Source organism: Ostrea edulis, chromosome 6 (assembly GCF_947568905.1).
Source record: "Ostrea edulis chromosome 6, xbOstEdul1.1, whole genome shotgun sequence".
Classification (NCBI taxonomy): Eukaryota; Metazoa; Mollusca; class Bivalvia; order Ostreida; family Ostreidae; genus Ostrea; species Ostrea edulis.
The window spans coordinates 72,889,528-72,961,616 of NC_079169.1; the positions used below are offsets into that span (position 1 = coordinate 72,889,528).

At 36.2% G+C, this 72,089-nt stretch overlaps 1 protein-coding gene across 2 annotated transcripts; it reads right to left on the reverse strand.

Moving 5' to 3' along the window:
* Positions 1–3,329: 3,329 nt before the first annotated feature.
* LOC125683196 (two pore potassium channel protein sup-9-like) lies at positions 3,330–35,198 on the reverse strand. Of its 2 annotated transcripts, none has more exons than XM_048924056.2 (3): positions 34,495–35,198; positions 27,481–28,224; positions 3,330–6,381 (listed from the first exon to the last, which is right to left on the reverse strand). In XM_048924056.2, the coding sequence occupies exons 2-3, from the start codon at positions 27,761–27,763 to the stop codon at positions 5,576–5,578; spliced, it is 1,089 nt and encodes a 362-aa protein (XP_048780013.1). In that variant the 5' UTR covers positions 27,764–28,224; positions 34,495–35,198; the 3' UTR covers positions 3,330–5,575. The 2 variants fall into 2 exon arrangements, with proteins under 2 accessions (XP_048780013.1, XP_048780014.1); XM_048924057.2 differs by lacking the exon at positions 34,495–35,198 and adding an exon at positions 33,241–33,452.
* Positions 35,199–72,089: the final 36,891 nt, after the last annotated feature.

The window sequence follows — 72,089 nt, forward strand, 5'->3', positions numbered from 1 at the left end:
AAACCAAAACACACCACACTTTAAAACGTGCATTTCATCATATAGGGGTCAGGAGGGGGTGTCGCAGCCGGGCTTGCTGAAATACAATGTGCCATGTCTAGAATATTTAAAATGTACAAAATAAGTCGTTGTTGGTTATGCCGACTTGTAATACACTGTCTGTTTTTAAAGTTTGTTTCTGTCCGAGTTAGACACCATAGACCACATGCAGACTGATGATTTCTTTATTAAGCAGCTTTTGGAATAAATGGGACATACAATACACAGACGCATGTTAGTGTTGTATATTTGAGTATAGCTCAGTACACTGGGTCACCGAGAGGGTAATCCGGATTGTGTACCATAGTTGGTTCTCATATTACGATTTATCATATTCCGGAAGATACCGGTTTTGAGTTTCATCTTTGGAATAAAGATGGCACGTGTTTTAAGTTGTGCTTGTTAATAATTTGATGACAATACATTGGTATCGCTCGCGACAGTGACACAACATTAGTATCATGAAAGCTGAATGGGATCATATTTAGAATTAGCGAGTTAATTACATGTACCTTCTTATGGCGAATTAGTATCCTGTTATGATAGTCAGTATCTCGTTAAAACGAATCAATAGGTCGAGGTAGCTCAGTGGTTAAAACTTCATTGCCGGAAGGTCGTAAATTCTACCCCGCTCGTGCCATGGCTACGTCAAACTTGCGACGTAAATTGCTCCTTCGCCAAATGCTAGGCATATGGAAGTGAAAATCACGGGTCTTTCAGATATGACCTCAAAATCAGAGGTCCTGTGTCGCGGCAGGCGTTTCCAGTTAAAGAACCCTCACTGCTACAGGTCTGAGCGCTATGCTTTGGTCTAAATTTGTGGTACTTCACCTACAACTGGTGACGTCTCAATATGAATGAAGTATTCTCGAAGGGACTAAAACAAACAAATACAAACTACTTAACGTCAATTCACCAATAAATGATACAATCATATAACGAATTAGCAATCTTGTTATAACGAGTTAGCTATTTTCGTTAAAACGAGTTATTTATCTCGTATTATATGTTTATTTATACTTCTCAATATCTACTTGTATTTTTTGTGACCCTTACCTATAATCATAGTTTATATATGTATATATTTGTTTGTACCTCATGTACCAGTGATCTGGTTGTGAGTGAATAAATGAATTGAATTATTACTAGTAATTATGAGTTAGTTTCTATTGAAACATTAAAGGGTCTCTACTTTCAAAACACTCAACATAAAGATTATAAATTGTTCAATGGCTAAATATGAAATAGATTATCTGACCTATAATCGTATTTCATGTTGACTATTCCGCAGGACTATTCATTTCATTACTTCGTACAAATGGAAAAAAGACGACCACAAAACCCCCCAAAAAAACCCAACAAAAAAACCCAAAACCAACCAAACAAAAAAACCCAACAACAACCCTTAAAAACCCAAAGGCACAACCCCCCCCCCCCCCCCGAAAACTTTGATCCCCTATTGTGTTCCCAACCTACTTCCGGGACCATGGTTTTTTTTACAAACATGAATCTGCACCATGTCAGGAAGCTTTCATGTAGATATAAGCATTTCTGGCCCAGTGGTTCTTGAGAAGAAGATTTTTGTCCCTATATATTTGTATGTAAAAATTTGATCCACCTATTGCGGCCACAAACTACCCCCGGGGGTCATGATTTTAACAACCTTGAATTTGCACTATGTCAGGAAACTTTCATGTAAATGTACTTTCCTGGCCCAGTGGTTCTTGAAAAGAAGATTTTCCCTATAGATCCGCATGTAAAACTTTGATCCCCTATTGTGGCCCTAACCTACCCCCTGGGGTCATGGTTTTAACAAACTTGAATCTACACTATTTCAGGAAGCTTTCATGTAAATTTCAGCTCTTCTGGCCCAATTGTTCTTGAGAAGATTTTTAAATGACCCCACCCTATTTTTGCAGTTTTGTAATTAACTCCCTTTTGAAGGGGACTGGCTCTTCATTTGAACAAACTTGATAACCCTTCACTCAAGGATGCTTTTTCACCAAATTTGGTTGAAATTGGTCCAGTGGTTCTGGAGAAGAAGTCGAAATTGTGAAAAGTTTACAGACAAACAGACGGACGACGAACGACGGGTGATCAGAGAAGCTCATGAGCTCAGGTGAGCTTATGAGCCCATCCGGATTTGTAATACACTGACCCACTATGGAATGTATGGAAAGTGATCTGTCTCACAAGCAACTGGGAGAAATTTGAGACTAGCTTTCCTCACAGCCGGTACGGGGAAATATCGACGGTCCGTTGTTACATGTCCCTGTTTCCGCTGTCACCATCGATTTAACACTTTGTGCGGACAGTTCACACTATCGATTTCTCAAGTACAATTCACGTCCGCAATTGTCTTTTTCGGATAAAATCCAAATGACTTGGTATTGTTTTCCGAATAAACTGCTACAATGATTTAAGTTTGTCGCGCTCCTGGATGACAGGTTGCCGAGGAAAACGATTTCCGGGAATAGAAAATACCCCTCACCGAGATCGTAAACCTAAGAATGTTGAACCTCTTCACGCGAACAAAGATGCACATGGTCATCAACTGACCCCTAATATAGCCTATCGTTTGGCACATATATACATGAGAAATGAATTTAATTAAGAGAGGGATCAGCAAATTTGAAGCACATGCATTTCCCCAATTTACAGCAAAACACACATTATAGGTTTTTAAGACTTTAAATAGGTTTACTATGTTAAGAAATCTTATGTACCAAAACCGCAATTATGTTTCTAATATCTGCATATTGATTTCCCAAATCAGACTTTAAAGTTCCTGAAAGTAAAGAAATTCACCACTGTCAATGGCGATCTGGGGTTAAATTAAATACAAAGCTTACAGCGTTTAATGAAGACGAAAAGAAAACCGATCTGACCGCGGAGTCACCCTCCCGAAATGAAGTCGAAGCCTGCAGTGTTGTTTCCGTGTGGCATCGTTGATTCGAAAGAAATCTGCATGAAAGAATCCTTCTTCTTTGTTGTTTATGATATCAAGGAGCAAAAATATTGAATGAAAATTTGTCCGTTGATGGCATCAGATGGCGAGAGCTTATGAGAAGCCATAATAAGACTTGTAAACAAAAAAGTCGTATTCTGGTCGCAAAATAGCTTACGATGGACACAAAGAAAATAAAACTTTAAAAAAGCTTAGAATTTCTCTTTTTTTCTATAATAAATAGAAATATGTATATATTGCAACATATACATGTAGTTACGATTGGACAGTTTAAACGTTTCATTAATTAGATGATGACTCAATAGAGACAACAAAGACAAGAAACTGTGTATAAAATTTATTTGATTTCAAAAAATACGAAAAATGTTCAGCCCTTATTTCACACATGTTACGGTCATGGAAGAAGGAAACATATTAAACCTTGCTTTGGAAAAGTAATCTGTCAAGAATTAAATCAAGAATCACAGACAAACGACTAAATTTCAAAATCCTTTACTTATACTATACCAGCAAGGGAGTGGGGGTTACCCCAAATGCAATAAAATAATTTCTGCACAAATGAATAGCATTTATACAATATTAACCCGGTGTTTCTATGATAGCGGTTTTGTTAAATGTAAGAAATAAATATATACAAATATTTGATTATCATAAACATGTTGGTTACCTCTGCAGTAACCGATTGCAGGTTTTTGACGACCCAGTAACTTTGAACTTAAGTCTTAAATAAGATTAAAGGCTTTTGAATTTTCAATTCTGTTTGTAAACTAGTAAATACAGAACATGTGTAAATTAAGCGTGTTGTCAAGTTATATCAAATTTTTGTTTCTGTTTTAAAATCATCTACAAGTTCATTTATGAATCAAATTCAAAAACCTTAGGAATAATAGAATTATAAAGACAAAGTCGTGGTATGCTTAATTTTCATCTCATTGATATTGTCTAACCGTTGAAGAATGAACATGTTTATTAAAATGTTGTGCTCAGTTTTCCCTCCTTTCATATCATTTACAATGTATGCTTATTTGCAACATTTGGATGCCAGACGTTGCGAAAAATGCTAAAAATAAGACACCCCAAAATACCCAATTCAAAAAGAAACTGGATATTGTAATAGGAATAGAATGAAAATCGAACATACACTAAAATTCTACATTACAGAAATGATCCATATATTGATTTCCTCCTGACATTAACTTATTAGATCTCTGAAGATAAAATTTACTGGGGGATTTTACCCGACAGTGTATTGTATGCGTTATCATCTGGTAAATCAAAAATGACAATTCAATATATTTTTCCTACATATCAATTGTACAAAGGTTTTGATAAATGTACATACAGGATATTGGAAAGAATAATTCAAGTCCATTTTATTATTTTTTTTAAATGTGTCTTTCGTTATGCATGCATGCACGCGCGCACACGTCTCGAATTTTACAACAGCCGTGTTTGAAACCCACTTTCGACTTGAACACTATGCTTAGGTTTGAGCATTACTTGCTATTCTATGACAAAACATTATTAGTGCATGTTTATTTTGAGGAATTTCTTTCGCGGACTAATAATATTGAATCGGTCAAGTGTTCCAAGTGAATGTAAACCGATCTGTGGGAAAACGAACGACAACTCTACGTAGAGCTTGATGTCGAGTAAGAATTGAATGTAAAAAAACAAACCAAACCAACAAACAAACGAATTTGACCTTAGAAGAAGAAACCGCTTCTTTATCTTTGTAGGTAAAATCCTTATATACAATCGCAGACATCCGTTTGTTGCCGTGACCGTTCGTTCGCTTCATCCTCTCTCATTATAACAAGTAAAAATATTACAAAACTTAACAACAACCCGCGGAGTATTATTGACTGGAGACAGGTAGTACACTTGATCTACAGGAAGAAAAGTTTTAAACAAACCTCAATGCTGTGAAACACAAACTTTCCTTGCACTCAAACAAAATTTCTTACAACTTTAGTATAACTTTTAAAATCTAACGGAAAATCTTGCAAATATGGTAATTTCACGGCCATGGTCTAATGTAAGAACTAACTCTTTTTTCTTTTTTCAACAAAAAGAAAATCCTCATACTAGACCTATTAAGCGGATATAAAGCTCACCTATTTTGTGCATCGTGAATTTGCTTTCAAGGTTGTTTTATATTATAAAAGTTTTCTTGGGTCTTCAGCGAATGTAAAATTGATATTCTTCCTGGTCAATGACAGGGTAATAATTCTCCAGTGATCTAAATAAAGAGACGGTCGCTAATTTTATAATAGATATAGAAATATCGAGCAGTAAACATTTACACGTCAGCGTGGCATGTACGCATTCGCGGCATTCTCCAATTACGTCATTAATTTTCTTCACACATTTCATGATATAAATAATAAGGTCAACATAGTCACAATGCAAAAATAGAGAATCTGGTTGAATGGACACATGGTATAATGACAACTGGATAATTTTCACACATATATCAGTATCATATGATTAACAAATGTAAAAATATATATATAAACAATCCCCCGCTTGGATTTCTGTGATATGACATGATGAAAAGTGATAAAGCTATACCGATGCCCGTTTTGAATTCATATTCTGAAAATGTAAAATTGAATTGGACTCAATGTCTGACATGAAATTATCGTCTTTGCCAGAACTCACACTGTGCATCGGTAGAAGATGCGAAATTTTCCCTGGAAGTCGAGTAACTTTGTATCGGTTTTTATTCTGTTTCCGCAGATTGTAGCATGAACATGAGCACACGGACGTGACGTCATTCAATTCCGGGTTTTCTTGAGCACCAGACACAACATTGCCATTGGAAGTTATGACGTCACCCTCCAATCGCACGGCAGTCTGTGCAGCCGCGGCTGCCTCTAGTTCGTCTCTTTGTTCGTCCTCCGTATTCATTGTTAAAAATCTTAATACTAAAAGGTTCATTGCTGCAGAAATGACAGTTAATCCAAACAGAATGAAAATCAAACTAAAAGCTACGTATTGCGGACTGTCCTGCAGGGCGTTGTTACTCTGAAGCGCCACATAATCACCGAATCCAATGGTAGTCAGCGTTATGAAACAGTAATAGAAGGCGTCCAGGTACGACCAATCTTCGAAGTAAGTGAAAACACCCGCTCCGGCGGTCAGAAATAAACAAGACAAAATACAGGCGACCATGATAAGGTTTGTCTGCGAGACCTCACAATTTTTCAGTCTGAAACATTTTTTGATCTGTTTGAGAAGAAACGTCACAAATGTGTTGAGGCGTTCACCGACACTTTGGAACATGATGAGGCAAAGAGGAATCCCCACGAGGGCATACCACATGCAGAATATTTTTCCACTGTCGGTCTGCGGGGTGCTGTGTCCGTAGCCTGAAAGAGAAACGTACAGTAAAGAACCACATGAACAAACATCCAAGCCACCCAGAGACGTGCTGCTATCTATTTCATGCTTATGACTATATCACAAATCTACATCATACATGATCACAGTTTCCTTGCAAATCTCAGCTCTTACAATAAGAAAGTTGCATAGGTAAACAGACTACCACATTCATGTATGAGGTAGCTTTGACCTAAAGCATGTTCCTTAGTCTGTTTCGAGTTTGAATGCTTGACCAGAGCTGTTCGGTATGCAGTTTTAAAGAAATTTCTCTGGGAATGACCATGCTATTTTACAACCGTCCTGCTTTTCCGCTATTATTTTAAAACTCTTTGTATGATCATCCATTCGCGACAGCTCAGTGATAAAGCGTTCGCGTCGTAACCGGGAGGTAGTGAGTTCGACCCCCGCCCGCGTCATGGCCGCGTCAAACCTAAGATATAATATAGGTAGTGATTGCTCCTTCGCCAAACGCTCGGCATTTAGAATTGAGATGCACCTAACAGGTCATTCGGATACGACCTTAAAAACGGATCAACTATTACTTGACGGGACGTTAAAAAAACCCAAAAAACAACAGCAACAACCTCTAGTATATATGCTTTCCCGCGAATCAATTTATATATAAAGTTACTTGTATTCACCTATATCTAATTTGTCTTTTCCGAGATTTCAATGTTCTCATGCAGTATTCTGTATTTCCAACCTCCTCTCTGTAATGTATGACTGTACATTTATGAGAATAAAGCATTGATTGATTGATTATAATTATATTTCATAAGTTATGAATTAGATAATTTCTCAGTTCAGCCGGGTCCGCGCGAGGGTTTGGTCATACAGAAACAAACCGCGGCAACAAATGCATTATACATGTACATGATGGATAGATAATTTATAAATAGAAATTCGTTAATGATGTTTTAGACGTTTTACTTATAGTGCTACGTCTTAGATGTTTAGACGTTTTACCTATCAGGGATGTGACTGAATTCCTCAGAAATCAGAAAAAAACTGGTCAAAAAGGGAGGAAAACACCTCACCCTACTTGGAAAAATATCATTTTCTGCCACTTTAGATCAAATCCAAAGTGGTTCATTTTTTTCGAAAACTGAGCAAATCAGAGGATTTCCTCTGAAAAGAGGAAAAATCACACCCTTGACTTATAGTGCTACGTCTTAGATGTTTAGACGTTTAACCTATAGTGCTATGTCTTTTAACGATATTTTACATTTTAAATACTTAACCTTTTTAAAAGTGGGCAACATGTATTATTTGGCTAACGGTAGACCAAGAGGTACATTTGAAAAAGTCGCAGAAAAGTAGCACATTTTGTCGCGGAAAAGCATGATTTTGTTTTCTTGGAAAAGGAGAGTTGATTTGTAGAAAAGTAGTACTGGGTGATGATCATACCAATATTTTATTTCACAATGTTTGTGTTGTTTCAATGCTAATTTAGATATAAATTTAAATGACACTGTACAATGAGCCTGTCCTTCTATATTGCTTGTGGTACATTAAGAAGGTTTAGTGCACCTCGTTAGCATGTGCCAGAAGTTCAGAACTCGCGCTCATCTATCTGAATAAAGCACAAAGAGTAAACGAGAGAGGGATATCAATGGCAGCTTTGCAATTTAGATTGAAATAATTTTTTTTAGAAGGTATCAAAGAACGCGTCGTCTGAAGTGAAATTGAAGTGACTCTGATTGACGTACAGACAGACAGTCAAAGGACTAAGTGATTCCTTGAAGTCATTTCATTGGCTTTACACGAGACAAAGAACTACAAGAGAAACTCCCCAGTGTAAATTAATGGTGTAAATTTTCCATATACGGAGCGGCCACCAGGAAGTTACAAAATGAACATTAATGCAAAAAACGCGACTACGGTCTATCATTTCCCGTGATTACCACTGCATTCTTTTATCTTTACAAATGATAATGATAAATCCAAGTCCACATCAAGGGAGACATTTTTAGCAGAGTATTGGTTCTTTACATAATTCTAAGCCAAAATGAATTTAAAAATGTCGAGAAAATTTAACATCTTAGATATGCATGCAGGCTGTCAATTGGCAGATAAAAACGTTAAATACTAACAAATCATTTCAAGATGTAGGCGTCAACCATGAATCAATGGTTGATGTAACAACGTAAATTTGTGGAGCCCGTAATTAATACAAACAACAAAAAAGATTGAACTGTTATATGCAAATAAAAAGCCGATGCCTGCAATCTACCGATAAAATGCAAATACCTCTCGCGTATCTTTAATAATTTATTGATACAAGCCTAAAAAAACTTCATCATTATTGAGTTTGGTACTTGATAAATGGACGTATTTAACCGAGAAGCAAATTTTTGGTACAATTGATGTGACACGAGCAAGTATGCCTGAGATCCGTTTTTATCACATGAATATTTCGTGTCAGATCCACTCTTTTACAAGGGTCCATGGATCACAATGCTGACCCAATTCATTATGCTCTTTAAGGTACACATGTTTCAATTTTAACAAAGATGTCATACCATGGTATTCTATGAATGGAATGAAAAAGAAAAAAACTCTAGTAATTATGCAAACAAAAATTTACAGTTATACAGCTATCAATAAATTAGATGATTTTAAAAGACAGTCGGTCTTTTTGAACACTTTCTTTCCGAAATGAGCAGAGTATTGATCACGTGACTGTCTTATTAGCATACCATATGCTACTTTCCCAGCAGTTCTTGAGTCTGTGCATATCTATCTACCCTTTCGTGATTTACACATGATGAAGCATAATGAATTTAGTCTGATAGGTCTTTAATCCAATATCTACAGTCGATAACTTACCCGCGCCATTGTTTACTTTCCGGTCACGTGTACAGAAAGCGCGCGCAATACATACATGTACATTATACAAATAAGGTAAACCGAAGATATCCGAGAGTTACACTGTAGATTAGACAAGAATGAACCAAAAATTTTGACCTACTCCTTTTTGGAATGAAATCAAATAGTTTATATTGCATAAGATATTATATTTTGCCATTATAGATACATTAACAATGCTACTTTGGAAGCAATTATTTTTACTCATTTTAGTACATTTAAAGAAATGCAAATTTTATCATAAACTTTGTAAGCTTTATCAATAAGGCAATGGTTATAATCAGACCAGATGAGGATGCTTGTTTATTTAAAAATTTGCACATTTAATTTTATTTAATATTACAAAAACGTTGCACTCCCGTGGCGACTCAAGAATTTATTATCTGTACAGACTTCAGAATGGTCCCAAAGCCCCCCCCCCCCCCCCCCCCCCCCCCCCAATATACACATTTACACGCTACATTGCAACATCTTAATCATGGATACTTATAAGGGGCGTGTTCTCTATTCTAAATAAATTCCCAGAATGCTATGTACAACGTTGTATAACGAGGTACCAAAACACGCCGGACATACAGGGGCCAGAATTACCCGTCTCAGCATTTGGCTTAGTGGAGCTAAAGGAATAGAACGTCAGTGTAAACTGGCCAAGTTTTAAATTTATCCTAAGTATGCACGTTTCATCATGTTAGCAACAACTTTTCCATATGGTAAGTGTAATAGTATCTCATGCTGCCAAAATAGAACCCTAAGAAAGATTTTGTACCCATTTTCTTTGAGTTTTTTTTTAAATTCAAAATCTAATTGGGTGTTTATCAAAAGAGAATTGATAATCCATCTTTTCTATTATATACAACAACGTGTAAAGGTTTTCGAGTGCAGAACGCAGTAAGAGCTATGCGGAATATCTTCTTGATCTTAAAAAGTTCTCGGCGAATGTGTCATCACAGCATTTCAAATATTCAGTCCTCGACAATTATGACATCCCTCTGAGTAACAAGAAAAAACCATCTTGGATGCCTTCACTCGATGAACGCAATTACAGATAGACAATTAGATTACGGGAAACCATTTTTCTGTCAGATGTCGTACAGAAGTCGTTCTACACGGTCACGTAACATGGCATTAATAGAACACTGGGGTTGAATTAAGTTCATCCACTTACAATTTTTTTCCTTCTAATTTCAAATCATAAGAGGCAAGTTTAATATTTAATTTTTTTGGGATAATATGATCGAGCGGCCATTTGAGCTACTCTACATTATTAAATATGTGCATTACACATCAGCATACAATTCGTCAAATGGATATGAAAATAGACGACTCTGTAATACTTTTAACAAGAGAAAGCGAGGTGAATAAAAATAGCCATGAAACTCAAATTACGTGTATTATTAGCATGCGAACAGGGAGTTGTTTAAAGATCAGAAATGCATCTCACAGTATAACTTACGAAGAGGAAATACTGTACAAATATTAAATTTATCAATATGACGAAAATGTGCATTGCATGACTGACAGTGGAAGGGGACCTGAAAATGGATAATACAAATATGTATAATACAAATCAAGAAGAGGAAACTTGGTAGCAAATGCTATGCAAGAGGAGAGAAATGTATGCTTTACATACATGTACAAGCATTCAGCAGAGGCTTGGGGTAATTTATGGAGTGGAACGGAGTGGAACGGAGTGGAGTCGTGGAGTCATGGAGAGGAGACTCTGTGCTTCATAACTTTATTATCCTTTATTTTAGAGTAATGTAACTCAACACCCTCATCCGGTACATATAGGTATGCTGGAATTTGGTTCAATCTGTTTCTTTTACTTTAGTTGCACACACATCTGTCAAAGCCCCTTCATCCCCTTAGGTGGGAGCAAAAGTTTCCTGTCACAAGCACCAAGAATGAGGTCAAATTTATGACCTGCAATGTCAGATAATCACTTCATCATTTTAACACTGTGTAAATGCATGGCCTTGGCAATGACATTTCCTATTCATGTGTTTTTATTAAAATAGCTGAGTATTTTTGATGAATTATAGATTGATATAACATATCAATATTATTGATAAATTTACAGGAGTAAATCTAGTATTTTATTGGGTAGAACATGAGACAGATTAAATATTAAGGGTTTAGCCTCTCTCCACAGTAGTGTAAGAGGAGCTAAGACATTACATGAATTTTTTTTAAAATTTATCTTATTTGTTTGGCTAGCTATAGTTATGCTGCATAATTATCATGGCCATAATTCAAGTACAATTATTCTATGCTAATAGTCAAATTACACTAATGCTATATTAATTACTTGCAAAATCATGGTCAGTTTCTTCCTTCAGTGATGCCTGTTCTTTTATTTTATTTGTAAGCATTTCTATCAAAGTCCTGTGTTGTGGTTTGTAAATGTTTATTCTATACATGATAAACATGAATTTTATTCATTGACTCCACTCCATGACTCCACAACTCCACTCCACTCCATAAATTACCCCAAGCCTCCAGCAGACAGGAAATAGATTTAAGCCAATATATCACAATGTATTTAGACTAGAGTGTTTGCCGGACGGATGCACTGAAAGATAGAGGTAATCTAGTGTACCTTTCTCAGGAGCGCGGGTGTGGTGTGGTATTTCAGTTTCGTTCAATGTTTTAACTTTTAAGTGCGTTTCGAAAAAGAAGAAGAAGGAATTGGTCTAATGCACTAGAGAGATAAATAATGCGCATTATTGTAGATAAACTGACTTTTGTTTGCATTATTGAGTATTCACAGTTTGACACAGATGCACTCAGGTTCCATTGTAATCCAGTCGTTCTGTTCTGTCTGTACGTAGAATATGGATTGCATTACAAATCAAATATAAATGATACAGGATGTGGGCCGTTCTATTTCTACATTGTTCAGCACCGCTGTGTTGACATTTTCCTCTCTGCACACCGCTGTCAAACAATGCCATATATCATTTCCTAGTTACTGTCTCAGAAAGTCGGTGACGAGTTTCTGTGACTGTGACGGGCTCTGTGGGCAATCTTTATAGTCCTGGAAATCCCCAGATTCCTTACCTTTTATTAGTGTTCTCCGTAGTGGAATTTGTAAATATTTCATCCAAAACAAACTTGGCTACATTTCTTTCCCAGAACCAAAAAGTATGTTTTAAAGCAGTATGCTATTTGACCCAAATGAATAAGAAAATAGATTTTATACAGAGTGAGTTAAGATACACATATACAAAAATTAACCATAAACTTAGTAGATGTGTGAGTGTTTAACTATTTTAACATGGCAATCACTTAATTCACAGCCAAAAATGATGGCTATTGTCGTTCGCAATTTTTGAAAATAATATCTCTATGCGTATTTAGCGAAAATGATTGCATGTTCACAACCTTTAGTAATATCCGCATATGGAAACTGAAGTATGAAGGTATATGTATATTTAATTATAGGGGCGAGAAATCGCAGTCCTACTTGTTGATCTTTTTTAAGAACGTGTGTTGCATCAATAATAAATGTTTTGATACACTGATCATGAATTGCAATCTGTCTGAAGTAGATAATCTGTGAGCTTCTTATGTCTATACCGCCGATTTTTCTGAACGTGATAATAGCTGGTCTTTATAGATTCATGCGAAATGACGATGGGTTTCAAAAAGAAGACTTATTTTACCTCATTAATCATTTCTTTCATCGCTGGTATATCGGAGAAATATCACGTAGCCAACAAGAAAACGCTGGCCAGCAGCCTCAAATCAACATGACCAATGACGTCATACAGGATAGACGGCTTCCAGGGAATTCACAACGTTTTTGGGGATCAAATTAAACACATGGAATTAGTTATAACACGTGTACACGTTCGCCGACTCGTAGACTTATATGAATCAACATGAAATGCCAATGACAAATAACATTATATAGCAGATTCCTCCAGTGGCAAGACATTTCTTTTTCGTGTTATTTCACGAAATGCATATATGTTTTTTTTTAAAAAAAATATTTCATTTCAGTTCATCAGCTTAAATTTGTTACATTGCATTATATACTGAAAAATCCATTAAAGAAGGACAATTTCACGTAAATTTGTTCTCACAATGCATTTTTAAAACTTTGTTGACGTAATTCCATTTTATCTGCGGTTTATGACAAAGGCAGATGGATTTTTTTTTATTAGGAAAGTATTCCGATACTCGGGTCTATCACGAAGAGGATAATTTGGTATAAAAAGTGTAACGTCGATGAAACATTGAGGGAGGAAACACATCCAGCTTCGACCCCCCCAGATGTGACTTTACATTGTTCCTCCTGATACATCAACATATCATAATTATCACTCTTGTCGACAAACAAGATATCATACTTTGAAAATGTGGTCAGAATTTATTTGCGCAAAGAAACAAATTCATAGAGTAGTTGATGTACATATTTTACGAGGAAAAAGTGCAAGAATGTGTCTAGTAATACCCAGCATTTCAATTGTCATGAGGCTAACGCGGCATTGACGTCAGTAGAAGGTCACTCACAGAACCTGAATAACTGATTACCGTGTGCTTTTATGAATTATTACTTCCATTTAATGTTTGGGCATACCAGATTTTATTTCATAGAGGATGCTGACTCAGTGCTTCATAGTAATTTTTTTTCAAGGTCATTCCCTAATTCTGGAAATCCTTTCCACATTTATGTGTAAACTTTCGCAGTTATATCGGCATTCCGTTCAACAATTGGACATAAACCACTCTTACTTTAGAGGGACAACTTCTCAATGAGTGAGATTCTGACAGATCTCGTGAAAAATCTCTATCGTCACGGATGTTTTGTGAGATAAGAGAGTATGCAAAATAAACAAAACATGTACTGACAAATGCTTGTATCTGCAGTGTTTCTCTCCCCCTAAACAGCCAGAAACTCGATGGGGGTGCTGTAACTACACTTTGTTAAAAGCAAAAATCGGTGTCTCTACATTTATCATTTAACCCATGTTCATACATAAATCAAGTAAGTGTAATTTTTACGATGTTTCCAATGATTTATATTGCACATTAATTTTGCTACCGAATTATTTGCCGTTGAATTTTTTATTTTACAACACTGATTGCGTCACTACCTCCATCAAGTTGATTACATTTTATACAGATAGAACGAACAAAAAATCCAGAAAAAGAAAGACAGAATGAGGGAATGAGATAGATAGATAGAGAGAAAGCAGACAGACAATATCAAGACACAATGCCGAATATTCCAAATAAATTTGTTGTGAAAATGATATTTTACTTCCTGTCCTCTCTCTAGATGTTTTAACATTGTAACGATTCTATGATAAAGATACATAATGTAAAGTTTTGCACTCAAACTTTCCCCGACGGAGGAGGTTGGAAACATTGAAGCGAGTTCAGTTATAGAATAAAACGAATTTTAAACTCTTTTGAAGCAGTTGATCATCGTCATCACACACGCGCACCACACACCCACGTACTACACACGCGCGCACCACACACACACACGTACCACACACGCACCACACACACACGAAACCAAATCAACAAACAAACATATGAAAATAGAATAACTTTAAAACTAGCACACCCATTGCTAATCTTAAATCCCGTGTTAACCTAATCAAAGTGGGAAAATAAATGCGTGCAGGTTTTGTACTCTGCGATAAAAATAATGAATATCATGGAATGAGGGTATTTATTCATCAAGCTAAGTAATATAAAGCATACCATCATAAAATCATCCCCTAGACTGTTTGTATTATGTTGTGGGATAACTCTTGACACACGTCTCCATGTGTGGGTTATAATTGTATAATAATTTACATGCTCAGAAAAATTTGCGTTCCAGTTTTTTAAACATCTGCAACTCGAAAATTTAAAAAAATCGGCTGTGGACCGTGTTAATACTTCAAACAAATAATTAAGCGCTGATAAGCACCTAGTTCCCTTTATGAATAACCTTGTTCTACACAAAGCGAAAAAAAAACTACCATCAAACATTACCAGGCCTTGCCTTGAGAGACCCACATCAGAATCCTGGTCATGGAATCCCAACCGGCTCATTAAATTATTTCGGATACAAGAAGTTTTAATAATAAAACCGAGTATTCCCGATGATTGGCCGGATTTCCACAACCTGAGGATCAATACATTTCTGTACAGAAGACTGGACTAATCTCGATGTATCTTCCGACACACATTGCTCTTGTGCTAAGTTTTTGTCCGTTGTTGTATCTTTGGGTGTAAATCTTCCAAAATATAGTTATGTTAACTTGTTGTAGTCAAATCAAGAGGTCAAATAAGATTTTCATAAAAATCCAAACAGTGCATGTAATAATTTGTTATCGATATAGTCAATCCTGCTAGTTAACAGACATACATGTATAAACACACGAAGAAATAGACAAAAATCAATATATGTACCCAGGGGTGCATGAGCCGAGTTGCATGGGATACATTGTAAAGTCAGGAATGTTGTGGCATATTTATAATTGTGAAGAACTAATTTCAGTTTTAAACTTTTCGAGTTACTGTCCAGAAACCATATTTGTCTGAAGTTTCCAATCTATTTTCGGTCACTGTGACCTTGACCTTTGTTCTCCAAAATCAATAGGGGCCTTGCTTTGCTGTTATCCAACAATATATCAAAGTTTCATTTGATTCGGATTTAAACTTTCTGAGTTATCATCCGGAAACCAAATTTTACTGAAATTTTCATTCTATTTTTCGGTCACTTTGACCTTGACCTTTGACCATTTTTCTAAAAAATTTATAGGGGTCTTTCTTACCTGGTACCCAACAATATATTAAAGTTTCATTTGATTAGATTGTAAACTTTTCGAGTTATCATCCGGAAACCAATTGTTGACGCCCAACCGCCCACTTGTTGCAACTCGGCTAAAAAGATCAAACCCAAAACAATAGAAGAAATAGACAAAAAGATCAACCCCAAAACAATAATCACCAAACATGTATATACACGCACAAAGAAATAGACAAAAAGATCAACCCCAAAACAATAGAAGAAATAGACGAAAAGATCAACCCCAAAACAATAATCACCAAACATGTATATACACACACAAAGGAATAGACAAAAAGATCAACCCCAAAACAATACATGTATATACACACACAAAGAAATAGACAAAAAGATCAACCCCAAAACAATAGAAGAAATAGACGAAAAGATCAACCCAAAACAATAATCACCAAACATGTATATACACACACAAAGGAATAGACAAAAAGATCAACCCCAAAACAATACATGTATATACACACACAAAGAAATAGACAAAAAGATCAACCCCAAAACAATAGAAGAAATAGACGAAAAGATCAACCCAAAACAATAATCACCAAACATGTATATACACACACAAAGGAATAGACAAAAAGATCAACCCCAAAACAATACATGTATATACACACACAAAGAAATAGACAAAAAGATCAACCCCAAAACAATAGAAGAAATAGACGAAAAGATCAACCCAAAACAATAATCACCAAACATGTATATATACACACAAAGAACAATACATGTATATACACACAAAGAAATAGACAAAAAGATCAACCCCAAAACAATAGAAGAAATAGACAAAAAGATCAACCCCAAAACAATAATCACCATCCCGTCGAAGGTAATTATCTCTCAAATGAATGCATGTTTTCATTTCTAACAACTTCTAACCTAATTCCAGCAATACGACTACCAGTAATTTTGTTCATACCTCCACTGTGGCGTAGCGAACAGAGTGATGCATACAGCAGCCTATGTCGCACAAGAAGATCGCGCGGTGAGTACGTGCGAGCACGTGCAAGCATCAAGATCTCTGAACAACAAAAGAAGATATGTAATGTTGACATCTGAGTCGGATTATCAAGATTAAGACGATTAAATGCACTGAACACACCAGTGGCTGGATCCCGATTGTCTGCAGTGAAACAGACAGTGTAGGAATATTATTCAATTAAAGTCTATAATTGGGTGGTAGTTTGGGGGGTTACGGTTGAGGGCTAATAAACTTCGGTTTGTTTATAGTCGGATTATTTTTATGTTTTTCTTATAAACGCCTGTAATAAAATATATCCTACTTAAATGTTTTATCTTGCGCGAGACTGACAAATAAGCATGATAGATACTGTTCTATATTGTAACAGTTATCTTATCTGATTGGAAGAGGTGATACGTTAAAAAGAATAAAGCTCATAGAATACCATTCTCCTCCCAAACAAGTGCAGTGTTTGAAATTATCAACTGAAATTTAACTTTGATGAATGACCTTATACTTTAGTTTAAATCTCTGCCTTGCATAGTTCAAAACTTAAGAGCAAGGTTAAAGTTACAGACACCCGAAGGAACTGTCTATGAAGGACTGTCTGACAGACACCCCCCCCCCCCCCCCCAAAAGACCCTTTACTGACTGATTCGATGCGCAAGGGCTTGTTCTGCGTATGGTCAGTTTTTAAATCGAAGCAGGTTACTGACAAACAAGTTGATGGTACAAGGGTTCCAACAGTCTCGTTTAAAATCAGCATTTCGCAAATTCTATGGTCGTTATAACGATCTAGTTTGCCAATACAACCTATCATTGGGTCAAATGCTGTCTGACGTGTTTCATGCCGATTGTTAGGCCGTTCTTGGCACACTGATTTTGACTACGGATAACTCCGTTTACCTGATCAAGATATTGGGCTCACGGCGGGTGTGACAGGTCGACAGGGGATGCTTACTCCTAGGAACCTGATCCCACCTCCGGGATATCCAGGGGTCCGTGTTTGCCCAATTCTTTATTTTGTATTGCTTTAAAGGAGTTGTGAGATTGATCACTGTTCGTTATCTTCGCTTTTCATCATTCTAGGAGTATAGAAATGGAGATGTTTCTAACAAATTTTCAATTCAATAAAGAAAGGCTCCCCATCACCAATTTAAATAATTTATCTTCCATTTGCTAAATTTCACACACCATTATACTCCTATGCTTAAGTACATTGTGGAAACGTTTTCGATAAAAAAGAATTACTTTAATAAATTTTGAGGCTGGTTTGCTACATATCCTTATACTTAATAGATATTGAACACGCAATGGATATGTTATCCAAACCACAAACGGTCGCCCGGATATCCAAGGAAGGGCATAGGGATCTCGAATCGGACTCCCTAATATATCATTATGCAGTGATTGTATGTATTTTGAGGTATTGTGACGTCTTGTTCCGAAAGGAGATGTGGGTATATCTGAAGTTACTCTGATAAAATTAGATAGTTTCTTTTGGCAAAGCAACTATACTTTGTTATGTACATGTATTTGGACATTTTTCATTATTAATTTCTTTTGATTTGATACTGGTTTGGATTGGACTTAGCTGCTAAAGAGCGCAATTGTCTGCCTCAGCTTAACAAAACTGGAATTCGCAACTGTGTCACTCTTTAGAAATTATTCTAACAAAAAAACCTCCTATAGTGTAGACGTTTTTCGTATCGGAAGATCTGTGGTAATTATGATGGGCCTCATCTGCGGAATAATATGAAGCATAGGATTTATTGCTAAGTTGCAATAAAACGCAAAATGTTATTATCAACATCTCATAATTGCTTCACCGAATTGGCTTCATATACAACGGACCTTAAATGAATATGTCTCGGCCCTATAAGACGTTAGATGCATAAAACACGGATAAAACTGGTCAGTAAATAATTAATTACAAGTACACCCGGGAGTCCAGTTCTGTGGAATAGTACGCAGTTAAAAGATAAAAAATATGGATGGATGGGTTGATATATAATTTTTGGCTTAGTTTGATTGTAATAAGTACAGATATAAAATTTCTAATACATATGAGACTTGTAAATTGTCTTTGATGTTCAAAATTTGAAACATATTATCCCTTTCTTTATACTGTAACTCTATATAAATTTTTCCCACAGCATGGTTTGGACTTAACTGAGAAATCATGGGGATAGAATGGAATTTATGTAGTATGGTAAATTGCATTCATTTTACGTTTCAAAACGTAAATGCAGCTTTTTTTAAAAATTATTATTGAAAAAAAGTTTGTAGCAAGAGTCGTCAAACGTAAAACAAAAGTAGCACATACAAATGCATATACAGTACATGTATAAGGAAATAAAAAAAAGAAGAAAAAAGAAACAGGTACGCAAGCGCTTGCAAGTGTTGGATCTGAATATAGATACGAGGTAAAATAAATAAGAATATATAAAGCACCAAAAATGACCAACGACACGAACAATATTATTATTTATTGCGACATGAAAAATACAATGAATTTCCGTCGATGTGGTCATGTCGGAACACAATGAGCTCTTATCCATCCTATTTTTCTCATGAGATTAATCAATTGATTAACAGACTAATTAGCTTTTGTGATTGCACGTTCATCCTCATTAGCATCATAGGAGGACCAGCGTAATATATGATATACAGGTGAAGTAGGACCATGTTGCGTTTATTTGATCTAAACGCTGGTGTTAACCATCAGATGATCATGTTTACGATTGATGTTAGATTTACACGATATGACATACAAAAAACTCCCTTGATAAACAAGAAATCGTTTTCTGTAAAAACTTTGCTTGTTGGTACATGTACTTCGCTGATTTTTATGCAGATTGCTCCAAGTTACTTGAAGATAAGTCAAAATGGTGTAAGAAAAATCAAACATTAAATTTATTCCGATGGATAAATAAAGGATTGTGACGATATAAACCTCTATAAGATGCTTTTTGTCTTAAAAATTTACCATAACTAATGCGAACTATGCCTACGTTCTATTGATTCATTTGAATTTACCGGGTGGCAGTAAATATAAAATTTACATGGCAACATAACCCGGCATTGGTAGATATTGCAATGACAAAATGAGAAAAAGTGTTGAAAGTTCCCAATCAAAGCATTACGGAAATAAATGCCGAATACTGCTTTCTTCCCCACAGATGGATCTCATGCGTTCTGTTACTTGCTCTAACGACCGCTATTATTTTAAGATTTCCCGACAACATGCAATTGTACAGAAGATACTCGTACATAGGTACTAGACAATTTATTTGAATGGTACATGGCAGGTGAAGATTCACAGTCAAGAATACATCTAATATGTCTCAGATACACGATAAAAGAAAAAGTTAGAACAAAATGTGTTTTTGTGAAACACTGATGCCCCCCGTATGACAGCAAAGTAATTCTTGTATTGTATCAAAAAGGTCTTGTCACACGTGTGAAATATGAAACCCCTACAACTAACCGTTTAAAACTTCTGTCCATCGTTGAAGTTTTTCAAAAGTAGGTAAAACCCCAAGGTCAAGAATCTTTGTACCAAAAAGAAAGGTCTTGTCTCACGGAATATACTTACGAATTATGAAAGCCCTATCACGAAGCATTCAAAAGTGATTACCTAAGTTAAAGTCTTTCAAAAGGAGCTCAAACGCCAAGGTCAAGAGGTAAAAAATGTTGGTACCAAAAGAAAGGTCTTGTCACAAGAAATGTGAGAAATGAAATCCCTATCACTAACCATTCAAATGTTATGGCCAGGGTTAAAGTTTTTGCGGACAAATGGACAGACCAAAAACTATATGCCCCCAAATCTCCGAGTACGAGGGCATATAACGGTATAACAAAAAGAAATCGAAAATAACATGTGCTTGCTCATGAACTGATGAATGCCTTAATGGGTAATGAAAGATACAACTAGCTGCGTAGCACATCTCTAGGTTCGGTGTGCAACATTTTTACCACGGTTAGTTTCTATAAAAAGAGTATGTCTCCAAGTTGTGTGCCAAGTGGTAATGTCAGCTACTGTGTAGCGAATGCCACTGAAAATCTGATGAGATGAATGAAGACAACAAAGTGATGTCAAACCTTTAGCTTTGTGACCTGTGTGTAAGAGCTCCAACACGGAGTAGTAGCAGGGAGAAATGAACGATCTCTTACGCGTGTGTTTTCACTTCCAGTTTTTGTACATTACCCAGAAAGTTGTAGACTCTTGTTTGCCAGGTTTTTTCATTTTATATGAGTATTTTGATTCTTTTAAAAATATGTTGGCTATTCTTATTAGTTTAAATATTTGTGGTTTTAAAGAAAATGACTTTATCTAGAATTCTGAATACGAATTCAACATTATAATTCCTGTGTGCATGTTTCAGATGATATGACTTAGACGGAGATACGGTTGTTAATAACTCTTCGTAGACAGAATTCACTCGGGCTGTGTTGATGTGTCCTCAGTGGGTTTCCAATATTTATTTTAGATCTGCTGAATCTGACAAAGACATTAACGGTTATCTTGACAGTAGGTCGTGTCAGAGTAATGAATAATTAATGCAAGTCCAATATTGTCAAATAAGGTATTAATGAAAAAAAATTGTACAACAAAAGTCTAAGGTAATGGCGGACTGCCCAAGTTTTATCGGAATGACATAAGAAGTGATTAGGACTACTTGGGAACATATCACAATGACATTTCTTCACGGGTGCTATCTTCATTCACAACAGATACGAAATACTTTATTATTCCCCGTTAACGGGCAGTAAAGATTTCACGGACCATACTGACGAAAGACATTAAAGGACGAGGCGGAATGACGACAAAATACAGCTATTTCTGTATCGAGGCCGGTCAATCCACTCACTCACAGGAAATAGAACTGTTCCATAGAGTTTCCGAACTGCTAGGAACTTTTTTGATCTACGATATTTCCTGATATTTTTAGATAGTTTATGACGGCCATGATACTCTACATAATCTGTCTCATCACATATGTAATGTCTAGCAAAGGGATTTTGTCAAGGAAACTTCACCATTGTTTGGTTTTTCGTAATTATGACCTTTTCTGTCAACCTGGGCAATAGATTGGGAGGAACATCTGGTTTTGGATGTGCTAAGCAAACTCGTGTACGGATGGTAAATCTGACAATGCTCGTTCAAGCATGTAAGCATCGAGAAGAACTCCATTCTATGAAGTCAATTCAAAATAAACACCAGATATCTAAGCTTTGCAAACAGATCGGCGTTTAACCGAAATATTGAGGTTGAATTAATGCTAATCTTAGATGAAATCGATCTTTAGCAAGACAATTCCTGGCAAGATGTCGTTATTTTTAGCCTGTTTTCAAGACGTGGAACCATCTATAAATCGTGCTTAGCAAACAAACAAGCCTCGAAGCTGTTCCTGGGCTTATGGCTGAGAAAGGCTGCAGTGTACGGATATTTCAGAGTTATTAAGATGGAACATCTTGTTATCAAAATAGCTCACCAACAGAATCATCGACTGTGATCGATGTTAGTGCTGGTTTGATGCATGAATAAGGAAGAGCTTCAGCTTTTAAAAACACGTCAAATTTCTACATTAATCAAATTACTATCATTTCAATTTTAAGAATCCTGTAATTTTGTGATGTGAATGACATCTAATTAGTCACAGCATACCAATCCTCTTATTAGAATACGTGAAAAGTAGATACATATACAATGTAAATGTATTTATTAAAGAGATACGATGTTGACCAGTTACTAATCAAAGTTTGTCATGCAAAAATATTATTCACGTTTATCGGCATGATAAAATGATACTTTTTGGAATTTCTGAAATAATGTAAACATAAAGACAAATTGAATATGTAATTTCTGCACACTCAGAATTCGAAAACCAAATGTCGTGTACGGTTTGGCTATGAACTCTGCCAACAAGAGGCACGCGGATGTGAACGGTCATCTGAATAACAGAAGAAAAAAAAACAACTCTTCAATAGACAGCTCAAGCAAATAAGGTTTAATTAATTTCAAAAACTGACAATAAATTGTCCTTAGGTTTCCAGATTCATTGATTTAATGTCCAAGAATAAAAGAGTATTAAAGAAATCATGTACTGTATTTTCACTGCAATATGATTGCCGCGCCCTGAAGCATCAGTAGTCCAGAGATCACGAATTCCACAATTTTGGTACATGTAGTAGTTTTTACACTCAATGTTAAAGGCATTTTCACCACATACGCATTTGGGCCCCTCCCTTAACCTGAACCATTGGCCCAAGGATAGATTATTTCACAGTTCTAGTAGACGGCTACTTACAAGCATTTTGTAACCATGTACACAGTATTTCTTCACAATACACAGGAGTAATGAAGAACATATCAAGTATTAAATGCAGTTTCACAATATATCCAATTAAACCTAATCCTACAACCAGATCCCAGTCCTAGAGATTTTACTATTTTGGTACAGCGATCCATGTTCTTCTAAACGTTACATATATAGTTTTTCATCAATCTGTGCAGGGGTAAAGACGAATATTTTCAAAGAATTAATGCATTTTCACATATGAACCATAAAACCCCAGCCTAGCACCAGAGACAGGGGCCATGAATTCTACATTTCTGGTTAAGGCATCCTTGTTCATCATGATTATACACACATTTTCTCTGCTAGATGTCCCTGGGTAAAGATGAAGATTTTTAAAGATTGTATAATATTTCAATGTTCTGACCCCTGCTCTAGTACCAGATCATCTGACCATGGGGCCATGAATTTCACAATTACTTTGTATTCAGTTTTATTGCTTGGTACATGTATCCAGGGTCAAAAAGAAGAGTTAAAGAAATAACAAATTTTCAATATGTGGGCCACAAAGCCCCAGGCAACAAGAATTTCACAATTTCGATGGAAGCATCTTTGCTCATCGTGACTAAATGTACATAGTTATTCTTCTAGAAGCTTGAGTAAAGAAAATTGTCTAAAATTGCATGATTATTTAAGGGTTTGACTCCTACTTTAGGATCCAAAGGCCATGAGTTTCACAATGTTAGTTCTCTTTTTATCATTGATATGTATTCAGTTTCATTGTTTGTTCTCCAGGAGTCAAGAAGGAGATTTTTTTTAGAGAAATAATGCATTTCCAGTACTAGTATATGACTAAGAAATCCCACTATTGCTCCAGAACCCCTGATCCAGGGGGTCATGAGGTAAAGGCGTCTCTCCTCATTATAATTTTGTACTCAGTTTCATGTCCAGGGGTTAAGAAGATATTCTAAGAAACAATGCACATAAAACCCCATCCTTGCAACATAAACCTAACCCAGGGGTCATGACCCCTAACCCAGGGGTCATGAACTTCAAACTTTTGGTAAAGTCATTCTTGCTCATCATTAATATAAACAGTTTGTCTGCTGGACGTTCTGGAGTAAAGACGAATTCTAAAGAATGCATCATTTTAAAAGTTTTGACCCCACCACTGAGGCTCTTGTGACCACGAACTTCACAAATAAAGTTTTCCTTACTCCAGAGACACTCCATACTGAGTATGATGAAATATTGCCATGCACTTTCTGAGAGGAAGTTGATTATGTTGATGACGCACGAAGGGCAACTACCAAATGCAATAGGTCATCATGATTGACTCAGGTAACAGACATTTTATAATCTACACATGCACCTATTGTTTTCTCTGAACATACAAAGCACTAGGTGCCATTTATGACCCTGAATTTTAAAAAAAATCTTTGATTTATTTGAAATTCAGAATTTGTTTTATGTTGAAATAAGATTTTTACTACAGTGAATTCCTGTTTTGAGTATGACGTCACCGAATTAGCGATCCGTCATTATGTGTTTTTTAAAACTTGTCAAACTGTCATCGACACTCTCTGAACCCTAAAACTTATGGCCATCTGAAGTAATAAGTTAAGAAATTTACGCATTCGAGACATATCATACCAACACTTCTGTTATGTGGTTTAAGATTAAGATGCTCTTTTCTAATCGACCGTTATTATGAAGTACCTTAATTTAACTTTTACGTCATCAATATCGCTGATACATGGATATATGTATGTACATCAAGAGTTTACTGTAAATAATAACAAGAGAAAGTAATTGCATATCGCCTTCCAGACAGACGCCTCTTTGTGTTTGATGATAATACCCATCGCTCAATAAAACGAAAGTTTTGACTTGATAGTTTCTACCACTACTACAATTAGAACATCTGTTATGTAATGTGTATTTGCTTTAGGGGAACTTTGACTGATCAGTTTTTCCTGGAAAGAATAGTTGAACTCGAGATTTCTGACTTCAGTAGGAGGGATATGAAATCAAAGTTATCGTTTTCTCTATTTGTTTCTACAAGTTCTTTGAAAATGGCAGATTCTCTGAAGTTGTACAATCACTTAATCGATCTGGGCCTTTATAAAGATACATAAGGGTATAAAAATCATTCATTAAGTTTTTAAATTCAGAATCTGTTTCAATCAATGAATATCTTTAAAAAAAAATCTAAATCAAGCTTTTACTTGGTTTTTGAGTTTCATAATTAAAAGAAGCATTTTTGTGTACACAGTGTATTGTGCGATTGAGTCACTGCTGTATATGAGTTGAGTATAACGTTTTGTACAGTTGTAATTGGATAGGTGTTGAAACTAAAATGTCTTCCCACTGTTCAATCGAGTTCCCTTCACATACATCACACAACAGCCACACCACTCACCTGGGCTGCATCTGATCTCATAAAAATATGTATGAACTTTCCTTGGATTTGAGGTAATCGACTTATTGCTTCAATAAATTATATAACCTTCCAACATATCCATTCAATCGTCAGATTGGAGTGAAAGATAAGAATATGACTTCATATTAAAGGGGCATTGGTATTATTTGAGCTGGAAATTTTCAAGTTTTATTTTTCCATTTTCAATGTTTACAATAAGGTATTTCTAATGGTCTACCAAAATTTGAATGTCAGTTGTTGAGTTACATGCGAGTTACAGTGTACAGCACTCACAATGCTTTGTTATGTAAACAAGGCTCGTGCCATGCATTTGTTTACATATAGATTGCTTAATAGAAAATTTCATGTTTAAAACAAAATGAGATGTGACAATCACTAGAAACTGTTTAACTGTGTTCAGAATTAACTTGTAAATTAAAAAAAATCTGCTTTAACTTTTACTAGTATATTTAACCTATGTAAACAAAAACATGACACTAGCCTTGTTTACATAACAAAGAATTGTGAACAACTGATATTCAAATTGTGGTAACTGGCTGACCATTAGAAATACCTTATTTAAACATTGTAAACATTCAAAATGATAAAATGAAATTTGAAAATTTTCAGCTCAAATCGTGATGACAAGCATTAAACTATATCGCAATCTTTGTTCAAAACTTGCAGGATGTTCGCCACATTGACAGCAGATTAAGTCAGTTGGAGGCCGTGTTAGCCACTCTGGCACATGTACATACATTTCCCCTTCTATACATTCACTCAAACATGGTAAATATACCTCGATGTGGCATATATTCAAATGTAAACAAAAATATGCATATAATTATTACGGATACACGCTGCAAATTAAATGTTCATTGCATGGGATGATTTAGCTGTTTCAGTCCGAGTATAAATATAAGGGGTAGCAAATCTAAAACTGAAAAAAAAAAATAGACTTTGAAAAACGGTAAAAATTGTTCTGTTTGTGCATTTTGTAATTTGATAGTGTTTTGAGAATTCGAGAAATATTTGTGGTAGAACACAAAACGCATGAATATTTAATTAAAATTAAATGTTTCAAAATAAAAAGTTTGTTTGGATTTTGGAGGTAGTTCTAGCGAAGAAATGGGCTGGAAAAGTAATAATGATAAATACATGTATGTTTTGGAAATTACAAGAGCATTTTATACATTTAGTGATTTAAAGTATACAAACACAACTCAAATCGTTTTGCTTCAGAGCATAACATTTACATCAACGCTGTCTGTGGGGTTCGTCTAAAATTGGTTTTTAATATCCCAATTCCAAATTTCCCCACAAAATGAAATGAACCGAAACCATTGACCTACTTTTAAAAGCAAAAACTGCTTACCAGAACACCACGTGGGCGACGAGACGAGTTCTGTTAGCAGTCATTAATCAACTACAATTCCATTTATTAATCTCAATCTAATACAATTTGGCTTAAACACTCATCAGGTCTATGTCTAAAACGCAAGTTTTTCGTAAACGTGCTTTGCTTTCTGATTTAAAGCAGACTGACGTGTCATTTTAGAATTGGAGCAAGTCTAAAATTAAATTGTGCAATACAGCAAGTGCCCCACTATAGTTCAGATTGACAAGAGGGTGTTTGGTCGATGTAGAGCAGAGTGTACTACTACTTTAAACGTTTTGAAATTCCCAAATGTTGCCATTGACATATAAAATATAGCTTACCTATAGTGGTTATGACAGTCAGAGAAAAATAAAAGGCGCCTTCGAATTTCCATTGCCGACCATTTTTATAAGGTTGGACTTTCCATATAATATTTCTTAGCGTTTCATAATCGTTTGAACTGATGTTGCATTTGGATCTAAGCTTCATCTCATCGCTGTTCAGCTCTCTCCTGACGTCACTTTCGTTTTGCGATTCCAGGGCGTCAAATACAGCGGCTCCGACCAAGAGATACGTGAAGGTACAAACAATAAGAGACAAAGTCCGAACGTTTTGCTTCTTCATCGCCTCTCAGCCATGTCCGAGAGAGCGCCAAAACTGTCAGAGGGTCATGTCAAGGAGGACGACTTTTCTCATTCCGTCATTTTTCATAACCCTCGCAAGAACACCAGACGGCGCTTCTCAGTGACCCAGGAAATAGAAACACAATAATGACATTCCTGCCGATACTCAATGATAAATCAAATATGTATATATTTTCGGAGAAAAGTAACGAATTTGCCTTTACGAAGGATACCTAAAATAAAATCACTTTCCACGTTCTTTTTTTGGTCGTTCTTGCCTTTCTATGGAATGTCAGCTGAAACAGCAATACACTAATACTCTGTAAACTGGTACCTTTCAAGGAAAAGGGGAATGTTGAGGTAGATGAATACGGAAGTGGTTTATGGTGACTCTTTATTGGAATGTTGCAAAAACGACATCTTCTTCAAGGCAGAATTATACGCCGATCTGTCATATACACCCTGTGGAAAAAAACATAAACTGTTACAGCGTACTAGATACTTCAGAAGTTAACATAGAACAAAACACGTACTTTTAAAGAATTGATTTTTGCCTTCAGAAACCATTGAACTGCAGTTATAGAGTATTTTCAAGTCTGAATGACAAGATGGCGTGTCCTGGCAATGGCGTTTTGCGTGATTTAGTCTCGTTTTGTGGCACGTGCATATCTTATCATAAGAAATAAATACGTCTCAAAACTCTTACTAATTAGTTGTATTAGCTGTTATTAGAAATAGTTGAACATTTATTTTGTCTCAGCACACAATGTCATTCATATATAGGGATAGTTAATCAATAGTAATGTCATCCGATGTAAAACACACATTTAACCGAAATCTGACTGCATTCTTGGTGTTTGTTGTAAAACAAATCTTTCCATATGAAACTTCGATTGGAAGTGCAATTATTCGTGGTATCAGATTGTTTACCAACATGCATTTTTCATTAGTCTTGATATCGCCGGAACACACTTAGATATAAATCGCTATCTAGTGTGTTACAGAAGGATCAGACAGTGGTTTCATGTTCTTTAATAATTCATGTAAATCACAAAATGAAATTTGACGGAACCAAGATTGTTGTCTGGTTAACCATATTCCAACGTTTGGCGAAAACATTACACCCTCAGTCTTTAGAGGTAATCAAGTCATAACTGCGGGATCATTAATAATTATTGTGGTGATCAGGCTAAACAAATTTGACTATAAAAACGAAGTCCACTAATATTATTACTAGAAAGATGTAAAATCAAACTTCAGGTTCAATAGTATACTTAATCCGTACACAGAAAGGTGGAAGTCTTCGCTCTCCTCATTAAATGTTTAATGTTCTTTAAATCTGGCACAGCAAGCAAAATAGTGAGAAACGGGACACATCATGGACTATATAAATTCTCAGAGTTACCCATAACTCACCTACAATTCAATGGTACGGGATATAAGTAAATGATGATATAGTTACTGTGTACATGTAATATATAGCATGATTAGGGTATTGTCTTCCGGAAGAATCGGCAGGGCTACTCTGAGCAGTGTTACGACGCTTCTCGCTAGTCTTTAAAATATTTTTTTTCATTAAAAGTGTGAGTGATCAGAACATTAACTTTGAAATTTGCTTATTGAACAGTGCCGATAGTACATCCTCAGCTGAAGTAGTAAACTTTATCACTACTTTGAGTGCAGACCAAATGATTTGTAAAACTGAAATTTATCCTTTCGGAGTAAAGACGGTTCTCGCATGGAAGTGTTTGTTAGAAGTTAACATGATCTAAACGAGATATGAAGATGATCACTAGGAGGACAAAAACCGTGCTATTGGAATCGCGGTTCCCGTCATCACAAGGACACAAACAGGCTCCAATGAGATACGTCGAATGGATTTACAGTAATCTATAATTATCTCAACGTATAAATTGCTTGTGTCTTCGGGACCTTAAAAAATAAAGCCAATTTGAGTTCAGACTGAACCATGTTCACAAGAGTGATATGAGGTGATAGCTCTGTCAAGCATATAACCTTCAAGCAAATCAAAGGAATAAACCTGGTATTTGGTCCATCTTTTGATTAAACTTGCGCAAGATCAAAGACTTCTTCATGTATGTCGGCAAATGAAATAAAAGACAAAATCAGGGAAACTAGCGAAACACACGTTTCTCGCTTAGTCTTTTATATATGTTACCTGACATAGTTTCCAGGGTTCGCCTTGGATATTCTCTTGAGGACTCAACCTGTCGTTCTTTGTTTTGATTATCAACCATCAAACCGCCAATTACTTTTCGCATGACTCAAGATCTAAGGAGGGGTATTCCACACAGTGAACCAGTTTACTAATTTTGCAACGGAAGCATCGAAAACAAACTGGATTAATGGTATCTGTGGATTTTTTTTATCAGTTGAAAACAATCACCATTAACTGTGAAACTCATGCGTCAAGTTCTCACCGAAAGCTGATGAACGTTTTAAACAAATTAGTTATTGTTTATTTTCGATTAACCCCCTGAGAATTCAATTAAGGTTCATCATGTGGATCGTTTTTCTTTTCGCTAATCATCTTTGCGTCATGCAAGGTCGTTGTAACACTCTTTTTAAAATATTCCGATCCTGTTTCTATAAGAAAATCAATTATTTTTCAATGCATAATTAATTGTCTCGAATTGTCATAATACATAATTACTGTATGAAAACAAGACATTCTTTCGAAAATGTTTATGATATAAACCTTGCCAAGAGGTGTTATATTATCTTAGTCCTAAACAGCTGGTAACAAGGGATGTAAAATCAGAAAATGTGAAAACTACTTCAGAAAGAACACACACGTGAACCATACTGGTGAATTGTCAATGAAGATCATTATATGATGCTCGTATATTTCAATATACAACACGTTCTTATCTTCTTATATTTTTATAATCACTAAATCATCATGCTATTATTCTGTTTCTTCTTTAAATAGATAGGTTACATATCGATTTCATCTGTTTTGCGGTCGAACTTCCCATTCGTTTACTTGTAAAGTTTTTCTCTTAAAAAAATTAATTGCGCTTAATATATAACTTTAAAATCATTAATAAGGTATATTCAAGACACGTATATTCCTGGAAATTCCATGCATGTGGAAGCAAGTCAGGATTTTGCTAGACATCTGAGTGATTATCTGTTGGTATGCAATGGGGATGTCCATTACGGGACTTTAATCTACCCTATAACGATAGCTGGCATAATTTACTACCAGGATCAAGCGCATTTCTGATATTAACAGTTGAATTCGACCCCTACCGAGTATTAATGGCAGTCATAACAACTTTATTGTTACTCTAATTAGCTATCAACCACAACAAGCTAGGACTTAGATTTCGTTCTACACGTAATCGCACGTGCCCCCAGACTAACATGTAATCGCACGAGCCCCCGGACTATTGTACCAACGACGTAATGCAGCAAGCATAAGACTGGTCGTCGATACATACACTTTGTGAATTTGAATTCCATGACTGTTCCATGTCTCAGCGGTCAGTACTCGCTAGACTTCAGATTTCTAAGCATCTACTAATAACCCATTTTCAGTGAAAATGACTGTAATTTATACAAAATGGGTGGTTAACTGTAAATTTGTAACGCTATTAGTATCGTGTAATAGAAAAGATCCTCTTTGATGCAAAGTACCCCTCCCTGTGAGTGCTTTTCAATGTCTGATCATGCGAAGTACATGCAAGGGTACACCATTGGTAAAACTGATGGTCTATATTGTATTTCAGTATTATCACCTCCTAAGAAAGAAAGCACAGATGAAATACATTTACGCTAATCAAACGATTATATTTGGACGAATACAGAGCTCCACAATAGTGTGAATTCAAACTGCACAGCATTCAATAAAACAAACGGGATTGTAAATATCACGAATAAGTATTATTTTCAAGTGACACCAGACATTATATGCATAATTCATATTTTAAAAACCACCTCGACAAAAAAAGTATGGCGTGATGTTTGTTAAAACGCAGGGTAATATGATTCTTTTTTTCTTTTCCATAACTATATTCCCGGCTCGTTGCATTGAACGAATACGTGTGATTATATATTAATCATATTTACGGACAATTAATATAATTCATGGATTTTGTTCACATGAAAATTCAATTCTCATGGGTCGCGTTAATTAGCTAATTACAGGTGAACATTTCTGGGGATCGATTTGCCGTCCATGGATTGGTTTCCTGTAGGTAAATGCACCCGTAGTTATGCAATGTAAACTAGCTCTGCTCCAATAATTAAGTTATTCTCCCCCAGCGTTCGTGAAATGATCAATACTCGTCAATTATGTTGTTCAGGAATCAATTTCTAACAGGTTTTCTTCATCTTTTAAAATTCCTTTAAAAGGTTTCTGTCAATCAACAAATCAGCATATCTTAAGTAATGTCAAATCAGGAGAAATAGTTTCATCTTCTTTATATTCCCAAAGTGTGCAGTGTCGTTGACGCTAAAACAACAGGTCGGAGTATGTCACGTAAAAGACAAAATTTATCGGTCATTTGCAAAAGATGATTTCCATTTAGAAATATTTATGTTACATGGGCCTTCTTTGCCCTTTACATCCGTTGCGCAACGTACGTGTCCTGCTACTGACGAAAAATTTATCTCTGTAATTCGAACGTCATACCACGTGTTCAACCATTTTGACAACCAAGCATGTATAGGAAGTGCCCTGATGAACAAATACTAGTACATCAGTATTGCGGATAGTCAACAGAATTCAATAGGGTTTTCTGCATTGACACAATACATCTAGTTTGTTAATACGAAGTCCGTGGAAGATAGTCTCGTTCAAGTCTGAACAAACGCACTTATTATCTTTTAATTAATTTAATTACAGGGCCGTAAGTAGGGTTCTAAATCAGGGGAGGCAGGGGATTGGGGGCCGCCGATTGACTTTACGACTGAAAATGACACTTTTTAAATCCCAATTTATCATGTTTGTGTTTCATTTGTACTATGTAAAGAATCGTAATATGGTGTCAAAGACAAAGGTGCTTGTCTTCATTTTAAACATATATCCTATAATATAACATTTATATAATTTTATTTTCTTTTTTGCCAAAAAATCAGACGAGGCAGTTGCCTCGTCTGCCTCATCGGCAGTTACGGCCCTGTAATTGATTGCACGACTTGGATTGAACTGGTTAATTCCACAGAGAATTTCCTTTTCAGAAAACAAGATACGTGCACTGAATAGCAAGTCCGTTCGGGAGAAAGTAAATGGATTCAAACTATATTTATGGTTTTTGAGTAACTACACAAAAAGTAAGTACTGACCGGGTAAGAAAGGGTTTTCGTGCAACTCAACGCTCCCTTTACATAACATCTAACTGGGTCCAATACTTTTATCCTCAATAGAATTACCCGAGGAGGCATGTGGAAAGCTATACTACACGTACAGGTATTGTTGAATATTTAGTTGAAAGTTTATATAATACTTACAAATCCTGCACTATATAATATCCCCTTCCGTTCCATGCACGTGCATACGGGTATACTTTGGCAATAACATGATTTTACAGGTAGCGCGAGAGTCAATAACCATAAATAGCATCCGTGTCAACGAACAAAATTTGCTTGGTAAAATTTATTGCTCTCTACAAAAACTTAATAGTTCGACACGATGCAGATGTACTGTAGTGGCTGCTTTGGAGTGTACCAAGTGGGGCGCTGTACTTACCTTGCCCGCATGCGTAGAATGGTTTTACTGAACCGTGTGATATCATACGTACTGACCAACATTTACATTTTAAGCTCATTCATACAAATGCATTATTTGATGCTTTGAGTTATTGAGCCGCGTGTCCTGTACAACGTGTTGTGTTTTTTCACGGTGCGTAAAATATGTAATTGATCTTTCTGTTCTCTGTACGTCTTAAATCAGGAAAATATGAAGGCAATTTTTGATATTTCATAATTAGGTGATGGTTGCTAAATTACATAATATCTTCACGCAGCTAGAAAATTCACCGCGCTTTGAGCCTCGGCTACAAACGATTTAGCGCGTTTGATCGCGCGGCGAAGGGCATGAATTTCATTGAAATTTCTGTGTTATGAAGTACGGTGCTGTGAATGAAAAAATACCATACAGGTTGTAGTGTAGTGTTTTGCTGGAAAACATTATCTTCATTTATTTGATAGTTGATCTTCCGTGTATCAATAACCTTACCTCAGTCTAGATAAATTACGTCCTAATTATACGCCTAATAGATATTATCATAGATTGTTATCCGTTGGAAAAAATACCACAATATAACAGCTATATATATATATATATATATATATATATATATATAGACAGTATCATTTAACCAAGAGAATAATTTGTGAAAAGATGTTCTGAGTTACTGCGATAATTTGGGTTATTCACAAAACTTATTTTAAAGCTTGAACTGACCTGCATGGAAAAGATAGTGTTTATTAATTATGTTTTAAAACACCCCATATTTATTTCAAGAACACCTTCAACTTCTCATGTTTACTCAGACGTTAATGGTGTGCCAGTAAAATGAAAACATATTGACGCCAGATGAAAGACCTATGTAAATATGTTGAATTCGCTACCTGATTACATACAAACAAAATCACACACGCTTTTCATCAATCAAAATTTCTGGGTATTTGAACCTCCTGATTCCTTTAACAGTGCACAGTTGCTATTTCGTTCATCAATAAAATACAAAAACAGAATCTTACCTTCTCTGCATTGAAACCTCAATGTCAGTATCCGATTGATATCCTTTGACAGAAAATGTCCCGTTTTCTAAAATTAGAAGATGTCCAACACGGCAGATGAGCAAATCTGATTGCAAGGGATAGACACGACAGGGCCTTAAATTACCAACCACTGTGTAGTAAAAGTGAAGCACATGGTGCAAAATTAATCCACGACACAGTGCGAAATCAACCCGTGCTGCCCCCTAAATGATGACTGACAACCACAAAGCACGAGATCGTCCAACATCACTGCTAATTTGTAGCCGTGTTAAGCTTTTCAGATGATATGGTATTAATCCACTCTCGCTTCGATAATTGTCCCTTGTCTCTTAAAGAATGCAGCTTTTCTTATTGATTTTACTCTAAACTGTTCTTTAGCAAAAGATCCTTCGATTATGCACCATTTTCTATTGGAGCATCGTCATTTGAAATTACTACACATGGGTGGCTTTAAGCCTCTAAGTCACCATATGTTCGACTTTCACATGTATCGCGATTGATCATGATTGGTCGGGATGCAGTGTTTAAAAGGAACCGGAACTGATCAGATGATGCATAATTCTGAGCACTGTACCGAGGTTGATTTTCTGTGTTACAGTCCGTAGTTATATATAAGTAAACGTGACATATGTACCACTGCTATGTAGCATTCGCTAACGTTCCTTCCTTAAAAACTCCAGATGCGCGCGCGGACATCACGAAATATTGATCTCTTTTCTCGCACATGTCGTTGTAAAATGACAATGGCGGGCAATCTCCAATATTCCTATTGAAAAATCTATACTCAATGGTGAAAACTAATTTAGGACAATTTAATGATATCAACTAGGATATAAAATTGCACACTTAACACTTCACAGGAGCATGGCTGAAGTTATCTGTGTGCTAAACCTCGTTCTTACTTTGCTTAAATTGGATTTGTTGATGTAATTATCTCCGATATTTCCCAGGGATTATGATCAGCCTGCGAAAAAAAAGAAATACTCCAATTCCTGTGTGTAAAATGTTGATGGTGTCTTTTCTTCGCGTTTTCTAAGAGATCGAAAATGAAGTGCACATAGTACAGGGAACTGGCCCTCTTCTCATACTAGTATAGGTTTTTGTATTGATGAGTGAACATATCCCGTTCTCTAACAAAACGGTCGTGTAAAATTGTGGTTTTGATTGATGAGGTTTCTTTTATTCCATTCTGGAATTCCTATTCATAAAAGGCAATCATGTCGCCGATCATAATGTATACATGTGTTTCTTATTATAATTTATCATTTAAATTTGGTGGAAATTATACACCACACTACAACACAGCCAATCATGATCATGCGTGAAAAAGGTTTCAACCAATCATTGCGTAATTCATTAAAATTGCACGTATATCGCAATCACAGATGTATCGGGTAAACTATTAATTCATTAAAATGAAAAAGTTATCAAAATGTTGCAATGCGTTTAGGATATAAATGACATCACGAACATCGTATATAAATACCAGCTACTTGATCGTGTTGTTTTTATCTTTCTTGGTTCTTACCTGAAAATGTTTGGATTATGAGTATATGGGTACCTAGGAGATTATCTAGATATTAGTAATTGTTCTTTCTTTGTTACAAGTCTCCCTATGGTACAGTAGATTCATTAATCATTCAATGCACGTAGAGAACGTTAAAAATTCCGGGTAGCTCTAGACGCTTAAATCATAATACTATACTAGCGTCATTGTTTTGGATTTTAGAGTTCCCCGGAATGGGTAAATATAAGATCAATATGGCAGATGGATTCAACTTGAGTGTTTCATGGAACACGTGTAACCTGCGATGACATCATTAATCATGACACATATTACATGACCCTACCACCAGTTAAGTTCTAGGGTTGGACTGACGGATACAAAAACAGACGAGGGTTAAAGACATCCTTCAGTGTCTCTATATGATTCACAGGCGACACAGAAAGAACAGGACAGCCATCGTTGACGCCTGAGAAGCGAGTCTTTAAAAATAGTTCACTCAGACAGACTTTCTGACAAAAATATTTTCTCAATGAAATTCGCTTTCAGCTCGGGAGTAAAAAACATATCTCCGCCAGAAATACATAGATCTGCAAAACATCTGTAAAACACATTTGTCTGCGAAAAAGATTTTAAAAAAAATATCGTCAGTGAAGACAGACATAATACCTACACAACGAATACATAAAGAAAAAATATCAAATTTGCTGCATTACTAAAAAAATGTAACGAAAATACACAGTCTTAGATATCTATCTGTTTATAGCGTATATCCGTATATCCTTGCAATTCATCATTGGAAGCTGAAGCTGAATGGGCAATACACGCGGTAAAATACACTAGCAACATCGCTTTGAAATTCTTAATGTATTGTATTGTTTCGTTGTCCATCTTTCTAGTACTATTATATCTCGTACAAAATATTCATTACTACCATAATGGTCTAAAGTTTGGATACTTTCATTCTGAACTATATCTCGGGATGCGAATATTTCAAAACATTCAGGGAATATTGATATATGCAAGCAATATTTTCTAAACAATTAATCAATTTACACACAATTTGATTGCTTGAGCCAATCTCATCATGTTACAATGTTATACGAGGTCCATGGGTCTTATAAAAAAACCTCTTCTATAGGAGAGTAAGTTTTATCACATCACAGCGAAATGCAATTCTCTATTTGAGTTCTAAAAGGGCAAATGAATTTTTGCAGTTTTCAAGAGGGTATATTGTTCATCATAACGATGCAAACAGTTTGCCTGTTTGATGTCCAGGAGTAAAGAAGATTTTCTAATATATATTGCATTTTCAACATACATGTATGATTAACTAAGCCCCACCTTGGGACCTGAACCTTGAACCCAGGGTTCATACATTTCACAATGCTCATTATACGTGTCATCATGCAAACAGTTTGTCTGCTTGATGTCCAGTAGTAAAGAAGATTTTCTACTATCCACTAAAAAAATAAATAAAGGATTCATAGTTGATATTACAGAACACATTCGTACATGTACAATTCCATACTTATAAATTGTCATTTGGAAGTCACCGGCGGTCACTATCAGCACCTTCGAGGTGCTCAAAGTTCAACCCATACATGCATCCATTATTTTCGGTTACACTAGTACTTGATCTATTATCGGCAATTATCATGATTAAAGCTGTATGACCCGATGTTCATGTATTATTTTTGTACATAATTACTTTAAAGCAGATTAATTACTTTACAAAGTTATCAACTTTCCCGAAAACATCTGCATGTATTCGTATTCGTATTGTTTATTGGCTTTAAGCCTTACGGCTCATCAGCATAATACATATTCAATTACAAAGTATAAACAAAAAAGATGTATACAGTATGAAAAGTGGAGTGAATATTAGAGGATGGACATACATGAAGAGAGTTATAAGACAAGTTTACATAAAAAAGAAACCAACAAAAACCAGCATATACATTAGACGATAGTTTGGCTAGATCGTAAGAGTAAAGTACCTTTTAAAAATTTACTCAGATTACAGATTTGTTTTCTATCATGAATTGACATCAATTGTACCAGTTTAAACATAAAAGCATGCGACCAATAATATTTTTTTATATATGCAGATCTGAGGTTTTTGTACAAAAAATAAAATGATATTCGTCCTCAACTTCGTTCAAATTACAAAATTCACACAATCGATCTTGTCTTACAGTGCCATTATATCTACCAGTGTTAGGGTAGATGATTGTATTAAGTCGATAATATTATACAGATCACTGACTTTGTCATTGAGGTCACGTTCCATTTGTTCCACGTGCTCGTCGTCCCATCTGAACTTCCGTGTCGTATTTAGACCACTCGTGATTACATCACTATTATTGGAAAAGCTGGCATTCATACATTTCAAAGTAAATTCTACTGGTGCGTGATCTGACCATTCGTTAAACTCACAGACGTTAAGCTTAGTGACATTGTTAAAGTACGCATCTTCTACTAAAATATAATCTATAACTCTTGTACCCAAGTGATTGTAAAAAGTTAACTGACCATTTTCATCACCTGGTGTTCTACCATTACAAAGTCTTAAACCAGTAGATTTACATAATTCTAAAAGCTTTCTGCCAAACCTATTAACCATCATATCTTCTGATATACGATGTGGCATGACCGAATCGGTGTTATAATCAAAAACATTTGACAGCATATCATGAATAGGTATAGCAAGAGAGTCTTCTGCAATATAATCAGGTAAATTACCAACTCTACTGTTTAAGTCACCGGCAACAACAACAGTGCCGTTCTGTGTAAAAATTGACATATCATTTAAGATGCAATCAAATAAATCGCAATTATACACTGTACTTTGTGTAGTAAACGTTATGATCATGAGGTATATACGCAAAACAGATATAAATATCGGGATGATCTCTTTGTTCTACTCTTAACCATATGAGTGTGTCTTCAACACATTTAACAATTGATACAAACTTACGAAGTGTTTTTCTGTATAACAGCACAAGGCCACCGCCTTTACCCTTCAGTCTAGGAAAACATTTGTATTCAAATTCGTCGTTTAACCAATCGCACTTTAGAGCTGTTCCAGGTTGAATCCAGCATTCTGATAAAAATATTACATCGTAGTCAGATATGACTGTGCAAAAGTCACTGTCACATATCTTTTGCTCTAAATTTCTGTTTACATTCCATACGACTATACGCATTGAATGTCCGACCCCCGCAATTTCCTATCTCATCGGTTCCTGGATCCGTGGGTTGGTAGGTGGTTTGTATGGAGCGCCATCAATGTACAGTTTATTGTACACTAAACGTGTCCTGTGTCCTTGTCGTTGTTTCTCCTTCGCAATGTGAATTAGTTGTCGTCTTTGTTCGTTGATTTCTGGTGGAAATTGTTCATTTATATAAAAGTTTGTACCTTTCAATTCTCTGGATCTGAATTTGACGTCTTGCCTTTGTTTGAAGTTGTTAAACTTCGCCACTATTGCTCTGGGTTTGTTACGTCCCGTCATTCTATGTACTCTGTCAAACTTAATGTTGCTCACATCAGCCGTATCCATTTTCAGTTCTTTTTCTAGAAATTCTCGTAAAATGTTCTCAGTCACATTAGGGGTTTCGTCGACTCTCTCAGGAATATTTGAGAAGATTAAATTGCCCCTCATAGAGCGCGCTTTTACGTCAATGATTTCCCATTTCAGTGCTTGATTTTCTGACTCTAGGTGTGCTATTCGGTCGTCCATTTCGTTGCATTGGTACTCTACTCCATCTGTCCTTTCACCGAGCGTTGTAATCATGTCCTTTGTTTGTTGAAGACTTGAGTTTATACTGGATTTTATGTTGGATAGTTCCGATTCAAAATTTGAGATAGTTGTGCCGATGATCGCTACTTTAGTTTCAACACTTTCAAGTTTTTCGAGTTTTTTGTACACACCGTTTACTTTGGACTCCAACGTACGGAAAGCGTTGACAAGTTCCTTAGCCCATGGTGGACATGTATCATTTGCTTGCGATTGCACCAGAGAGACATTTTGTTGATTCTGCGATGCTGCGGTTGGTAACGGTGTAGAAGTAATATTTTCTCGATTGTTTGTATCGATAATTGGTGTAGCTGCCAACGTTGAACTTCCATAGAGCACATCGTTCACTTCACTGAGAACACTACTCACAGCCAAGGTACTACTGTCACTATTGTCCGAACTGCTAAGACTTTGACTTTCTTTTTTGCGTTTTTTATCCTGATTCTCACGACGAGATTTCCCCATTTGTATCTATAATCGCTTCAATTATAAAGAGTTAACATACACAAAATGTATGTCGCAAGATAATTTGACCTTACACTTATAAAATCCCCCAAAATCAGGAGCCTCCAAAAACACGTCCACACACCTTGAAATCTAATCACCTGTAAAACTTATACGGTACCAATTTTGATGCACCAGATGCGCATATCGACAAATAATGTCTCTTCAGTGATGCTCAACCGAAATGTTTGAAATCCGAAATGACAATGAAGTTTTAGAGCTATTAAAGAGAAAAACAGTGTGCCAAAAAAGTGGAGTCAAATTCCTCTGAGGATAAGAGCTATGCGTGAGGGAGATAATCCTTAATTTTGAAATGAACTTCTAAATTTTATAACAGCAATTAAATATACATCCGTATTTTCAAGCTAGTAACAAGTAGCTGTAGAGACCCTCGGGGACTATCAGTCCACCAGCAGAGGCCTCGACCCAGGGGTCATAATGTAAAACTTATACGGTACCAATTTTGATGCACCAGATGCGCATTTCGACAAATATATAAAAGAAAATAGTGAGAATATTATTTAGAAAGTAAATATAGTGTCGTACATATATAAATCATCCGGAAAACCTCGGGCCTTTCACGCAAAGCACGGTGTATTCGGTGAAAGGCCCGAGGTGTTCCAGATAACGCATAAATTATACTCGGACGCAACTGTCTAGTTTTAAGGCTGTGAAAGAGCGTAAAACAACGAATTACTGAGAGGTATTTGATAATTTTATATCTATTAAATTTATGGCACGGTACTGTTGTAACAAAATACACAGCTTTACACAGATAAGACCACCGATGAACTGGTCACGTGACTGTCACTTGAAATGGCAGAGTGACGCGGTTGTTTGTAAACACCGATTTAGAATTATTTTGTTTGTAACTAATGAATATGAAATATAATATAATATAGTTTAAAAAAAATCAGGATAACCTCAGCATTATGTATGCATTTCTGTTCTTATACTTGAACATTTATATAAATATTTTCCTAGTTTACAAACTTCTGTGACATTTTCTTTAGATAATAAATGAACTAGTTTATAAGTAGACGTTTTTTGTAATAATATATCTTAATATACATTTTTCTGAAATTATCATAAAATGGAAAGACTAACAAAAAGCAAAATTCGTTTTCTATTTCTACATTTGAATACAAATTCTTTCATTTCTTGAAACATTATAAGATCTGCCTTGTTCAACCACTAGTTTATGTGATGACATACGATATTTACTGATATATCACCTGCATATGGTGTTTATATCTCTCAACTGATTCGATACGCAAGAGCTTGTTCTGCGTATGATCAGTTTTTAAAATTGAATCAGACTACTGACGAACAAGTTGATGGTGCAGGGGTTCCAACAGTCTCGTTCAAAGTCAGCATTTCGCAAATTTGATGTCATTATAACGATCTAGTTTGCCAATGCAACCTATCATTGGGTCAAATGCTATCTGACGTGTGTTACCGTTCTTAACACACTTATTTGGACTGCGGATAACTCCGTTTACCTGATCAAGATATAGGGCTTACGGTGGGTGTGATCGGTTTACAGGGAATGCTTATTACACCTCTTAGGCACCTGATCCCACCTCTGGTGTGTCAAGGAGTCCGTGTTTGCCCAAAATATCTATTTTGTATTGCTTATAGGAGTTATGAGATTGATCACTGTTCGTTATCTTCACCTTTCATATTGTACATATGTATTTGGAATTGCTTTTGTTAAACACAACTGTAACTTAAATTCATTATTTACATATTTGTATAACATTTTTTCAAGAAATGTATTCATTTTTTGCAGGAACACGTCATTCAGCCTTTGTTTTCCTTGTAATAAAAAGTGCTTTTGTATACCTACACAATTATAATCTCTGAAGTATGGTACCACGTAAAAATCAGGCAAAATCGCATTTTCGTGACAAGTCGATGTAAAGTCTTAATTACCTGACACTACATGTTTACTTAATGGCACGCGCCCCGAGAAACTACGCAAAGGGGATACAATTAATTTCATACACAATCGAGTTTTGATAGAGTCAAGAATTCTATTTTAAATTATCTTTTAACGTTATCAAATCTCTTCAAACGCGCTCACGCTAACACGAAACACGCCATCGTGCTAATACACAACACGCCGTCGCGCTGCCAAGCTAACACGCTATCGCGCTATTGTGCTAATACACAATCGAACGCGATTGACTGTGCAAAATCGCGACGGCTTGTTGTGTGTTAGCGTGACAGTGCAACAGCGTGTTGTGTATTAGCACAAATGCGTGACGGCGTGTTGTGTATTAGCGCAACAGCGCGACGTGTGTGAGCGTGTTTTAAGAAATGCGCTAGTACGCCTTTGCACATGGCCCTATCCGGACCACATACAAATATGATAGACGATACTTACGAATATTTCAATATTAAATCGTGTTCGCAATTCAATTTTACCAATAAATGATAGATTGACAGTAAGTCAATTCATTGAAAGAATTAGTTATGTAAATAAATTACAAAATAAATAGTGTACACTTAAGATAAAATAAAATTATTGAAATATGTAATTACTTGTACTTTATGTATAATCTTAGAATACAATTATATGTCCAGACTTTTGTTAACATTTAAAAAAACATGTACTACATTACACCGTCCAGAGAAATCTCTGTAGGACTCGCCTCTAAGTCAAACATAGAGTTTTGGACCAAATTTGGCGAGTATCTATGGTAAGCATTACCTAATATATTTTCAATATATGGTCAACCTAGTCCTGTCCTAGGGCCTAAACCATGAACCTAGGGAGTTTTGGTAGAGGGCTCAATGCGTATTATAAACATGCAAACATATTGCCTACTTCATTGAATAATTGATTGTTTGTTTTACGTCCCAGCTAGAATTTTTCACTCATATTGAGACGTCAATAGCAGTATGTGAAGTACCAAACATTTAGACCTATGTTTAGCGCTCAACGTCTGTCGCGACACAGGACTTCCGTTTTTAAGGTCATAATTATCCGAACTACCCGTGATTCTCACTTCAAAATGCTGAGCGTTTGGCGAAGGAGCAATCACTACCTATGCCTGACACAGCCATAGCACGATGGGTGCTTGAACTCACGACCTTCCAGTTACGAAGCGAACACTCTACCACTCAGCTACCGCAACCAGTGTTTTGTCTCCATAATTTCCAGAAGTAAAGAAGAATATTTTCTAAGATATAATGCATTTTCATGACCAACTTAGTTCCACCCTTGGGCATGAACCAAGATTCCTAAATTTAAGTTCTCAGGTGACCTAAAAAGTATTGCCTATGTTTTTTGTTAGTAGAGTACATCAAAATTATACTGTTGTTGAAATGTTCTTATCAAATGGAATTCAAGGTCAATGAACTTTCATTTCCTATGGTAAAATCACTACAGTATAATGTACTGTAACTCTCAGTATAATAATGTTTGCTTGGGGTGAACACAGCTATACAACACAAATTCATTACCTATGGTAGACAGTTAGGATCTACATTTGTTACGTAGAGGACGAGGACCTTGAAGACAATCGAGGACCAAAACACGAGGGTTCAGAATATAATGAGAAAATATTTCAAACGTTTCCCTAAACCAAGTTTGATGAACTTTTTTGCACTTTACTATTTGACCATGGAACAGAATTAAAATGTTATCGTATAGAAAGGATACTGTTTTATATATCGTGCTTCTGCATGGTAAGAGTAACAACCTTAAAGATAAAATGTCTAGGGGTGTGTATACTGGGGGTATATAATGGAAACACACTAGACACTCATTATATACATCGTACGTTTTAAGGTAAGTTGTTATTCACTCAGAATAACAATGAAAGAAACAGCAACGGTTCAATTTACTGTTATACTTTCAATTAGACAAATTTGTTGGTTTAGAAACATTTGTTAAAAAGTATAGTTACCCCACCGCATGCATAAACCACGCCCTCCGAATAACAGTACCTAACAAAGGTTGACAATGCATGACGACGGGTAACAATGTAAAAATAGTTAACTTCGCAGAATGTTTGCGTGCACGGTTCAATCATTTGGTATAACAAATAATGTATTACATGTTTTGTAGGGTAACATCTGAAATTGTCACCCTTGAAAAACTGTTGATGACCTCGGCTTCGCCTCGGTCAACAATGGTTTTTCCCGGGATGATAATTTCACATGTTACCCTACAAAACACGTAATATTTTATACTGCGCAGCCCTTTTGCACAAAACAATGGTACACAAGTAATTACGAAAATGAATATTCAATTTGATCTTCAGCTGATAAATGACATCTCAGATCCAGACATCTTAAGGTAAATCCTAATTATACATTTGCTTGTTTTATGTTTTTCACCCCCTCCCTTCCCCCAGCTCACAGCTAACATCTTGTCTTGGCCAAAATGAAGTCACTCAGCAAAAATTCTGTGAAAATTAACAAGACAATACAACGAGTATTGATATTTCATTGGCCATCGTGACACAGTCTTGGTGTTCTAGGATCTATCACAACGATCCCAAAAGCTAGCAATATCAGATCTAGTAAAATAATCAGAATAGAGACCCTATTAAGATTGATTGGACCATTAAGCCATTGTATTCTGCAAGGCGGAGGCCTCACTAGAAGGTCATCGTTATGGTAATTTGGAATCTACTGATTCAGAAGAATTACAAGATTCGTCGCATCAAATTTTCTGCGACTTTTTTTTTTTTATTATTATCTTTGTAGAGATGCATTAGTCCGTTGCACGTGACAGTTCACCGGAAAAGCGCTTTACATTAGAATGAGTCATGGGTCTTTTCGACCACACCTTGAAAATCAAAATCCCTTACACATTCTAAACTATTACTTTAAATATTCCATCAACACGTTGGCACAGTGACACATGTGCAATGAACCTCAAATTTAAATATTCATATAGATGGCTAACAACGAATTCTATCGATTAATCGTTAAATATGTAATAATGTCGTCAATAGGTTGAATAAACAGATAAAACCCATTTGTTCCCACTATACAGTTGATACCTTTGGTAATATTGACTTTTAAATTAAAAAAAAAAATCAAATGGGAATGTACATGTAGTTTTGAATTATGTTGATAAAATTAAAATGAAATATTAGGGCATGTTGGAGTTCACACGACACAGGTGTTGCGTGTAATATACAACTACATTTATCCCTAATCAGACAGGTCTGTCAAGCGACACAGATGTTCAAGCAATATTGTTATTTTGTCTGAAATCGATTTTTTTGCGCCCTCGGTTATATTTTACTGCATTTTTAAACAATGCCCCGGGGTAAAAAGTCACAATTCTCTGCAGTTTTCTCAAGATTGTTATAACAAAGGAGGTTCGATTGAATATTAATGTTTTAACAGGAGTAATCGGGTTTAATTTCAGGCGAATTCCATATTGATTTCCCTTTCATAAATAGTATTATGTAAAATATCCACAGTTTGTAAAACCCCATGGTGATATTTTTCTAATTCTTTAATGAATGTTTCATCATCACCTTGGAAACTTGTATTCTTACATCATCAGTTCTAATTGAAATGAAAAATTGAGGACGAATTCTTCTCACATTGAAATGTGGTATGTTGCATGCAAAAGCTTTAGGATACTGGGTTTGCGATTTTTATTTCTGTATAAAGGTTAATTCAAAGTCAATCTTTTCATGCCAGAGGGCCTTGAAATTCTAGTAGATGAGACAGTTGTACATGTATTTCACTCATAGTTTATTACATATTTCTAATTTTACCAAACATAACAAACAAACACTTGAATATTCAATACATGATAAGATAGATCGAATTTCCTCTGAATTACTTTTATACTTTGCATATTGATCGTTATTACTGTCATAATTCCAGCGCTTAAAAACTGTCGAGTTTTTCCTATAATGACACGGGTATAATAAGGTAAAGCTGATGAAACCATGTCCAACACGTATATTAGCCCAATTCGTAGAGAAGGGCTACCATGTATAGAGTAATTAATTGTCACTCGGAGACAAAACACGTATGAAATTCACAATAAATGATCTTAATTATAATGTAAGTAGAGCACTTTCCACCAGCTATCGGGTTATGCACTTATTTTTCATACCAGATAACAGTTGTCAGTGAAAAATCTTTCGATCGTTTGTATGTTGTTTAAGTCCCACTCGATAATTTTATTTTATTCGTGTAAAGACGTCACCAGCTATAGGTAAAGTCATGATAATTTTTTATCGTACCATTGCCTACCGTAAAACGAGCCCTTCTTCTTACAACTCATATTGGAAATACTTGTGACTTTCACTTCTAATGTCCGGCGCTTGACGAACAGTCACTACAATATACCGATGTTTGACGCGGCGTCGGGATGGATATTTCACGGTTGTACCGATGTTTGACGCGGTGTTGGGATGGATACCTCACGGTTGTACCGATGTTTGACGCGGTGCCGGGATGGAGACCTCACGGTTGTACCGATGTTTGACGCGGTGCCGGGATGGATACCTCACGGGTGTACCGATGTTTGACGCGGTGTCGGGATGCAGACCTCACGGGTGTACCGATGTTTGACGCGGTGTCGGGATGGAGACCTCACGGGTGTACCGATGTTTGACGCGGTGTCGAGATGGAGACTTCATGGTTGTACCGATGTTTGACGCGGTGTCGGGATGGAGATGGTTTCTGCTGAATAGTGTATCAATTTCTGCAGGATTGATGTGAATGTATTTCTGAATTAATGTAATATGTACTTAATTGGGGATTGAAGTTGTTGATATTACCTTCGAGTTGTATAGTATCTAGAAATAAATCAAGCATACGTGTATTAGCATAAAGCAAGTGATAAACCATTTGTACACACACACATACACGCACCGCGCGCGCAACAGATGCATACATTTCTCACACATACTCCAGGTCTCGCCATATCATGTAGTTTAATATTTTTTATACCATGTAGTTAAAAAAGTATTTTTGAACTGGGCGCCTCCAGATAACTGAAAAATTGTTGAGTGTGGCGCAAAACATCAATCAATCATAGTTTAGTTTTACAAATTCATAAATCATGATTTTAATAAAGCGCAGTTTTTGATAAAAAGAAAGAAAGAAGTTTTAATATCATACATATACTTTATAGCCGTATTCCAAGGGGAATATGCTTAATATGATAAAAGGAAGGACCCCATGAAAATGTGTTTTGAATACAGGCTTAAATGGGCCGAATTTCGACCAATTTTGTCCACCTTCTTAAACAATGTTAAGTCATCGCACTTACGCATTTATGAGGCTGTACGACATTTCGCACATTATTTCACATATTTTGACCAGATTTATTTGGTTTTAAATTGGTGTTTAAAAACAACTTTCACTCGGTCATATCCCGCGGGGATCCGGTTAGAATAGGTACTCAGTACCCCTTGCTTGTCGTAAGAGGCAACTAAATGGGGCGGTCCTTCGGATGAGATCGCAAAAACCGAGGTCCCGTGTCACTGCAGGTGTGGCACGATTAAGATGCCTCCTTGCTAAGCAATAGCCATAAGCGCCGAACATAGGCCTAAATTTTGCAGCCCTTCACCGGCAATGCGCAGGAGTTTCCACCACGCGTGGCAAATGTATTTATGGGTTCCCACTATATTTACTTTTTAAATAATCTCACTGTTTTCTTTTACATTCAAATGTTTTCAAGCATGTAATTAAGGGGAAAATAATAACTTTAAAAATAAATCCAGTTGCATTAAAGAAATTTTGTACACTGAAACAACACCAGATGGACATCGGACCATACAGCTTTAACTTTGTAGACGTGGATGCATTGAGAGATATATGCTAGGCTGCACGTTAGGGTAATATTTTGGTTGTGAAAATCACGACAATTAAAATACAGTATCAACAGCACATTCAAATTTTCATATGTGCACTCACTTGGTTAACAAGAGTACAGCAAACAGCACAGCATCGCCCGTTAGACCCTCAGTGCACTATCTGTATCCATAATGAGAAAAAGTCCAGAAAACTATTTGACCTCTACATTTAGCCCTAAAGCAGGTCACGGTGCACCGATCAAGTTGAAATGTGAACTGATTATGTATTTCTCTGAGAGGGAGGTTGTGGCAAAATTTCTGGGCATTGTACTTACAACGAAAAGAATCTGAAAAATGAAAAGAAGGTTTTTCTACTATGTGATACTACGACCTTGAGAAACAATAGGCACGATTTTCTTGGCATAAGGTGTAGGTGTACCAAGTTTGACGGCCACAGCCCCAACGGTCTGTATGCTGCCTACATGGTTTTCATACTAAGTAATACTACAAAAGGCGTCCCCCACTTGTCATGAGGAGTATGTGTACCAAATTTGACGGTCCTAGCCCCAATAGTTCTGTCTTGTATTTTGCCAGCAATGTTTTCCTATTGAATTTACCGATACTACGACCTTGACCTTTGACCCTGAAAACAATAAGCATCTTCCTCTCATCATGGTGATTAAATGTACCAAGTTGTACGATCCTAGCTTCAATAGTTCGGTCTGTATTCTGTCTACAATGTTTTTCTATTAACTGATACTACGGCCTTAAAAAAACAATAGACATCTTCCTCACATCATGGCGATCAAATGACCAAGTTGTAAGATCCTGGAGCTTACTGTTCATTTTGCATACAAGGTCTGGACAGACAGACGGACGATGCTATACCATAAAACGCCCGTCTTTGAAGGGTGTATGAAATGGAAACGATGCCATCTACACACGTACACTTGTGTGTATCCATTTCAAAAGCATGCAAATCCATCGAAGTCATAAGGTGAATTAAATCAGGGGGTCTGTGCTTGCCCAACTTTTCATTTTGTATTCCTTAAAGGAGTTATGAGATTGATCACTGTTCGTTATATTCACGTTTTCATCTTAAAGAATTTGTTAGTAGATAGTGGTGGAAGGCCTGCAACTATTGGGAAAACAGAGTCCTAGACACTTTATCAGTGAGCAAACACCTGATGACCTCTGCAAGATTCTTGACACATTCCGAGGTGAAAATCGCTCATTATCTTAAAATCCTGATCGCAACCTTTTCATCTCCTAAAAAAATCATTTATTCCAGAATTCCGTCATACTCGTGAATCAATACAATACATTTATTTGGTCGATTAGTTGGATATGAAGAAAATCCATAAAGCTCTACGTTAATATAGATTTAAGCTACGGGGTGTTGCCCGAATTTATACCATTGAATAGGTTGTCAATAGCCAAAAAGAAATGCTTACTATGCTAATTTGCACCGACTGTTATCATTTAAAACATTTAATGAGATTGTGAAGGAAATATTTCTAATTTGTCGTTGAATGTAATGTATATATTTATAGATATTGCGAGGATAAAATGTACATGACCTCCTGATATCAGGACAGCCCCTTTCTCCACGAGTATTTCATAGTAGCAACGTCTAGTTAGCAACGTTACGTACACATAACAGCAATTGTACAGTCAAAATCTATCTTATACAATGGAAAAAATAATTCGAATAAAGCCAGGACTAGAAAAGTATTAAATAGACCCAAAATGGAATACCGTAACGCCATCTGGGATCTCCCTTCCGGGTAGGAAATTGCCAAATTTGAGAAAGTCCGACGCAGAGCAAAAATGGAATTATATCTAGAACGTTTCAATAATAATTGGAGCAATAATAGGATTGTGTCTAAAGTGTTTCAATACAAATATAATTATGTCTGGAGAGTTTTGATAATAATTGACTCTCTGGCTATCCCCTCAATTACAAAGATCTCAAGCTAGACTCATTTTGAAGAAAATGCCAATTTTAATATACCACATTAATCTGATTCAAGAACACAAAAATCGCATTCATTCTCCTTTAATATTCATACTTTCGGATTACCATTCTTCTTACCACTCTTCAGTGGATCTGCTTCCTATCCACAGCTCCGTGTTTTTTCTCCGACTATTCAGTATTTTAGGTCATGCTGTTCTTTATAGACGGCTTCTCATTATATCTCACGCTTTTCTACATCAATCTTGTTCTAATTGCCCACGCCAAAATCAAAATTCGTCCACATGATGACGGATCGTCGAATTCCCATCAAATGGAAGATTTAAAAAGAAAATTAAACCAAAGTTTTTGAATATTCGTTAACATATACATGTAGCTGCATAATGTATACATGCATTAGAAATGAAAAACTATCTAAGCCCTATCACTGCTTAAAAAGAAGTGACAAATAACAGAGATCAACCTCATAAATCCAATAAAAGATACTAAATAAAGAGAAGAGCAAACATGGACCCCTGGACATACCAGATTGATTGATTTTTAAAATGTTATTTAACGTCCCACTCGAGAATTTTTCACTTATATGGAGACGTCAGGTGGGATCAGTTGCCTAGGAGGAGTAATCATCCCCTTTTGACCCGTCACACCCGCCGTGAGCCCTATATCTTGATAAGGTAAACGGAGTAATCCGTAGTAAAAATCGGTATGAATCGACCCAATGATAGCTTGTATTAGCTAATTATATCATTATAACGACCATAGAATTTGCGACAACCGACTTTAAACGAGGCTGTTGAAACCCCTGTAACATCAATTTATTGGTCAATGGCCTACCTCGATTTAAAAATTGATCATACACAGAACATGTTTACGACCAGCAAGGGGTATTGAGAACCTATTCTAACCCGGATCTAAACGGGACTATGGCGAATAGAAAATAATATTGTAATTAATATCAGTTTACATTATAACATTCCGTCATCTGTCTTATCATGGTATACCAAATATCAAAGGCCTATGTCAAAAGACAAAATAGTTATGGCCCAGACAGACTTCTGGGGAAGGGAGACATAATGAATTGACGATTAAGATATTTGTAGAAAAGAGGAAGAAAAATATATGCATATACGGAATGTCCTATCAAATAATGCTTTCTAAAACATCTTTCTATTTTATCCATTGTTCACCACTATACAGGTACAGTGGGGTCCAGGATATAAGAAAAGTAGTCAAGTTGAAGGCCTAGATTTCATATTCCCCCGGTATAATTTTATAAGAAAAACTTTTAAAAAGTCTTCTGTAATTATTTGAATTTATAAAATGCACAGGTTGGAAAATAAGGGTGGGGGTGGGACTATGCAAATTTGCAAGAGACTGTTTCCGAATTCACTGTTTAAATTTTGAGAAAGAGAGAAAAAAAAAACCTGTTTATCTAAGTATTCATTCATATAACTACTTTCATAGTACAATTTATATAAAATGAATTCCATCCGATGAGTAATTATCATTTTGTATAGGAAAGTTGTCGGTTTCAGCATTAAAATTTTATATCTGAGAGCTAATCAAATATATTTGTCCAACTCAAATATCAAAGCTTAGCCTTACAACAAACAGTGTATTATGATCACATTATCAATAATCTCGATTATGCCCTCAAGCACCTACATGCAACATATGAACCTTTATTAAAAAGCCAATAAACAATTGAAATGAAGCCATTCATACTGATCCCGAGAAGGCCCGCAGGTTGAATTCAGTGAAATGTAAGCTTCACAAGGAAACTTCATATGAAGTCTCAAGATTGAAATATGACTCATCGTTTTCTTGTTTTCTAGATTAGTAGGTTAAAGGTCACAGATTGAAGGAATTGGAATACTTTTGGTATGAAACTTGCACTTGCGAGTTTATATGACTTAAGAAAACCCCTGTTGGTTTTTCATTTAAAGTAATTTCAACATGATGTCTCTGATGTTTCTTATGATTAATGGAACAATTCAAGAAGAATATTGCTAATGTATCCCCTACACAAACCCAAAATCAAACAACTAGACACCAAGTGGGCCTCAACGGTCAACTGGGGATCACGCACACACAGACAAACACAAGCGTGCACGTGTTGCATGATGTCCTTAAGAAGCTACACTGTACATGTGAAATGGAAATCAAGAAGAGTGCGTAAATAATGTCAAGGTCCTGACATATTCTGTTCATAAACAACTATTGCTTCGAATGTCTCCTTTTCACCTAGACAAACATTTCTCAAATAAATTACCCGTGACCTCGGTTAAGGGTCATACCATAGGATGGAAGGGCAAACAGCAAAGTAATTCCAGTCTACAGTTGCAAGACATTCGGAGGTAAAAAAGAAAAAGATGTAACACATTTTCACTAGACAGGTTTAATGAATATACGATGCCCTTTATCTCGACCATCAATTTCACAATATTGGCAATCTGAAAGCATTATTCTTATACACTCAATTTGATGTACAGAAGCGAGAAGATTCATATAGAAATTATGCATTTTCTCCCTGTCAGCATCTATCTAGAGGGGGAATGGATTTCACATTTTTGGTTGATTTCCTTTCTTTCCCATGGCTACGCACATGTGGCGGTCAGACGGCTTCGATCGCCTGTGCCAAATAAATCGTTTGGTAGAGCACCTGACTGTCAGGTCTGGTCTGTTGCATTTTCTCCCTTCCTGTTACATACATAAGTTAAGATTTATAACTATTTCTATTAGGGACGGGTATCGCCAAAACTTTTTTGTATCACGACATATCACGAATTTTTTCCCCACAATATCATGATAACATCGCGATATTTTAGGGCAATCTGATTTTCTTTAATTTTTTGCTATTTTCATTACTGTTTTGGCGTTAAAGCGAAAACGAAACAAAATAAAGCAAAAAAAAAAAAAAAAGAAAAAAAAAGTGAAATTAAGGTGGCTCGGCTCACTACACCCAGAAATAGTTTCTCAAATCAGTATGAATTGATTTAATTATAAAAGATATGATGATATACATGTACAATAAATATATATGCAATATAAAAAGGCAAAAAATATACAAATTTGGATAAAAACATGATTTTCAACCAAAAAAAAAAAAAAAAAAAAAAATTCAACGCATATGAACTATAGACTCTGGGGATTTGAACTCGAGATCTGCGGTTCACCAGCCCAATGCTTTAACCACTGAGCTACGATGAAAGACAAACAAATCGATCGATACAAATAATTTCACAAAACATTTAAATCGCCATCTTGTGACGTGGTGTCAAACAGGGTATAAGCTTTAGTGTAGTGAGCTACCTTAAAGAGAAAGAAATAACAAAAATTCAGTTTATTCTAAACATTTGTTTCGTATTTTGTATAAGTAACTGTAATAATTGAAATAAGATTGATTTTATATTGTTTAACGTTCCTCTCGAGAATTTTTCACTCATATGAAGACGTCACCATTAAACAAGGGCTGCAAAATTTAGGCCTATGCTCGGCGCTCACGGCCTTTGAGCAGAGACGGATCTTAATTGTGCCACAACTGCTGTGACACGGGACCTCGGTTTTAGCGATCTCATCCGAAGGACCGCCCCATTTAGTCGCCTCTTACGACAAGTAAGGGGTACTGATGACCTATTCTAACCCGAATCCCCACGGGATTAAAACAAATAACAAAAATATCAGATCAGATAATAATCAAATAAATCACAACCTAAGACTAGAAATACAAAACTATAACGTTTTCAGCATGTTCGGACGACATCTCAGTATTTTTGCTACTTCCTGTAACAATTGAATCTCTATGATGTCTCTATTGAGCTCTAGTGTATCCTTATTGATATTCTAATGTCTCCTTATTGAGTCTCTAATGTCTCCTTATTGAGTTTTTAATATCTCCTTATTGAGTCTCTATAATGTCTCCTTATTGAGTCTCTATAATGCCACCTTATTGAGTATCTAATGTCTCCTTATTGAGTCTCTAATGTCTCCTTATTGAGTCTCTATAATGCCACCTTATTGAGTCTCTATAATGTCTCCTTATTGAGTCTCTATAATGCCACCTTATTGAGTCTCTATAATGTCTCCTTATTGAGTCTCTATAATGCCACCTTATTGAGTCTCTAGTGTCTCCTTATTGAGCCTCTAAGGTTTCCTCATTGAGTTTCTAATGTCTCCTTATTGAGTCTTTATCATGTATCTTTATTGAGTCTCTATAATGTCTCCTTGTTGAGACTCCATAATGTCACCTTATTGACCTCTGTCTCCTTATTGACCTCTGTCTCCTTATTGAACCTCTAATGTCTCCTTATTGAGCCTCTAATGTCTCCTTATTGAACCTCTAATGTCTCCTTATTGACCTCTGTCTCCTTATTGAACCTCTAATGTCTCCTTATTGAGTCTCTAATGTCTCCTTATTGAGTCTCTAATGTCTCCTTATTGAGTCTCTAATGTCACCTTATTGAGTCTCTAATGTCTCCTTATTGAGTCTCTAATGTCTCCTTATTGAGTCTCTAATGTCTCCTTATTGAGTCTCTAATGTCTCCTTATTGACCTCTGTCTCCTTATTGAACCTCTAATGTCTCCTTATTGAGTCTCTAATGTCTCCTTATTGAGTCTCAAATGTCTCCTTACTGAGTCTCTATAATGTCTCCTTATTGAGTCTCTATAATGTCTCCTTATTGACCTCTGTCTCCTTATTGACCTCTGTCTCCTTATTGAACCTCTAATGTCTCCTTATTGAGTCTCTAATGTCTCCTTATTGAGTCTCTAATGTCTCCTTATTGAGTCTCTAATGTCACCTTATTGAGTCTCTAATGTCTCCTTATTGAGTCTCTAATGTCTCCTTATTGAGTCTCTAATGTCTCCTTATTGAGTCTCCTTATTGAGCCTCTATAATGTATCCTTATTAAGTCTCTTTAATGTCACCTTATTGAGTCTCTAATGTCTCCTTATTGTGTCTCTAATGTCTCCTTATTGAGTCTCTAATGTCTCCTTATTGAGTCTCTAATGTCTCCTTATTGAGTCTCTAATGTCTCCTTATTGAGTCTCTAATGTCTCCTTATTGAGTCTCTAATGTCTCCTTATTGAGTCTCTAATGTCTCCTTATTGAGTCTCTAATGTCTCCTTATTGAGTCTCTAATGTCTCCTTATTGAGTCTCTAATGTCACCTTATTGAGTCTCTAATGTCTCCTTATTGAGTCTCTAATGTCTCCTTATTGAGTCTCTAATGTCTCCTTATTGAGTCTCCTTATTGAGCCTCTATAATGTATCCTTATTAAGTCTCTTTAATGTCTCCTTATTGAGTCTCTAATGTCTCCTTATTGACCTCTGTCTCCTTATTGACCTCTGTCTCCTTATTGAACCTCTAATGTCTCCTTATTGAGTCTCTAATGTCTCCTTATTGAGTCTCTAATGTCTCCTTATTGAGTCTCTAATGTCACCTTATTGAGTCTCTAATGTCTCCTTATTGAGTCTCTAATGTCTCCTTATTGAGTCTCTAATGTCTCCTTATTGAGTCTCCTTATTGAGCCTCTATAATGTATCCTTATTAAGTCTCTTTAATGTCACCTTATTGAGTCTCTAATGTCTCCTTATTGTGTCTCTAATGTCTCCTTATTGAGTCTCTAATGTCTCCTTATTGAGTCTCTAATGTCTCCTTATTGAGTCTCTAATGTCTCCTTATTGAGCCTCTAATGTCTCCTTATTGAGTCTCTATAATGTCTCCTTATTGAGTCTCTAATGTCACCTTATTGAGTCTCTAATGTCTCCTTATTGAGTCTCTAATGTCTCCTTATTGACCTCTGTCTCCTTATTGAGCCTCTAATGTCTCCTTATTGAGTCTCTAATGTCTCCTTATTGAGTCTCTTTAATGTCTCCTTAATGAGTCTCTAGTGTCTCCTTATTAAGTCTCTTTAATTTCACCTGATGGAGTTTCTAATGTCTCCTCATTGAGTCTCTAATGTCTCCTTATTGAGTCTCTAATGTCTCCTTATTGAGTCTCTAATGTCTCCTTATTGAGTCTCCTTATTGAGCCTCTATAATGTATCCTTATTAAGTCTCTTTAATGTCACCTTATTGAGTCTCTAATGTCTCCTTATTGTGTCTCTAATGTCTCCTTATTGAGTCTCTAATGTCTCCTTATTGAGTCTCTAATGTCTCCTTATTGAGTCTCTAATGTCTCCTTATTGAGCCTCTAATGTCTCCTTATTGAGTCTCTATAATGTCTCCTTATTGAGTCTCTAATGTCACCTTATTGAGTCTCTAATGTCTCCTTATTGAGTCTCTAATGTCTCCTTATTGACCTCTGTCTCCTTATTGAGCCTCTAATGTCTCCTTATTGAGTCTCTAATGTCTCCTTATTGAGTCTCTTTAATGTCTCCTTAATGAGTCTCTAGTGTCTCCTTATTAAGTCTCTTTAATTTCACCTGATGGAGTTTCTAATGTCTCCTCATTGAGTCTCTAATGTCTCCTTAATGAGTCTCTAATGTCTCCTTATTGAGTCTCTAATGTCTCCTTAATGAGTCTCTTTAATGTCTCCTTATTGAACCTCTATAATGTCTCCTTATTAAGTCTCTTTAATTTCACCTGATGGAGTTTCTAATGTCTCCTCATTGAGTCTCTAATGTCTCCTCATTGAGTCTCTAATGTCTCCTTAATGAGACTCTAATGTCTCCTTATTGAGACTCTAATGTCTCCTTATTGAGCCTCTAATGTCTCCTTATTGAGTCTCTTTAATGTCTCCTTAATGAGTCTCTAGTGTCTCCTTATTAAGTCTCTTTAATTTCACCTGATGGAGTTTCTAATGTCTCCTCATTGAGTCTCTAATGTCTCCTTAATGAGTCTCTAATGTCTCCTTATTGAACCTCTATAATGTCTCGTTATTGAGTCTCTATAATGTATCCTTATTGAGCCTCTATAATGGCACTTTATTGACCTGTCTCCTTATTGAGACTCTAATGTCTCCTTATTGAGTCTCTAATGTCTCCTTATTGAGTCTCTAGAATGTCACCTTACTGAGTCTCTAATGTCTCCTTATTGAGCCTCTAATGTCACCTTATTGAGTCTCTAATGTCTCCTTATTGAGTCTCTAATGTCACCTTATTGAGCCTCTATAATGGCACTTTATTGACCTGTCTCCTTATTGAGACTCTAATGTCTCCTTATTGAGTCTCTAATGTCTCCTTATTGAGTCTCTAGAATGTCACCTTACTGAGTCTCTAATGTCTCCTTATTGAGCCTCTAATGTCACCTTATTGAGTCTCTAATGTCTCCTTATTGAGCCTCTAATGTCTCCTTATTGAGTCTCTAATGTCTCCTTATTGAGTCTCTAATGTCTCCTTATTGAGTCTCTAATGTCTCCTTATTGAACCTCTAATGTCTCCTTATTGAGACTCTAATGTCTCCTTATTGAGCCTCTAATGTCACCTTATTGAGTCTCTTTAATGTCCCCTTATTGAGTCTCTAGTGTCTCCTTATTGAGTCTCTAATGTCACCTTATTGAGTCTCTAATGTCTCCTTATTGAGCCTCTAATGTCTCCTTATTGAACCTCTAATGTCTCCTTACTGAGTCTCTAGTGTCTCCTTATTGAGTCTATAATGTCACCTTATTGAGTCTCTTTAATGTCCCCTTATTGAGTCTCTAGTGTCTCCTTATTGAGTCTCTAATGTCTCCTTATTGAGTCTCTAATGTCTCCTTATTGAGTCTCTAGTGTCTCCTTATTGAGTCTATAATGTCTTCGTATTGAGTCTCTAATGTCTCCTTATTGACGTCGGTGGCCTAGTGGTTAGGCTGTCAGAATCTCGAGCGAAAGGTCTTGGGTTCGAGTCCTGGCTAATATTAATATTCTAGATGACCATTTGATTAGACAACTTCTGGTTTGATCTGAGGAAGTATGTTTTTATCCACTATATAATGTGCCCTGCAGGGGTAGTAGTCCCGAAAGGACAGTTCTAGTTAGATTTCCATGGGATATCGACCAAGTTAACCATATGTCATATACTATGGAGTTGATTGTTTTAAATGTAGAAGCTTCTAGAATTGTGTTTTAATCAATTATAAGAATCAATCATGCGATCAACTTCCTCACTTATTTCTGGTGGATTTTTTTTTTACACTATCTCTATACTGCATCAACATCTATCGAAGCTTGATGTTTATTGCTTTTACTATGTTTATCAATTCTTTTCCAATATTCTCTAAGCTTTTTACTGATTTGTTTTGCATACCTTATTTGTTCTTTATCTAAAGTTTTCAAAAATACATTTTTTCATCTTCTTTATATTTGCTGTGCGCATTTATTGTGCGTTTTCGAAAGTATTTCGATATTGTTTTTATCTATTTGATTTTTGTAGGATTGTGTGTGTCTCTTTCATTATTACAGATTGAATGATTGTTTGATTATTTTGCTGTTTTCCGCCACAATCAACATTTTTTCCAGTTATCTGTTGGCGCCCAGTTTTTATTGGTGGAAGAGAGAACCCAGATACAATGTACCTGGAAAGAGACCACCGACCTTCCGAAAATAAACTGGGAAACTTTATAACTTACCGGCTAAGTTGTATTGACAAGCTAGATCATTATAACGTCAATAGACTTTGCGAAATGCTTACTTTAGACGAGACTGTTGAAACCCCTGTAACATCAACTTAATTGTCAGTAGCTTGCCTCGATTTGAAAACTGATCATATGTAGAACAAGCTTTTGTGTATCGAATCAGTTGAGAGATATAAACTCCATATGCAGGTAACAATGGGATATTGCTACATAAATATGGGAAGTTGACGATAAAGAAGCTGAAATCGTCCCGTGTCAGTTTGCCGTTAATATTTATTTTCAATGAAATATTGAAGTACGAAGCATGTGTGGATGACTGTGGTGTCTTTTAATTCGAGTTCACAGGGATATATCGAATCATCATATGAATGAAAACGATTATTGTTAATAGGTAAAACGTCGTTGATATATCTAAATGTCGATTTGAAGGTCCAGCAAGAGTTTTTCTTTTTAATGTAGTCCCGTCGGAATCCGGGCTAAATAGATCCCCCGTACCCCTTGCTTGTTGTAAGAGGCGACTAAATGGGGCAGTCCTTCGGATGAGACCGCAAAAACCGAAATTTCGTGTCACAGCAGACGCGGCACGGTAAAGAACCATCCCTGCTAAAAGACTACAGCGCCGAGCATAGGCCTAAATTTTGCAGCCATTCACTGGCAATGTTGACGTCTTCATATGAGTGAAAAATTCTCGAGTGGGACGTTAAATAACATACAATCAAAATACAATCTTCTCATGTAAAAGAAATTGAATAAACTTTGCTTCACAAGAATATAAAAACAGCTCAGCTAAGGAGCACAATTCGTACTCATGGGAATTCCAACAGACTGTTGGAAGACCTGATCACCAAAGCTAGACTATGAAGGTATTGTCAATTAGGAACTCCAGCATGTTTTTTTAATTTCAACTTCAGAGTACTTGAGCGTGGAATCAGTGGTGTTTAACAAAGTACGTAATTTTATTTTAAAAATAGGACGCCACAAATTATCTTACGTCATTGTGATTGATTGATTAAATATTGTTTAACGTCCCTCTCGAGAATCTTTCACTCCTATGGAGACGTCACCAATGCCGGTGAAAGGCTGGAAAACATAGGCCTATACTCGGCGCCTACGGCCCCTGAACAGTGAGGAATCTTTATCGTGACACAGGACCTCGGTTTTTGCGATCTCATCCGAAAGGCATTGGAGGGTATATTTCAAATTATAAAATACTTTCTTTGGTTTGTTAAAAATAATATGCAGGTCACAAGCATTGGAGCAAAATAGTGCATGCATTTTTTTTGCAATGTTTGATACCTTTAGATCCCGTTTAACAAACTAAAGAGTGATATTTTATTATTTATATATTTACATATAAATACTTGGAAATACTTTCAAGGTATTATTGACCTGTAAGTTATTTAAATGCAACAGCTGAAAATCAAGTGAACCTGACTTGTTTCCATATTTGGTGATGATTTCCATATTATAAAGTGTGTCCGGGTAGCGCAAAGGTAGCGCTCTCGCTTCTCACCGCTGCGACCCGAGTTCGATCCCCATGATCGGCAGTGGTTATATGTGAGAGGATATGGCGGTCGCCCGCTCGGACACGTGGGTTTCCTCCGGGTACTCCTGTTTTCTCCCACATAAATGCCCCCTAGCGCAAACATCCGTGCATTAAAAAGGACCCCATTGGAAATAAGCTTTCGAGCTTTCGTGGGTTATCCTTGGTATTTATGTATGCATGTATGTTTGTATGTATGTAAAACTTATACGGTACCAATTTTGATGCACCAGATGCGCATTTCGACAAATAATGTCTCTTCAGTGATGCTCAACCGAAATGTTGGAATTCCGAAATAACTATGAAGTTTTAGAGCTAAATATAGCCAAAAACAGCGTGCCCAAAAAGTGGAGCCAAATTCGTCCAAGGATGTACATGTATATATGCCGAATAAATATTTATTTATTTATTTGATCGATGGTAGTAAAGGGGGAAAAGCCTAAGATGGACAAAGTATAAACGCATGAAATAAACCATCAATTAATATAGGCAAGCGTTATTTGTTATACTTATTCAAACAAAAGGTAAAACAACACACCATAACGTACATACATTTTCCAGGAATTTTAACGATACCAAGTAGTAGATCGCGGAGCTTGTGGAATGTGTATTCACACGTGGACAGACACTATACCCGAATCTAACTAGATTGAAACAAAACGTGTTCTCATACTTGCATATAAATGGATTTCAATAGAAATGAAGCTGTTGGTTGGTTGGTTGAATATTGTTTAACGTCACGCTCGGGAATTTTTCACTGATATGGAGACGTTATCATTGCCGACAATCACTACTTATGTTTACGTCTTAAGTTTGACGTGGCCATGGCACGAGCGGGGCTCGAACTCACGACCTCCCGGTCACAAAAGGAACGCTCTACCAATGAGCTTACGCTTCGCAGGAATATACCGAATCGTTGATTGATTGTTTATCGTTTAACGTCCCTCTCTGGATTTTTTTTTTACTCATATGGAGACGTCATCATTGCCGGTGAAGGGCTGCAAAATTTAGGCCCATGCTTGGCGTCATCGGTCTATAAGCAGGGGGGTGTTTATCATGTGACATCTGCTGTGACACGGGGCCTCGGTTTTTTTGGCGTTTTCGCCCGAAGGACCGTCCCATTTAATCGCCTCTTACGACAGACATGGTGTACTATGGACCTATTCTAATCCAGATCCCCATGGGAATTTAGCAGAAACACACAGTGAATGTAAATCTACAGTTGATGATATCACGGAATACAGTCTGAATACTTGACATCATAGATCAGCCAGAGACGACGTTTATATCAACTAGAGGTTGCTTTATATCAGTCAGAGTGCTGTCAGGCTCGGCGAGGGCCGATAAAAACTGACCGAGGGCTGATATCAAAATTGGTTGATATGAACCTATTAAACTGATCCAAAACTCTGATTCTATCTAAATATATAACAGTTAGTGTCTTTCAACGATGATCAAGTAGGTAAATGAAGTCTGGCTGGTTAATCCCGATATTCAGGATTTCCGATTCAAATCCCGATCTGATCCATTATCTGTCGGACGCTTAGTTTCTCTAATGGTAACGTATGGACCAGACCGAGAATTGAAGCATCCTGCAGCTGTGCAAAGTTTCGATTCAAACCACCGTGACACTTTCCGTCCTTGTGATGAAAATTATTCATGTCAAATCAATATCAATAGTATTATTTTGATGTTATATATTCCGGTCGCGGTGCCTCAGTCTTTTGAGAGCGTTGCCCTCATGACTGGAAGGTTGTAGGATCGAGTTTCGTCCGTGCCTTGGCCGCGTCCGTCTTAAGACAGTGATTGCTGCTTCGCCTAACACTCGGCATTTAGAAGTGAGTCGCTGTCTTTCTAATGAAAACCTAGACTCACTGTTAAGGCTTTAAGCACAATGCATAGGTCTTGATAAATTTATGAAACTTCACTTACAGCTGGAGACGTCTCTATATGAGTGAAAAATTATTAAAATTTTAACTTAACTTTGGACTTAATGTGTAAATGTGCACAGTCGCAGGAAATTCAGATTCATTATTTGAACTTAGCCTCTGTATTGATATATTCAAATAGACCCCCCCCCCACACACACACACATGATAGTACAGTAATGCCACTTCCATATTCCCAACATGCTGCCATTCAAATAAACAATCAATAAGATATCAAACTAATGGTGTATAGCAGTGAGTTATCGTTCCTAGTGTAGCGGCGCTACATGTCCCGGTCCAAGAGATAGCTGTCGTGTCATTGTAAACACTCGTGAAACGATAACGTTAGCTAAATTTTGAGTTGAAAATGCCAAGTAATTGCTGTTGTGTAAACGAAATAGATTCATTTAAGAAATAGAAAAAGCACTATTGCTCTGCGGAACCAAATGATTGTCAAGCATTTTATCAAACCGTTCGAATATTTATGTACTGCATCCACAGTTAAACCACAGAATGTGGTATCTGAAGAATTCAGACACGCATGTTTTTCGAAGTGGGAGGAGGAGCAGCCGAAGGAGAAGTTGTTAGTTGACTAAAGTTCTTATCAAGCAACAACAGGCCCACCTGGTTATTAATTAAAAGTATCACTAGTGTCATGGGCTATGAAATCCTGTTCTGCATATCTAGTATTTAGCAACAGTATAAAACAAGATGTGTTCTTAAAACTTAAATGCCCTCGAGAGTGCCTGTACTGATGAAAGGCTTTAGATAATATATGTAACATTGACATGATATGACTAATTTGGACTTGTCCTACAGTCAAACCCTAAAGTTAAAAAATTCATAATTTTGGTAATCCTTTCCTGCTTTTTCAAAATATGCAGTTAGTTTTTATACCGTAACAGCAAACATAAAGAAGTATTTCAAAGATAAAGACAATAATCACTATGATAATTTTGGCTCCACCCTGGAATCAAAACCGTTACCCTCTGTGACCATGAAATTTACAATTTTGGCAAAGATCGACCTACTCCTTCTAAATATCTATATAGTTTCAATTTAGTATCAATAGCCTTAAAAAAGATATTATTTAAATGCTTTACGCATATATATTAAATAATAAAGTTTTGGCCCCACCCTGGAGTCAGAACCTCTACCCAAGGGATCATAAAATTTACAATTTTTGTAGAGGCCTTCTTACCCTACATTACTATACATTTAGTCTTTATGACACATCTGCGATTGTAGAGAAGATTTTTGAAAATTCATAAATTTGGGGCAGTTTTTGCCCCACCCCTAAGCTCCCAGGGGTGCAGGAGTCCTGATATTTACAAGTTATGTCCCTCTTTCCCAAAAGATGCTTCATACCAAATTTGGAAGGAATTGGAATGGTACTTATCAAGAAGAAGTTAAGAATGTTCCATTGATGACACATTTTATAACTGACCATTTTCGCCCCATCCTGATACCAAAACCCCTACCCTTGGGATCATCAAATTTACAATTTTGGTAAAGGACTTCCTGTTCTTTCTGAACATTTATTTAGTTTCAATATAGTATCAATAGCACTAAAAAGATGTTATTTAAGTGTTTTACACATAAACACTATATAGTAAGTTTGGTCCCGCCCTGGGGTCAGAAAGCCTACCCCGGGGATCATGAAATTTACAATTTTGGTAGAGGCTTTCCTGCTCTACATCACTATGCATTTAGTTTTTTTTATACACATGTGCAATTGTAGAGAAGATTTTTTTTAAAAATTTGTCACTTTTTGCCCCGTCCCTAAGGCCCCAGGAGTCCTGAAATTTACAATTTATGTCCCACTTGGCCCAAATATGCGTCATACCAAATTGGAATTGTAGTTATTAAGAAGTTTAAAATACTGTTAACACACAACGGCCGCAGACCAATTGCAATAAAATTTTACCTGATATTCAAATTCCTTTTTAAAAAAAAAGGGGGGGGGGTGTAAGGTTTCCATCAGCTAAAATTGCTGAAACATTTCCCCCAGGCTTCGATTTCTTAAATGGACGCGGAGGGGAGGGTGCGGACGCTCATCTTACGCCACATGGGTTCAATCATCATTATAACTTTCAAACTTACACTCTTTTTTATTCAATACTACTATCAACAATAGTGGGGTTGGGGGGGGGGGGGTAGTCACCCATTATAATATCCTTTTTGTATATGAAAATAACAAAGAAAGATCTGTGTCTAAAATAGGGGGCACCCTATCCCTTCTACTTCTACGTGCATGCATGGTAGAATTGAATTCCAGGTTTTATCGTTAGGCTATTGGACAGTGCCATTAGAAATCTGGTTCAATTTGAATTTGTCTATGAAATAAATCATCTATATCTGTCATGCTATAAGTAAATGTTATCAAGGTATGGACATAAACGCATGAAATGTTAGCAATTATTATGATTGATTAATTGTATATTGTTTAACATCCCTCTCGAGAATTTTTCACTCACATGGAGACGTCTCGATTATGAACAAAAGCAATAACACGAGTGTGTGAGAGAGAAAGAATGAGAGAGAGAGAGAGAGAGAGAGAGAGAGAGAGAGAGAGAGAGAGAGAGAGAGAGAGAGGTATCATCATAATGTAAAACGTATACGGTACAAATTTTGATGCACCAGATGCGCATTTCGACAAATAATGTCTATTCAGTGATGCTCAAGCCGAAATTTAGAAAATCCGAAATAACAATAAACTTGTAAGAGCTAAAAGGAAAACCAGAGTGCCAAAAACTGGAGCTAAATTCGTCCGAGGATCAGAGCTATGTCCTTAATTTTGAAATGAATTTCTAAATTTTATCACAGCAATTAAATATACATCTGTATTTTGAAGCTAGTAACGAAGTACAGCTGAACTAAGCTACTGGGTTCTAGAGACCCTCAGGGATATAAGTAACGTCTTACTTTTACAAATTAATGAATTCGTTATTTGTTTACACACTAACATGCGAGTTTCGAGATGCTGGTATGATGCATTCAATGTCGAAAGTGCGATATTAGTACTTTGGACCTCTCGATTAGCAGTCCATGAAGAAATATAACGTGACGTCTTTTAAAAATATATATAAAATACAGTGGAAATGAATATTTCGCTAAAAAAATAAGTCAGATGGTCAAGTAAACAGGGTAATCCGTAGTCAAAATCAATATGTAAAGAAAAAGGTATGAACAAGACAACAGTCGACCTAGTGACAGGTTGTACTTGTAGATGAGATCATCATAACGACGATAGAATTGGCGAAATGCTAACTTTAAACGAGCTTTGTGAAACCCCTGTAACATCATCTTATTTGTCAGTATCATGCCTTGGATTACAAATTGATCATACGCAGAACATGCTCTCGCGTGTCGGAACAGTTGAGACATAAACATTATATACAGGTTATAATGGAATATTGATACATAAATGTGGGAAGTTGACGATGGAAAAACTAAAATCATCCCGTTTGTCATACAGTTGAGTTGTTAGTTTGCCGTTAATATCTACTTTCAATAAAATATATAAGTATGAAACAAAAGTGGACGACTCTTTGGTGTCTTTTATTTTGTTGAGTAGTTAGTATTCCAATAACGTCTATGTTCAGTAAAACATAAAATTTAAGACGGATGTGGAAACATTTGTAGTGTAGTTTGTTTTACGTCTCGTCGAGAAGTTTTCACTCATATTCAGACATAGTCAGCTGTAGTCGAAGTTTCAGAAATTTAGGCCTATGCTTAGCTCCCAGGGCCATAGCAGTGGATGACCTCCGTTTTAAGGTCATATCCGAATGGACTGTGATTCTCATTTCTAAATGCTGAACTTTTGGCAAAGGATCAATCGCTAGATATGCTTATGTATTAGGTTTGACTCGGCCATGGCACGAGTGGGGCTCGAACTCACGACCTAGTGGTTACGAAGCGAACGCGCTACCAATGAGCTACCGCTTCGCTGGAATATACCGAATCGATTGATTGATTGTACATGTATATAGTTTAACGTCCCTCTCGATACTTTTTTAATCATATGGAGACGTCACCATTGCCGGTGAAGGACCGGCAAAATTAATCCTATGTTCACTACTCAGTACTTACGGCTTTCTAGCAGGAAAGGGTCTTTAACGTGCCACATCAGTAGTGACACGGGGCCTCGGTTTTTGCGGTCTCATCCGAAGGACCGTTCCATTTAGTCGCCTCTTACGGCAAGCAAGGGGTACTAAGGGCCTATTCTAACCCGGATCCCTACGGGACTATACCGAATCGACATATGAATGAAAATTAATATTGTTAATAGATAAAACGTCTTCGATGTATCTAGGTGTTGAGTTGAAGACCACAGCAGAGTATTTTTATGCCCCCCTTCAAAGAAGAGGGGCATACTGTTTTGCACCTATCGGTCGGTATGTCGGTCGGTAGAACACATGTTGTCCGCTCAATATCTTGAGAACCATTCACGTGATCGTAATAATATTTCATATGTGAGTAGCTTATGGGTATGTAGCTCGACAGACATCAAACTTGGTACACTGGTACACCCTAAGGCGTAGATGACCCTAATTGATTTTGAGGTCACATGATTAAAGGTCAAGGATAAAACTGGGCATAGAAATATACTGACCACTCATTGTCTAGAGAACCCTTTTGCTTGATAAACATTAAACTTGGTACACTGGTACATCTTCAGAAGAAGATGACCCCTATTGATTTTGAGGTCACACGGTCAAGGGTCAAATTCGACATAGGAATATACTGTCCATTCAATATCTTGAGAACCCTTTGTTTGACAGACATCAAATTTGGTACACTGGTACATATTCTGGAGAATATGACCCCTATTGATTTTTAGGTCACATGGTCTAACTGGACACAGTAATATATTGTTTTCTATATTTTGAGAACTAATTGCTTGATTGACACTAATCTTGGTACACTGGTACAGCACGAGGAGTAGATGACCCCAATTGATTTTTAGGTCACATGACCAATCGACTCTTGACAAAGGAAGATTTTGTCTGCTCAGTATTTTGAATTGGTGATACTACTATCAATTACATGATGCATGTGTATAACCCTTTCCAATTTTGCACGGGGGGGGGGGGGGGTACATGTTTTAGAAACATCTCTTGTTTCATGAAATATTCTCGATGCAAGGTTAGGGTTAGACAGTATGCAATCAATCAATTCATGTAGAAGTGTTTGAATAAATGTTACCTTGTTATAATACAAAAAACAGGCCAGCTAATAAAGGGGCACAGTTTTTGCCCTTCGGAATTCCAACAATGTTGGAAGACCTGCTATACAAATACTACATAGATATTGTCAATGAATCAAGCATCTAAGAGAACATCTGAAATAAGGTTCAGAAAAAAGATAATAATTAGAAATTTTCTAGTCTATGGGCAATAACTTTAGTGAAACTATGTCAATTCTTATAAAGTCGACCTTGATCTGTAATTTATCAATCTAATGAATTTTACCAAATATTACCTCATTATCTACAGGCACAGTGAAAACGTGTCGATAACTATTTTCAATGGAATGATAAAATGACGGACGGAAAGAGGCACCACTATTTGCCCCGACCATTTCATGGCGGGGGCATAACAAATATTGTCACCTTAAATTCAATTTTCACGAGGATTGCATATATTCCTACATATTATCACATTGTACTAATTAATCTCCTTTCATTAGGGAATATTCATTTTGTTGCTTTTGAAAGCCATTAGCCCAATGGTAAGTATATGGATCAGATTTCAGAACTACATACAGGCCAAAGTGTTTCCATGATATGACCCATATTACAAAAATTTTACGATATTGGGAGGCGAGTTTAAAACACACATCTAGATCTATATTAAAATTACCACAGTGCATTTTATAATATTCATATTAGAAATGCATAATTATACATGTACATGTATTATTATTATAAGTGATTGAAAAAATATCGATCGGAATTCCCAAAATCAATAGTTAGGTAAACATAAAATGCAGGTTTTTTAAATGTTAAACATTGAGATATCATTGACAACAAATCACGTTACATTAGAAGCATGGGAACTTAATTAATCTTTCACCATGTGATTTAGTCCTTCACAGAAATCTTTAGCGCTACCTGCTGTACCTGCAGTTCAGTCGATTGAATTTCCATCAAAATGTTTGCTCACCATCTAACATTAAATCGCTCCAATCTGGCTAAATGCATTCAAGAGCTTTACCACTATTTTCATATTAGATATCACGCCATTCTTATTTGTGATTTCAGGACGTTTCTCTCTCTCTCTCTCTCTCTCTTCAAATAACGAAAAATGATATTTACTGTGACGTCATTGTCTATAATGAGAGCAATTATATACAGGAAAATATCAGGATATGGTGTTAGATATTGATTCAGTCATGAAAAGGTTCAATGATTCCAAAAGCTCGAATTCTTAGGAAACTTCTGTGAACGTCATTATTCCTACTGAGAAAAGGAAGTCTGTAATTTTCTTTTCAGCACTATGAATTGTGTACACGTTTCATGAAATGTGGAATGGTTGACCCGCTCGATCTTTTTTCTTCGATATAACGCTTGTTTGCTATCTCGTCATTTGGTAAAACGCAGAAGAGGTTGATTTTTCTACAATGTATTATCCTGACATCAAATGGGAATTGTATTGGGTGTTTCAGTATTCCATTCACATTCCATTTACAAATGCGATGCCTATTAACTTCGTTTTAGACAACATGACATTTTGCTCTACGCCTCGGAAATCATTTCTATCATTTCAAAGAGAAGTAGCCGTAGGACATCGGAATAAAAGAGATACAGCTTCTAGATTACGATGTAAGCTATGTTATTAATCCTTAATTACACACTCCATGCAAACAAGTAGCTGAGATATTTATTTTTATTATTTCGATAGCACCATGCGGTGAATATTCCCCCTAGCTGATAGGTCACTGTCTGCATCGGACAGGAACAACCGACTTTTCGGGAATTTCTTCCAGCATATTCTTTGATTACGCGAACAGGTCTTTCGAGGAATATAACCGGACAATCAATATAGATTAATTGTTTCAACCGCGCATGTGCGCAACTGTCTGAGCACAACACGGATAGTTTACTTTCATGTTAACTCCGCACCTAATTGATTGTGAATCCACTTCAAAGTTTGTTTCTTTTTCCCTGGAACCAAATCAGACATAGAGAAGAGATAACATAGCAGTCAGCTAAGGTATTGGGAGACCTGCTCAGGTAATTTTTTTGTTTCATTACTTAAGACTTTGCGCTATTACATATACAAAAAGCTAAGGAATAACACTGCTTATTTTTTATCTTTCTTGGAGCTAGCTGGTGTTTAGTATTAAGTACATATGCCTCTCTTTCACCCACTCTTACATAGGATCAAAATACATGTGTTTCTTTTCTATATCAATGCAAAACATGTTTATATTTCCTGTTAGCCGGGGGTTTTATTACCGCACGATGGTCCAGGCATGACGATTATAAGCATGTATGTTTTCAAACAAGCACGTTTTGAAGAATGCTGAAATTCTGCTGCATGAAACTTTTAAAAGTATTTGTTATGAAAAAAAAGCACATTTTTTTTTTTATTTCTGATAAATCATCTCTTTCTTGAGAATATGATGTACTAATTTCAAAGGAATAAAATATTTTAAATATAAATTTTAAAAATTATTTCTATCAATTGTACACGTGAATGAGGAAAAAAAATCAATGTTCGAATTTTGATTCCATTATTTTACGTACAACAATGAAAAACTATACATTCCATTACAATGTACAGGTACATGTACAATGTTCTTTGATTTTATGTATATACAGTATTAGCGCATGCTAGATTGACCATTCTATTTAACCTTAATATTCAGCAGTGAAGTAAATGTTTTATGGAAACTAATGCAAATGATATTAAGTTTCACTTTCTAACAGTATGATTGGGGCTTACGTATCTATTTAAGATCAAAGTAACTATCATTGTATAACTGTACAAGTAATGTTCACTGGACAGAAAGTAAAATACTCTTTACAAAACATCCCAAACAGTTGGAGAATTTGGTAATACACCCCAGGGGTATACAATGACGGGTGTCAGCATGACCGACAAACTTTACATTTGCATATTCATACTTTGACTTCTCGAGTAGAAAAGGCATCTATATCTGAAAAACAAAACAATCACATTTTTGTATGCATGTTAGCAATCCACGTTCATGAATTACAATTCTAAGATTAATGTAAACTTGAGGGAGGGGGTACCGGTGTCATTATTGAAAGTAACCCGAGAGTGTATTTCGGGTATTCAGTTTAATTGACTTGCTGGAATTTGTCGTCAAAGTGGCGACTAAATCTCATTCAATTAAAAATATTCATGACTTAAATTGAATAATGTAACCTATATATATATATATATATATATATATATGCAAGGTGAAGATAACGAACAGTGATCAATCTCATAACTCCTACAAGCAATAAAAAATAGATAGTTGGGCAAACACGGACCCCTGGACACACCAGAGGTGAGGTCAGGTGCCTAGGAGGAGTAAGCATCCCCTGTTGACCAGTCACACCCGCCGTGAGCCCCATATCCTGATCAGGTAAACGGAGTTATCCGCAGTCAAATCAGTGTGCCAAGAACGGCTTAACAATCGGTATGAAACACGTCAGACAGCATTTGACCCAATGCGAGGTTGTATTGACGAACTAGATCGTTATAACGACCATAGAATTTGCGAAATGCTGACTTCAATCGAGACTGTTGAAATCCCTGTACCATCAACTTGTTTGTCAGTAGCTTACCTCGATTTAAAAACTGACTATACCCAGAACAAGCTCTTGCATATCGAATATATAAATATATATATATATATATATATATATTCTAATGTTTTATTAATAATAAACCTATGCCGTTTCATTGTAGTACATTATAGGATAAAATCAATGAGCTTCACATAAAACAAGGAACAAATGTCTTGTAAAAGAAAGATTTTCACGGTCCACACAATGTAGTTCACCTGAGCGCCAAAAGGTTTGGAGTGAACAAATCTCAGATTAGGCTTCATGAGATTGCTTGCATATCAATTTCACACTTATGTAAAATTGTATATATTGAACAGATTTTATTTATATTCACAACTTTTTCATTATTTTAATATGTTCATGTAAAACTTATACGGTACCAATTTTGATGCACCAGATGCGCATTTCGACAAATAATGTCTCTTCAGTGATGCTCAAACGAAATGTTTGAAATCCAAAATAACAAGAGGTACTGTGAGCAATGCTCACTAAGAATACCCCCCCCCCCCCCGCTTACCCCAATCTCCCAAAGGGTGTTGGTAATAGGTATAAACTTCTTATTTTCGCAAACTTCAGTATTATGATCCAAACGGTATCTAGGAACACAGCATCTCCATGCGATGAAAAAATCCGTTAAAGAATTTAAATGGAAACCATATTGCTACTTCGATGTCCAGTGCGCGTGACCTTTGACCTTTTGACCCCAAAATCGATAGGGAACATCTTCATCCCATGGGTAGTCCACATATATGATATAGTGACGGTAGGTGGAAAGGATAATGCTTTAGAGCCCGGAAACCATATTGCTACTTCGATGTCCAGTGCGCTTGACCTTTGACCTTTTGACCCCAAAATCGATAGGGAACATCTTCATCCCATGGGTAGTCCATATATATGATATGGTGACGGTAGGTGGAAAGGATAATGCATTAGAACCCGGAAACCATTACGTCTACAGACGGACGGACGGACAACCCGATTCCAGTATACCCCCCACAACTTGTTGCGAGGGGTATAACAATGAAGTTTTAGAGCTATTTTATAATGTAAAGACTTTTCCGCAGCGTAGAATAAACTGGTTCGCCTCGGTTATGAATTATAGTGAATTCCGAGCCCACCGCATATCGAGCCCGAACAAAATTACAAATACGAATAATAGTTACAATT

What these genes read in the sequence shown, in the direction of transcription:
- LOC125683196 (XM_048924056.2), bottom strand. Translation starts at nt 27,763, where the DNA reads ATGAAGAAGCAAAACGTTCGGACTTTGTCTCTTATTGTTTGTACCTTC. An exon ending in GACTGTCATAACCACTATAG is followed by an intron (nt 6,382 to 27,480) that starts GTAAGCTATATT and finishes TTTCTCTTTCAG; the next exon opens with GCTACGGACACAGCACCCCG.